At 40.7% G+C, this 71,406-nt stretch overlaps 6 protein-coding genes across 6 annotated transcripts in view; 3 read left to right on the top strand and 3 right to left on the bottom strand.

Annotated features, from left to right (window-relative positions):
• The window catches only part of mapk4 (mitogen-activated protein kinase 4), a 10,710-nt gene extending 5,075 nt beyond the window's left edge, over positions 1-5,635 (bottom strand). Inside the window, exons 1-2 of the mRNA XM_022757616.1 lie at positions 5,269-5,635; positions 4,868-5,043 (exon numbers count right to left, since the gene is read on the bottom strand). Of these exons, the coding sequence (XP_022613337.1) occupies positions 4,868-5,043; positions 5,269-5,635 (543 nt within the window). The remainder of the gene's footprint in view (positions 1-4,867; positions 5,044-5,268) is intronic.
• A 9,420-nt stretch (positions 5,636-15,055) lies between these two features.
• On the bottom strand, positions 15,056-22,319 carry LOC111230872 (tetraspanin-3-like). The gene is made up of 7 exons (XM_022757749.1): positions 22,056-22,319; positions 18,010-18,201; positions 17,623-17,697; positions 17,350-17,445; positions 16,419-16,568; positions 16,044-16,127; positions 15,056-15,364 (listed from the first exon to the last, which is right to left on the bottom strand). Exons 1-7 carry the CDS (start codon positions 22,113-22,115, stop codon positions 15,284-15,286), a joined length of 738 nt encoding a protein of 245 aa, XP_022613470.1. The 5' UTR covers positions 22,116-22,319; the 3' UTR covers positions 15,056-15,283.
• Positions 22,320-25,085: 2,766 nt separating this feature from the next.
• LOC111230858 (protamine-like protein) lies at positions 25,086-26,029 on the top strand. Its single transcript, XM_022757729.1, has one exon. The coding sequence runs from the start codon at positions 25,101-25,103 to the stop codon at positions 25,782-25,784; it is 684 nt and encodes a 227-aa protein (XP_022613450.1). The 5' UTR covers positions 25,086-25,100; the 3' UTR covers positions 25,785-26,029.
• Positions 26,030-28,998: 2,969 nt separating this feature from the next.
• Positions 28,999-32,125, top strand: mpeg1 (macrophage expressed 1). The gene is made up of 2 exons (XM_022757587.1): positions 28,999-29,470; positions 29,823-32,125. Exons 1-2 carry the CDS (start codon positions 29,021-29,023, stop codon positions 31,503-31,505), a joined length of 2,133 nt encoding a protein of 710 aa, XP_022613308.1. The 5' UTR covers positions 28,999-29,020; the 3' UTR covers positions 31,506-32,125.
• An 861-nt stretch (positions 32,126-32,986) lies between these two features.
• On the top strand, positions 32,987-35,998 carry LOC111230905 (perforin-1-like). The gene is made up of 5 exons (XM_022757796.1): positions 32,987-33,299; positions 33,668-33,943; positions 34,138-34,409; positions 34,549-34,690; positions 34,862-35,998. The coding sequence occupies exons 2-5, from the start codon at positions 33,674-33,676 to the stop codon at positions 35,747-35,749; spliced, it is 1,572 nt and encodes a 523-aa protein (XP_022613517.1). The 5' UTR covers positions 32,987-33,299; positions 33,668-33,673; the 3' UTR covers positions 35,750-35,998.
• A 309-nt stretch (positions 35,999-36,307) lies between these two features.
• smarcad1 (SWI/SNF-related, matrix-associated actin-dependent regulator of chromatin, subfamily a, containing DEAD/H box 1) lies at positions 36,308-50,457 on the bottom strand. The gene is made up of 23 exons (XM_022757824.1): positions 50,043-50,457; positions 49,079-49,217; positions 48,858-48,987; positions 48,580-48,649; positions 48,088-48,185; positions 46,906-47,007; positions 45,959-46,037; positions 45,151-45,827; positions 44,314-44,510; positions 43,550-43,640; positions 43,020-43,119; positions 42,607-42,666; positions 41,976-42,051; positions 41,681-41,816; positions 41,380-41,511; positions 40,924-41,019; positions 40,398-40,515; positions 40,168-40,283; positions 39,604-39,792; positions 39,376-39,494; positions 38,844-39,026; positions 38,592-38,701; positions 36,308-37,685 (listed from the first exon to the last, which is right to left on the bottom strand). The coding sequence occupies exons 1-23, from the start codon at positions 50,155-50,157 to the stop codon at positions 37,624-37,626; spliced, it is 3,195 nt and encodes a 1,064-aa protein (XP_022613545.1). The 5' UTR covers positions 50,158-50,457; the 3' UTR covers positions 36,308-37,623.
• Positions 50,458-71,406: the final 20,949 nt, after the last annotated feature.

Below are 71,406 nucleotides of genomic sequence, written 5' to 3'. Positions count from 1 at the left end.
AGCTACAAAAAGCAAGCTTGAGCTCACATGGGATATTTTGACTGACACCCACAAAGACTTCATCATGTTATGTCAGCTGTATGATGGAAACTGGCTTCAGGACACACTCTCCAGCAGAAAATATTCCCCTGAATCTCTACCTGCAGTTACTGAGTCTCACCTTTTTTTAAGCTTCCGCTGTACAACAATACACGTCTTCTGGTCCAACAAGGCTCCCTTCTGCCTTTTACTTTTGTAAACGTTCACCTTGTGAATAACACCGATGATGCCGTGCATGGAGATGAGCCACAGGCAAGCATATTCATACACAAACCAGATTTTTTTATAATGAGATGCTTTTGCCTATTGCTATCATTAACACTCTCATTGCCTATTACATATCACTCCACCTTACTACATGATAACCTTGTATCTCTCCTGATCTCACTTACTACCCTAGGCTTAAACAGCAGTCATAATAGACTTCATAACAAAATATGGTTATAATTCATTCACTTTTCATTATTGGCATACTATTTTCGTTTACTTTTTGTGTTGGAAAATGAGGCAGGAGGTCCTTGTTGGAGTGTTGGATCTGCCTCTAAGCCCCATCTCCTACCCCTCCCTCATGCTTTTCTCCCCTTCTGTTCTCCCATCATCCCTCTCCTAAAGTCCATTGTTTTCTTTTCCCATCTCACCATTGGCTCTGTCCGGCCCTTCCTGCATAACTGTTCTATTTAGGCTTATGCTATATAGACAGGACTGGATCTAACCTGGCCCAGATGAGTTTTCATACTCAAGATGGATGACAGAAATTACTCTGTGAGCTAGTTAGATTAAAATGATCTTGAGGCACCTGTAACACCAGCATAACATTACACTACATAGGCCCTCTGTTTAGGTCTGACCCAAAATAGGTTCATATTTTACTTGAGAGCTGAAAAGAGAGTTACCTCTTCATCTTCGAAGATGGTAAATAAAAAGATAGTGAACTGTATTTCAATCAGCAGGTTTAGGGCATGACTCAGGGGCTTTATGCATTGTAGGCCACACACGCCAATGTTCCCAGTAATACATCAATTCCCCTACATAGAAGTCAGCCTGGCCAAAATGTTTTTTACATGTCGAAATGACTGGGCCAGCTTTTTTTTAGGAGTTACATTACTCCTAGAATACAATGTGTTGAACGAGTTGCCCAGATCCACAGCACTATTGACTAGCTGTGAATAAAAGGCAATGAATTGAGAACACTTTGACAGCTCTTCAGCCTTATTGTTTCTCTTCTCTCTTCTCTTTTTTCACCTATGCTCCTCTTGTGCCACCTCTGCTTTCCTCTCCTCTTCACCTCTTCATCACGTGTCCTTTACCTCATTCTTTTATGCTCTGTACTCCCTCCCTCTCCAGGCCCACTCTGCCTTCGCTGCACCTTCCCCTTCATGCCCTCCCTCTGTGTGCCAGGAGATGACGGAGCAGAAACTGATGCTGAGTGCTCATTGATGGTCTGACAAACATACACTCACCTTGTCTTCTACGTCTGTCTGTCTGTCTAGCTCCTACTTCCTGATCATCTGAGCTCTCCTTTCTACTTCCTGACAAGCCTATGACAGTGACTTTCGAGGAGTGGGCATGTTTCATATCAACATTTTCAGGTTGTTATTGTTATTTGATGATAAAAGTTCATCATAGAACATCTTTGGAAACTGTTTTGAACAGAAAAAGAAACATATTTAGGTCTTGCACAGATGTGGTCTTCGATTTCATTTTTGTAGCTATATTTAAACTACACACTGTGCAGACTTTTGTGTCACAGCTGCTCACCAATATAAAAGGTTTGTTGGCTGCCTTCATTCCTCTCTGCCTTCCTCTTCCTTCCTCTCGACTTTCTTCCCTGTCACCACTTCCTACTCTCCTCTCCATCCGTTTACCTTAATCTAAACTCCTCACCTTGGTGCTTCTCTTTCCGCTACCCTTCCTCTTTTCTTCACACTCTTTCTCTCTCACACGCTCTTTCTCTCCCTCTCTTTTCGCCACCTCTGTTTACCTCACCTTCATTCTCACATGTGTCATCCCTCCTTCATTCCACTCAGTTAATTTTCACCTGTCAATCCTCACTGTATCTTTCTGTTTGTCCTCCTCACCTCATTTCCTTACATCCTTTCTTTTCACTTACTTTTTCCTCTCCTTATTCACCTTTCCTCCCCCTCTGTCTCTCCGTCCTTCATCCAGGTCATGAATAATTTCTGGGCGGATCCAGCACTGCATCAGCAGGTGACATTCACACATGCACACTCACAACAGAAACACTAAGTTCCTACTGATGTAGACTCTAAACAACATCACAAATGTTTTCTCTGCCTCTGTTTTCCTCCTCTCTCCTCTCAACCTCTCTGTCATCTCCTTTCACCTGAGTAAATGTTTGTCTGGGTTGTCAGAAGCACACTTCTAGACAGCTCATACAACAGCCTCATCTCAATTCACTGCAGAGTCACAGTGTGCTCACAAAACAGCTGTGATAATACACTGACCATGTAAGGTACTGCAGAAGCTCTAATTAAAGATTTAAGGCAAAACAAGACTTTTTTGAAGCAATTATAGCTAATTGAAAAGAGGGCAGATCATTCAGTGGTGAGAACTAGAAATCTACACCGGCCAATTTTTCCGTCAAACATGACACAATATAAAACCTGAAGGTCGACTGTGATGAAAGAACTCTGTTTGAGTGCAGCATAAATGAGCCACCAGTCTTGTTTTATAGCCCAATAAAAAAGTTAATACTATTTATGAATCTCCATCACAGCTGAAGTCTGAACTGCTGTCATCCATTACTACAGAAGGTTTGAAAAAGCAGCGCGTTGGCTCTGCATAATTAAATAAAAGAGAGGATGCTTTCACATTCACTGCAGGCATCTGCTTTGGTGTCAACACTGCATCACAAATAGCCCAGCATCATCTTACACACACATCATCATACACACTAGCGCACACACATAAATCTGGTAATGCAATTTTATGCTAATGAAGAGTGACAAACTGATGTTCTGCTGCGAACAGACACATCCGATGGGACAGACTCCCAACTAACTCCCAGTAAACAAATCAGAGTAATTCTATCTATCTATCTATCTATCTATCTATCTATATATCTATCTATCTATCTATCTATCTATCTATCTATCTATCTATCTATCTATCTATCTATCTATCTATCTATCTATCTATCTAGGGTTTCTGCCGTCTTGCATGCCCAAATTTCTCCCATTTTTTGATCTTTTTATTTGTCCCACGTTCCTTGTTTTTCCTCTTTGCACTTTTGCTCACCCTCCCTCTTTTTCTCCCTTTCTACTCTTCACCTTTCTTTTCATCACCCTTTTATGACTCAGTATTTCTCACCCTTGCTCCTCATCTGTTTTTTTTGCCTCCTCCTTCTCCCGTCATTCCCTCCACCCTTCTTCTCCCCTCCAAATGCACCCCCTGTGTCTGCACCCAGCTGGTCTCCAGTCCCGTGTTCTGGGCTGACAAAGCTCGCCTTTCACAAGAGTTCCTCTCCACATGCACAGACCCACAAACATACAAACACACACACACATACACACACACACACACACACACACACACACACACACACACACACACACACACACACACACACACACACACACACACACAACCCTGCTAGTGTAACAGTATTTCTGTGGGATCTTCATGCATAATAAAGCAGCACAATGGAGCAGTAAACTGTCACATTAATCTCTCAGAAGCCCTCACCTACAATGGACAGGCTAATTACAGGGTTTGATTAGCACAAAACTTGATACCAGGTTTGGGCAGAAGATGTTACAGTAATAGCAGGGTTTGAGCTGGAGAGGCCTATTGTAAAAGACACAGGTCGGCAACATCAGACATGAGGGTGTGTAATCGGAGAAACCAATCATAGAAAAAAAGACAGCTTGGCTGTACAACAATCGCAACATGTAGACTCTGCCTAAGAAGTGTAGCAATTACACACTTTTTTCAAAGTTTGAGATATTGAAATTTTGGCTGCATTTAGCCAGCCAGTATACTTTTCAAAAGATGAATCAGACCAGTGATGTCAAAGATGTCACCTGAGATTAGACACTGAAAGAACAGCAGACTGACAGATCAATTATTCTGTGTTTCAATCGTGAGGCGGACAAAAACATGTGCCAAAGCTCACTGATTCTCTATAGGAGGATTCTTTTGCAACAGTATCCCATCCTGTAATGTATCCTTTGCTACACAAGGACAAGGGTTAGTGCACTGCTGTCTGATAACCACACCGGGCCAGGGTTTAAGAGTTGCAATCTCTTCACAGAGATGATGTTTAATACAACAATACTCTCCTAAAATTCTTCCATTTCCAACAACCCACACTGTGTCAGAGCAATGAGGAGAGTGAAACATCCTCCTAACTTTATCAGCTTAACTGACTTTAATTTTTATAGTATGATTACTTTTTGTAAAACAAGTACCTTTATGCTGGCTTGTCTTCTGAAGACTATGGATTTATAAAATTAAGATAAAATTTGTGAAGAGAGCATGAACCAAAAGAGAATAACACAGGAATAACACACATCACAGGAATTTATTGGCCCCTAGTCAAAATTGTTAAAGTTGGCACCATTGTCTACATTTGCATGCCCCAATAAAGATGAGCAAGAGTAATTAGGTTATGGCCATAAAAGTTTGTACATGTGTAGTTGATTACTCTAAAACTCCAGCTTATATGTCTTTTTCTCATGTTTTTCTCATAAGTGAGCACTTCTAATAATAATAATAATAAGACGTCCAACTACAACTGTACAGCCAAGCCAGCCATTCATAATTTCCAAACCTGAGGGGGTTGGTTCTTTGTGCTCCTCACTGTTACCTTATGAGAATAGTGAGGGTCGACTATCCTGGCCAGCCCAAAGTCTCCAATCTTGAGCAGCAGTTGGTCTGTGTTGATGAATATGTTGGCAGGCTTTAGGTCTCTGTGCAGGACATTAGCTGAGTGGATGAACTTTAGTCCCCTCAGCAGCTGGTAGAACAGCAGAGTAGCGTGACCTGTTAAAGTGCAAAAAATGGAATAAAATGTACAAATGTGTCATTTTTGAATGTGGTATTTTTGCCACAGTCTTAGCTAACCAGGTCTTAAAAGGATTTCTTTTAAATCCAATAAATCACTGTGTAAACATGGCCAGCAGTGATGTAACAAGAAAGACCAGTAGAAAAAACATTTGCAATTTACTTAAGTAGAATTTTCTCTTTCCCCCCTTTCAACCCCCATACCTGTGGGTAGAGGTCCTTGTTCCAGCAGCCGAGCCATATCTGTTTCCATGCACTCCTGCACAATGTACAGGGCACTGAGCTGGGCTGGGTCTCGGGGCAGCGGCCGTCCATATGGCGCCAAAACCTCATGAACCTGGACCACGTTTTCATGGTGCAGCCGATGGGTGATTTTCACCTCCCGCAGGGCATGTTTCACCGTCACCATGTCACGCATCACCAGCTTTTTAATTGCCACACGCTGTCCATTGCGCTGGTCCACAGCTGAGAGCACTAGGCCAGTGACACCTGTGCCGAGAGGTCGAAGGTCAACAAAGTGGCCACTGAGGTCGAAGCCATGGAGGAAGAGGGGAGTGTCCTGTCTGGCCATGATAGCTCACTTTAGAGGTATAAGAGACAGATGATAGATAGATTTCAGGCGGTTCAGTGCACTTGATGGATCCCAACAGTTTATAAATTAAAACTTCTTTGTTATCGTCTGATGTACACAACGCCACATCTTGCTGGTGAGTCCAGAACCTTAACTAGACATCTGATTTTTCTTTGGGTAGTGGGTGCATGTAGATGTCTGTTTTGTCTGGTGGAAGATGGTGGCAGTTTTAGGGGCCTAGTAAAGTGTAGGACTATCTTACAACCCTACTGAATTTGTACTTAGAATTTCAGGCGGGATTGAAAAGAAATAATTTTGTTTAGGCCTAAGAGGAGGTTTCTTTGTGCATCACTTCACCTCCTCTATTAGTCCTGTGTGTGTAGATCCTTGTTAAATCACCCTTTTAGTGAACCATCCGTTGTTAATGTTCACATGTTGACTTATCTTAGAGGAGTTTAGGACAAGGGGTGTCTGAGCAAAAAAATTGAACCTCAGAAAGGATCAAAATATATGAAACCAAGCGGAAAGAAAGCTAACATTTGTTTTAGTCAGTGATTGTGCAGCCACGGGTTTAAACATGTGTTGGTAAAGCAGCTACAGTACATGTTCAAATCTGAAAAAAAACAATCCCTCAATGTTTTCCTCCTGACACTTGATGATGATGTCTTTTACTGCTCCACAGATGTTATCTGATGCTGCAGGGATGCACATCTAATCTCTCACTGTATCTTCTCCACGCACAGATAGTCAGAATATCAGTGAGTCTTATTAATACTACCCAGGGCAGGGGTATCCATAGAAACAGCCCTCTGTGCGGCTGATCCTGCTCTTACATGTGTAGATGCATCATGGGACAGCAACAGGCGGACGGTCGGCTCTGCACTCTTCTCTCTTTCTGTCTGTAATCCTCATCGGCCAGTCAAAGCCTTCGATACTGATGCAGGAGGAGGGAGGCGGGGGCATGTGTTTTAAATTCAATGAGACTCGGTTGGCTCCTCCTCTTCTTCCATGATACCACGGTGTCTCAGTCAGCCAGCCTGCCACACGAGTTCATTCAGAGTGAGCTCCACAGTGGCACAGCGGTCAAATCCTGGAACTGTGCTATCCTCTGTGTGTGCATGCGCGTACAATACATGTGCATGCGTATAATCCCTCAGTAATCTGCTTCCCGTTGCCTTATTATGAATGTAAGGATTTAAGCATCAGGCTGTGGTCAGTGTGGAAAGATATTGCTATTAGCTGAGTCGCTCAACACATCTGTTGCTGCTGCTCCTGGGGAGGAAAAGAGAGGAAACAGGATGAACAGAGAACAGACAGACAAGGAAGATAAAGATGAAAGTTACACAGCAACAGCGCCTGTGTGTGTGTGTGTGTGTGTGTGTGTGTGTGTCACTTTTGTCTGTGTCGTAGGAGAGTTACCATTACATAACACTGAATGGCAGTGTAACCTAATCTACACCAGCAACTTAATGTGCTTAGAGAGGATCATCACATCGATTCAATGGATATCAGCTATATGAAGCTGCTGATGTTTCAGAGCAGAGACAGTGGGACTGAATGGAACAGATTAACATGGTGGCGTTTTTTTGTCAATGGAAAGTCCACTTTGTATTCTTTCATTTGTTTCTTGTTGCATTTTCTTATAGCTCTTATTTCTTATTTCAACCCCTGGGAAGGTCGTATAATGGTATGAAACCAAAGCATTGACTTTCTCACACCCCTAGATCCCTGCAGTAAGAACTCAAACAATCCATCAATCCATAAAACAAATCTCTTTGCTGTCAAAGGCCTGAAGGCAGAGTTGAGTATTTGCTCTCTCTCTCTCTCTCTCTCTCTCTCTCTTTCAGTCTTTCTTTCTAGAAATGGGGGGTAAGCAATCGTTCCTCAACTGTTCTTTAACAGCCTTCGAAACACTTCTAAACAGACTCATGTTCGCCTCAGTCAGGCTGACTGTCAGAGGCTGTGAGAGTGTAAGGTGAGAACAGAGAGACTGAGAGAGAGGGAGGGGGAGCATTGACAGTGGTGCTGGGTGGGAGGTGCAGCACTGGGCTAACTTTATAAATAATGCATAACGACTGGAGATGGCACTTGGTGTTCTCTCTGAGCATTTATTCTCCATATTTCTTCAGGTTATGCAGCAAGAATAGATTTTATAAATAAAAATCGTGAACAGTTTCTCGATCCAGTGCAATAAAATACATTAATTTGTTTTACTAAAAAATTAGAAATATCTACTTTTGGTTTTAAATACTCTTTAATTTGGGTTGTGGAGAGACAATGAAACTACCCTCTACACTCTGAGCCAGTATGATGTTAATGAATTGGTAGGTGACGGCAGATGGGAGCAAACAACGGTACACCCTGTTGTACACTGGCTTTGTGCAGCTGCCTCTGTGTCCCTGACTGTCTTTTTTTTTTTCTTTTTTGTTTTTTAACACAGTGTGCTTCCCAGCAAGCGTTAGGCGGCTGTACTTCAGATGGGAAACGCTGCATCCTCTCTGCACACTGGCTTCGTGCAGCTTGCCTTTGTGTGTCTACATACACTCCAGTAACGCCCCTCTGACAGAACAAAAACACTGAGATTTAAGTGCTTCTAATAAAGCATGAAGCCCCGTTTCCAAAAAGGAAAAAGTGTGCCAACGACAAAACGGGCCCGTTCTCCCTCTCCCCACTCAAGCCCAGCTTCACTTTATCTTATCTATGTCAGCACCTGCTCCGTGTGCAATAACAAGAGGAAGAAGAGAGAAATACACGCAAAGATAACAACAGCAACCATCACTACTCACCGGAGTATTACGCAGCCGCAGCCTGCTGCCGTCCAGAAACAAAGATCCCAGGAAAAGATGTGAGAGATACGGGTCCTTGGAAGCAAAGAAAGTGAAACACGTCCGCATCTCTGTCTGTGTGTGTGTGATTCAGATGATACAGGAACAGCAGGCACGGGTCGGCACCGGGAGCTGAGTAAGGGGGGGCGGCGGAGGGGTGGGTGGGCTGGGGGATCCGATCTGATAAGCCAGAGGCTGAACCAGTTATTGTGGGCGACTGTCCGCTCTCTGTCAGCGCTTCAGAGGAGCGATCTGAGGGAGGGAGGAGAGGAGGGATCACCCTACATCTAGACCTGAGTGGCTTTACACACTCTCACATACACACTGCACCACGGATGATGAAGTACCCATCTCTCTCTCTCTCTCTCTCTCTCTCTCTCTCTCTCTCTCTCTCTCTCGGACTCCAGCACCCTGACCTCAGTTAAACTGGGGGGGGGGGGGGGGGTCGTTTTGGTCTCCAAACCCACAGATGAAATACTATAAGACTATATGAAAGTTACAGGGAGAAATCACTCAGTTTAACTCTTGCCATGATTATTATAGCTTGATCATTTCCATGGTCATCTATCATCCTGACAGGTGCAGAATTTGTGGGTTTGAGAGGAAGCTAGAGAGGAGCCTTTGTTGGTAGTGAATGAATATTTGAATATTAACAGGGAGGACGCCACCATGTCAATGACCTGTAGGGAGCTGCAGATCATGGAGGGAGTGAAAATGAAAAGCTTGTATAAGCATGTCATGTCAGTGAAAGCAAAGATGACATGCTTATACTTGGAAACAGGAGCCTGGTTTCACTGGAAATCACTGTCTGTGTGGTAAAATTCGTTACAATGAAAAACATGGAAGAAAATGAAAAAGGCACTTCTTATGTGCTCTTTCTCCCATTTTCCACTTTGTTGGCCTAAATCCAAGTTTGAAAGTTTTATTATCATATCTATTATTATTATTATTATTATGTTTCAGTTCTATTTTGAGTTTGTGCTATTCCCAAGCCCTCAGAAAACTCAGTTTGAACTCGATGCACTGTTGCAGGCCTTCACCAAGACGGAGAGAGCAGAACAAAAGCCTAACAGAAACAGAAGGTCCACTAATGTCTGCAGTGCCTTATGGCTGTATTTTATAAAATCTGTTGACTTACAAGGTCCCATAGCCTGTGGCTAGTGGAGGGTGGTTATGAGAGTCAGCACACTGAGAGAAACTTAAAAAAAGAGAAGGCAGGTCATAGTGACTGTAATAATGATTATGCAGAGGTGCTACAGCTGCAGGGATTAGCAAAGAGGAGAGATGCTGTAGAGAGAACTGAGACCCAGGAGTAACCTAATGTAATGAACCCTGTGTAAAGTGACACACTGATGTTACGGCTCAATCGGTGAGAAGAGGAGAGGAGAGTGTGTGGATTTTGTATGCCAGTTCTGCCTGGTTAGATGAGTGAGAATAAGCACAGTGTGGGAGATCTCTGAGTTAATGGTGAGATACAAGATCCTGTAACTCTGACAGCGATGTTAAACATGTCGATCCCATCTGTCGCCAACCTGGAGACATCACAGTCAGATAGATATCACTGGGGGCAGAGGATGTCTAGATTGGAAATGAAAGATCATTGGGCCTTCACTTTTTAAAATTCAAGACCGCAGAGCTACTGCGCAGGGCACAGAAGACCTTTAATTGTATCAATTATGTATTGAAAGTCATGTTAACAGATGAACATTTAACATTTTTGCTTTGCTTCCTATTTGTTGCTCATTTTAAACTTCTTTTACGTTAGGACACTTTTTGGCTAAATGAAGTGTGTGAAGCAGCCATCTGATGAACGATTTGCTAAAGTAGATGATGGCTCAGTGGTTCCCTCTGATTACTGAGGGGAGGTTATAATCAGAGAGCTGGTGCTGTTGGAAAATTGAAAGTGACAGAGAAATGTTCGGCCCCTCCAAAACAAGGACCCAGTGGAAGTCCTGTACCTCCTGTATGATGTCGCTACAGCAAAACCGCTTGGATTAAAAGAAACGTTTTGCTTTACATCTTCCAGGTGTGTATCTGCTGCCTTTCCTGCGTGTCGGTAAGATAAGACAGGTTTACAAATGGAATGTAGTGAAAAGGAAATTGTTGAATACTTTTGTTGCAGCTGCATCAGAACAAAGTCTTATTCCAGATGTTTTTATTCAGTGGCAGAGAAGACCAGTTTATAATGAAACGTCATATCTATGTTTTGTCTTTCACTATTATTGGAAGTGTGTTTTCTGTTGATTTAATACTTCACAAAAACATTTTATGCTAATCCAAGGAATACTTCCAATAATTATTGATGATGTGATTAAATGAATTCAACACACACGCATGCACACACGCACACACACATACACACACAGACAGACACACACACACACACACACACACACACACACACACACACACACACACACACACACACACACACACACACACACACACACACACACACACACAAACACGATTTTAATAGCTCTTTTGATGCTGTGATATGCTCCCCGCATGACTGTGACTAACAGTGATGCAGTTCGAAAGTGTATCTACAATCACTCTGGTGTTTTTATTTCACTGCACTGACACAGCTTCTGAAACACTGCAACATCACAACCTGCCATTAAAGTCGTTAGCTCTGATGTATCAGCTAGATGACATTCACAAAAATAACCTCTTGTTAGCGTTTATGAAAGATCTGGGATTTATAAGTCTGGGACCGTTTCCAGGTTTGTCACAAAATTGACTATTTTTATGAGTATTTCAAAAGTAATAGGTAGAGGAAATGCTATTAGCCCCAAATCACTTAGTATCTACTTACAATAAACAATAAAAAAAGAAGAAAAGAACGCAAACAGGAATGACAAAAAAAACAAATGTAGAAAAAAAAGACTGCAGAAATAAAGGAAAAGAAGATGAAAGGGAGGAAAAAGAGCTCGATGACATGAATATCTCTTAAAACAACTTATGTTTCGAAGATTAAATCAGAAAATTATAGATAATATGGATAATGCCATGATACTCTCGCTGCTCCTTTGGTCCATTTGAGTCTTTGTTCTCTGCGTCTGTGCTGCATTTCTGTTCCTCTTTTCAGGCAGACCTCTCTAATTAATACTGATAGCATCTGACAAATGGAGACATCACAGTTTCGGTGGTGGGTGGCTATTTACAGAAACACACAGAGACAGAGAGAGAGAAAGACAGAAGAGAGAGAGAAGAGAAAGAGAGAGAGAGAGAGAGAGAGAGAGAGAGAGAGGGGCAGGTATGTTGTCAGCTGCACCTGCTCCTGGTCTTGACAATGTGTGGTCATTATTTATGGATCTGCCCTGGAAAGAAGTGTGAAGGCGAGGAATCTAAACAAAACCAGGACACTGTACTAGTCCCCTGTTTGTTTGTATAATTTTTTTAATAAAAAGGAGAAGGTCCTTCTTTTTTCCTATCAAACCTATGAGAAAACAAACATTACCTATCATCTACCATGTGATACATCAAAGTGTTTATGGTAAGCGAGGGTCTTTGCGGCTTGTTTGATGCTAAAGCTAGCAGGTATGTTACAAAACAAAACAACTCCAGAGAAGATATTTGGTAATAGAAATGTTATGCAGGTCATGAAGGAGTCCACGGATCTCTACAAAGACACAAAGAAACGGCCTGCCTGCCTTCAGCAGAGTGAGCAGCAGCATTGTGTGTGTGTCCTCCTCAGGTTACCTCCCTCCAACAGATCCCTGTCTAAGTAGGAAAGGAAATAAATAAATTAGGGCTGAAATTTCCCTGTGACGACATCTGGCTTAGTCGGCTTGCTCGGTGTGCGTTTGTGCTGACTGATGACCCAAAGAGGAGAGAGAGAGAGAGAGAGAGAGAGAGAGAGAGAGAATGGGGCCACATCTGTGGGTGAGTGAAGATGACCCATAAGGGAATAGAAAATGCTACAGCAGCAAATCATATGCACAAACAACTCTTAGCTCAGTGAATTCAGTGCTTTCCACTTCATTCTTCCCTTTAAGGTGAGAGAGAGTGAAGGCTGGACAGGCTGTTGTAAAAACCTGATTCAAACCTCATGCTATCTAAATCTATTGTTTTCCTATATATTTAAACATATTATGTATTATATATAAATATTCAAATACACACCACAGTTTGTACGCTATTCACCTTAATGAAGTCATCAGGGTTATCTCAGATTGGACTTGAGAGGCATGAGGTGTGATGTTTGAAATAAGTGGGCATTTAGAGAAGCGGGGGAGGGCTATCCAGTTGCATTATGGGAAATGTAGGATCCAATGGATGTTTTTGGAGTTTAATTTATTTATCTATTTATTTATAGCCTTTTCATTCATGTTATGAACCAAGAAAAATACCAAAACGTAACGTAACCCCACATATTAATGTCGATATGGATAGTACACGTAGAGAAACAGACACTAATGATTTAAAATCTTCTTGGTTGTTATTATTCACAGTTCAGTATATGCAGCATTACTGAGAAAGAGCTCTATCTTCTTGCTGCACCATCTGATATCAAGGGTTAACACGTGAGATACTACAGAGTGAAGGAAGTTGAGAAAAACAAGAGCACAGAACAGAAAACAGATGAGTCTTCCATGTCAGAAGCAGAGATGCAAGTACACCTCAAATGTAAAACAGAAACAGGCAGAGAAAGATACGTGAGGAGGGAAAAGGTGAGCTGAGAAACTGACACCCTGACACACACAGAGATAAAGAGACATGAGGGAGAAAGGGAGACGGGAGAAAGAGACAGTTTAAGGAAAGAGGGAGGAAAACAGGTCTCAGAGCTGACAAGGTTATCTTGCCATGTGTGTGCCAACAGCTCTCTCTGGAAAGGACCGGCTGTGTCTAAATGCCAACGCAGCCTGGAGCAGTGAGGACACGCATAGAATAAGATATGCAGTCAAGAGATATAAGAGGGACACAGACTGAGACAGGGCAGCGGGGTTATTTACATCAGAGGACAACATTAAAACAACAGCACACACACTGATGTTTATCACACAGAGCAGATAGCCTAATTGAAACTCCAACACAAGTAACAAGTTACATGAAAGTTTTGTTAATATGAAGTACCTAAATAATTGTTGAATAAAGATTCATTTGTGATTCTTCAAGCTCTAAAACATGTAAAAATCCTATTTAAGACTCACTGTATTCATGTATTTTGTCCATTAATATATACTTATAATAACTGAATGACAAAATATATATGTACTACCTCTGCAGAGAGCACATACAGCGTGTTTCTTGGGCCCCTTCATCACCACAACTACTGTTTTAGACTTCAAACTCAGAGCAGGTTCTCTACCACCACCTGCAGGAGTTACTGCAACTAAACACACAAACGCAAAAACCTACAGTGATGTGTTCTGATGCTAACGGATTATTGTGGTTTAGGATTTGGTAATTACAGGATTGGCACTTGCAAAAGGGGAAGAAAAAGGGGTTTGTTGCATGGCTGGTTTGAATCATTTATGAAAAAAGTAAATGGATAATTTAAGTCTGAATGAAACTAATGGTTGAAATCAGTTATATCTACAGCCTCATCAGTGGGAGATCTACCCTTTAATCTGTGCTGTGTGATGATTGATGACTACTACGCCCCTCAACGTGAGTTTATAATTTCATTTATCTTTTTGGTGCTTATGTAACACGAACACTCCTATCTTCTGTATGTGCCAAACTAAAGGGCCTCTTTATCAGTAGAGTCAGGAGGTGAGAGAAAGATAACCACCGTGGGTCACGTTCAATGTGATGCTTTGAATGTGCACCCTGTAACAGAGGCCTCTGGTAAAAAAAAAAAAAAAAAATCCTGCTGTTTGAAATGAAGCTAGAAATGTGTTTTGGCACAGGTTTAGACATAACTGTTTTTTTTGTCCCCTTAATTCTGTGGCAACACGTGATAATATGTGTTCAACTGTCAGTATGTCCTAGCTATAAAGACTTTTTACAAAAGGTTAAAAAAACAAAATAACCACAGAAAACAAGGCAACACAAGGATGTGATATAACTGCACCAAACTCCAAATTATTGTGAAATATTCACCTTTTTAATTTAGAAACATCATAAACACAAAGTCAAACTACTGTAGGTAAAACTGTAACTTCATTAAATACAGTTAACTGACCATACCATTAAATATATAATGTATTCATTCATTCAGTTGACTATAAATATTGCAATCCTAAAGGAGACATTAAACTGCTATACTCTAAAAATCTTAATATATAGTTTGTACTCCCACATTATGGTATAATCCAAAGAATAATTTCCTTTAAAAGAATATCTACATGATGCAGCAGAGTGAGAAGGCTCAGCAAGATTTACAAGTACAAGTCTCAATGTCCAAAAATAGTTTTCTTTTCTGTCACCTTTTCTCTCCTGTGATGTCCCGGCAGCTGCATGAGGTTTACAGACAAGCATTAGAAATAAGAAGGTGCTTCAGACGAGTAAGTCTTGCAGCAAACTACTGCTTAAAAATGGTTTCTTATATCGTTGTTGTAAGTGTTATGTCAAAGAGGCTCGGTTGTAACAGTACAAAAACCTTTGGCAGCCCAACCAAAATGGAAATCAAGACAATAAGTCAAAATTCAAAGCCACGTCACATTTATGTCAAATATCGTCTGAGGAGTGATCTTACAAGGAGAAGAGTTTTCCACTTGTGTGTATATGCCATTATGTAAGTAAATCTTAGATTTGTATACGTTTGACCTGGAAGCCTCTGTACACTGCAGAATAAGGATGCCTGCCGATATCAAGTGGTCAGAAAACCTAAAGGACTGAAGTGAGGAGGTGGTGGGTGATTTCAGGAGGTGGTTCAGGCGTAGAGAGGCTGGTAGCCGCTCCTTCGGCTGCCACTTTTACAGGTGATCACACATACGCTTAGCATCCCAAAGAACTGCAACAAAAGTAAAGGTAATCATACACAAGCTCTTAAAATGTATTTTCTGAAGCAGCGTAGGTTATGTGAACAAATTTGCACTGGAATGGAACATAAAGGGTTACAAGAACTTTAACTGCTGTATTTGAGTAGGTTAGGATAGGATCAAGTATTTCACTCAATCAATGTGAGAGAACAAGAACTAGCAAGAAAGTAGCCTATGGCACAAGAAGGAGGATGTTCCTCTCAGATAACTTCCCCTTGTAAGGCCACATCTGAGTTTGGCTTTCTTAGAAAGATCACGTTGAAAAGCATAATTGAATAAGTTAAGTGTAGAGTAGCTATCAACAGGGCTATCATTGTTCTTTTACACGAGCGGATTCAAAGACAGATGATCCTCTATTTGATTCTTACTCAGCAGGACTTCAGCTTGTTTTCCACCTCTGACTAACTCTAATGTACCAAACAACTACTGCTCAGTTAGGAAATACATGCACTTGGAAGGTACAACAAAGCATATGGAGAAGTATAACATGTAGCCTTCAATTTCTCCAATAAGATACACCATCTGTTGCACTGACTGATGTGTATCTCCGATATCAGTTTATTCCACAGCTTACCACCACATATTTTGCATATTGCTGTTGAAATGCTGCTTAAGTGTGTGTTGGGTCATGCTGACTGCACCCGTCTTTACCTTGATGATTGCGAAGCCCAGAATGACCAGCATGGCGTAACCCCACACATCCTGGAGGAGGCGCGTCAGCTTGGGTTCACAACCCTGAAATATACGCAGTGGGTAAACATATGTGCTGATCATACCTTGGCAATGTCTTCATTAAAATGTCTGTTAGATAATTGGGTTTTGCAGATTTTATTTTTTGAGTCAAAATAAAAATCATTCAGTGTCAGATAATTCCCTGTGTTCAAGTCGTAGCTGGAGAAGCAGTTAAAAGACCAAATAAACAGCTTACTATCCCCAGCACAACAACAGCATAAGCATGTGTAACCACATGTGCACTGACACAGTATTTATGTCAAAAATAGCAAAGTGTGATTCCGTGTGATTTACCTCTACGTTAAGCAGTTCTGGTTGATCCAGTCGGCCAGTGCACTGCGCGGTGCTGTTCTTGCAGCAGGACACAGGCACTGTGTTGTTGTGGCTGGTATACCACGCCGTGCCGATCCAGTTGGTGTAATTTTTAACTCCGCAGCACTGCAACTGCACAGAGTCAAAGACAGGTGATGAAAAAGGAGGAAAACTAAAAAAAAAGGAAAAAAAAGATAAAAATGGAGGGAAATGTAGATGCTAGTATATGAGAAACAGTTATACGAAATATCCACCTACCATTAATCTACATGAGTATAGTGAGTGCTTTATGGTACAGGAAGTTATTTAGGGATGTGTGAAGTCTTTATTTTTTGACCTGCACACTCTCCATCAACCTGCTTTAACTCCTATTTCAGTGAGTAACTTCCTGCATGTCCCACAACGACATGTGACAGGCCCAGAGGTGTGAATCTGACGCAGCTAAGCAAGTCTGGTTGTTTGAGAACGCAGTAGTCCTTTATGGACATTATTTTTATTTGTCTGTATTGCTGAACTATAAGCTATTGCAAAATGTTTTAAGATTGTAATGGTCTTCACTTTACATTAATTTACACATTCTTGAATTAACGCATAAAAGAGTTTATTTTATTATTTATATAAAATCAAAATAGAGTTGTTTTTTTAGCTCTAATAACATGTATTGTTTCCATCTGGCCAGTTATCAAAATATAACGTATACTGTGTTTTAGCTGTTGCTGTTTTAAGATGTTTTTTTTTTTTTCTTAAAAAGGCAAGAGAGTGAAAGACCGAGGGGGAGTAAAACGAAAGAACAAGAGAGGGAAATGAAAGCAAGCAAGCGAGAGAGAAAGCAAGTGAAGCAGAAGAGGAAAAAGTACAACTGAGAAAACAAAGCTAGACCATCTATTTATATACAGTAGACCACGATGCCAACCTGTTGCTGCAGGTAGTCCACACCTTTGGTCTCAGTGCCCTGTCCATCATACTTTTCAAAGGTTCCATTCATAGAGCGCTCCAGATCTCCACTTATCTGAAAAAAAAAAACACACACAATGTATGCAGTCAGGTGCTTTGCTAATGGGCTCACACAGTATATAAGTGTGCCAAAGCAGATTTACAATGACGGATATTAAATACCGTATATCCCAATATACTTTACAGTCCGCAGCAAATATTGTGCGACAGAGAATATGTATCCGTGACTCACCTTGCCCTGGTAGATGAAGCTAAATACCAAAGCAGTTATTTCAGCGGCAAAGATCGCCATGATGATCAGGAAGAACTGGAGAGGAAGAAAATGAGATGTTGTTAAGAAATGTATTGGATAAAATAGAAATGAAACACGGCGAAAGGATGAACAAAAGTTCATAAATGAAACATCAAAGCTGACAACTAAAACTTTAACTGAAAATACTGTAAATGTTTGCAGTTGCATTTTCACCTTCAGACTTCAGATTCAAACAAACAAGGAAATGTCAAGGAACTGACTGAAGCACAAATTATAGCTTACACCTCACCTCTCTCTCTCTCTCTCTTTCTCACACACTCACACACACACACACACACACACACACACACACACACACACACTTACAAAGCTGAGGCCGAATTTGGACTCTCTGATTGTGGAGCAGCATCCCAACAGCCCAAAAAGGAACATCACCACGCTGATGCCAATGATGATGGCTGCTGGTACAAGCGTGTACTTGTCCTGAATGAAACTGTCAAAATTGTCATAGCTCTTGATCACATAGGCGCCAACGTAGGCCAACGCCGCTCCTGCAGCCTGCAGGGAGGAGGAAGCAATATGGTTACCATGTGTGCATACAGATCAGAGTCAGTAAACGAATTATATGATTATAACATTAAGAGCAAATGCAAAGATTTTTTTTTTTTTTTTTTTTTTTAAACAGATCATTTGAAGACACTAGTTTTCTCATTTTCATCATGTATGTTTGTCAAAGTTTTTATTCTGGGAATAAACACAAAAATAAGGATCCCACTGAGAATAACATGAGGGTACAGTGAACACTTTTATCTGCTGACACTGTTTAATTACACAACATTCTACAATAAGCACTAGCTACTGAGCTGAGAGCTAAATTATCCACTCTCTCCTAATTTTGACCATTTCTTCACCAGTTATTCAAATCTGTGCTAAACAGAGTCAACAATCATAAAGTAATGGATCTTCAGCTTTTCCAGAAAACCTCAATTGCATTTAACAAAGTACTGCAGAAACAAACGCACACTAAAACAAGTGGAGGGATTTGTCACATGATCTGTTTTTCTTTTTCCTCCCTTTGATGTAGTTGAAAGCGTCATGTTCATAATCTGTACACTGAATACTAGAGAAACTGAGAGGAAAAAGCTGTTTTTTAACCTTCCACTCAGTAATACTGATGTATGATATGAGTCAGCCATTTGGTCTTTGTATGTGAACATGACGTAGTTAAAACACAGCAAGTTGAATAACATGAACTACACTGAATTATGACACTTCTTTTTCTAAAGGTACAAAAGATAGTCGAGGTAGTAATGATAGCCTGCCTATAATCATGAATGGCAGCGAATATAAAGTGAGAACTCTAAAAACACTTCAAACACTTTTAGACAGCTCAAAGGGATTTGTTCTAATATCATTATCTGATATGACCTCATGTGATGAACACAATCCGTAAGGTCACTGGTAGTCCATCGCTGTGGAGTCAGATGTGGATTAGGCATCAAGTCACACCATAATCATGACTTATGCACAAGTCATGCTCCAGTAGTGAGCTCACCAGTCATAAGACTGCACATTTATGGGCCAATTTTGTGAAAACACAGTACAGACTGAACTTACAGTGACAATTTCAAAATGATTTATCATGTTATTGTAAAATGACACCTTTGTTTATTCCGCTTTGTGTATCTGTTTAACTATCTGGTCCAAAAACTCAAAGGTTTTCGAGGGTCCATAGTACAAAGACTTCAATAACAGAGGCAACTGTTTCAGAAAACAATGGCTTTTTATAGATTTATCTCATTATCAGCACTCCTGACTTCCTTTTGCCCTTTGACACTCAATGTGTCAATTCAAACGCCTGTTGGTGGAAAAAGAAGCTGCTGAGTGATGGAAGTTACATAAATAACACTTCAGAATCTAAACTGTAAATAAAATTACACTCAAATATAGCTTTTTGTGCAAATCCTGTTTGTACTGTATATCCTGGTGGCACAGCGGGGATATGAGAATAAGAAAATATGTGATCAACTAAATTTCCAGTTGGAAAGTTTGAGGTAAAAAGACAACCCTTTATTTCTCAGAATATTAATCAAAAATCCCCCTTGTGTGTGTCTGTGTATTTGTGTCATTTTCAGTATTACTTCCCCTCTAATGATATGAGTTATACATAGTGTGGACATGTTTGTTTGTATGTGAAAATGTGTGTTTTGTGCGGCCTAACAATCATTCATCCCTCAGTTCAGCCCCATGACTCACTTCTCTTAATCACTCCACAGTCACGGGATCCCTGTGGAATAGTGTGTCTAACCCCCCCCCCCACACACACACCGTGGCTCACCCCTAATCTTTCCAGAAACTCAGACCTTGTTCCTAAGAAGCAGCACAAAGACGCTTACACAACATATAGCGCCCATGCACGGTGCCACCTCTCTGGAATGTGAGAAACCTCTGGAGCGATGTTTCTTGGTCTGTGGCCATGATTTTAGCGGGTCCCTGCACTGCAAATGTTCTGTAACCGCACTGTACCTCGGACCAGGTTCAAGGGGCAGACATGATTTAAGTTTAGCCAACTGGGAAAGACAGCAGCCGTGACATTTCTGCTCATGTACTTCCACACATCCAGAGCACAGCCTTTTAAAATTTAGATTTTCTCCCTAAATCACCCAATTTTCTTTTAGAAAAACACTTCTATTACGCAATTAGACATATTAACTGATTAAATCTTAGAATACAAAGAAACCATGATTTATCACAGCACCATTACATCAGTTGTGAAGTGGATCATTTTATACACATCGTCACTAAATTCACTACACAATATATTTGTTTATTAATATCTGCCATCTTTTGGAACATTAGGATCTTCAAAAGACTTTATATAAACTTTTGTGGGTTTGTTCTGTGTTTAGCTGCATATAAATGTTTTCCTAAATACAGACCTGGCAGTGGGCCAGGCAGTGTGTAAAAGGATAAGCTGATATTTTGGTTGAACTATAATTTTTTTTAAAAACAATTTTCAACATCTCTCCTACATTCTTGTTACAGTTAATCTTGTTCAAAATGTACAGTTTCTCATCATCTAACTCACACAACTGCTCAAGACTCTTGGCCTGATGAATCAGTGGAAAAATCAAATATGGATGATCACTGTCTTGCTCCAATACGTGGATTTGGTTTGTTTTAGTGCTTGACTGTTGGCCAAATAAAGTTTGCCCCACATTCTTCATAACCAGTCAACAGGCACGACAGACGACACAACTGAGCTGCAGCTGTTAGGAGAAACAAGATACACCTGATGTGGGTGATCTTTTGAGTTATGTGGTTTACAAATAAGAGATGATCGCATTAAATTTTTGCTGCTTCACAAATAGAAACCTGCGTTATATGTCACAGATCTTTGCCATATGACATATGTTGTGTGTAAAGCCTGGGTTAAAGGAAAGACCGGACAGAGGAATGTAATAAACCCTATAAACATTAGAAAACAGACTCATTAAACAAACTCATATACTTGTTAGAGATGGGAAAATGGCAAGCGTTAAATGCAAAGGGGGAAGATAAAGCACTACATTGGGAAGAAAGAGAAGTTTAAAGTAAGGAAGTTAAAATAGTATGGAAGTTAAAAAAAAATTGAAAAGATAAACCATGTCTGTGGTTTCCCTTCCAAATAAACACACAGGGCAGTTTTATCTCACAATAATCTAATTACACAGACATCAGCCACAGACAGCACAGAAGTTTAGTTGGTCCCTTGAAAACCCATTTGCTCTGAGAAGGAGGACAACTGACAACTGTTTGCCAGCGAGGCCAAATGAGGAGAGACATGGTGAATGATAAGCCAACAATATACAAATCCAAAGTTTACTTTGACAATAAGCCAGAAATAAACTCTGGTCAGGAGTCAGTCATAAGTGGCCCACTACATACATAGTGTCCATATACTGTAGGCCAGATTACAGTACAGGGACTGAAGACAAGCAGAAGTCTAAAAGAGATGGAGTATCTCTTCGGGTCAGACTGGACGGGGGAGCCAGTGAATCACTGTTCCCCTTAACTCTTAGACTTCTGGTCACATTATTGAGAAACACTCTTCAAGGAATCATTAACTACGGTTTTAAAAACAAATAGCCCAAACGGGAACTACATTGGGGAAGAGTTAAAATGAAGAAGTACAGTATAGTAATAATACTGCAGGCTATCAGGGTGGTTATCAAGTCACAACTCTGATTTGTAGAATACAAACCTGAAAGAACACAGAGCTCACAGACACTACTACACAACAAATAACGATGGTTTAAAGGTAAAAACAAACAAACAAACAAACAAACACCAAACACATCTCGGTTCTCCTCTCTCTAGCTGTCAGTATAAATTAAAATTTTCGCAGGTGGAGAAATGGCACCATGACTCACCCAAAATATCAAGCTGAGGAAGAGGAGGATGGTCTTGGACGTGAAGATCCCGCAGTCCATGTTGTATGACGGAGGTGAGGAGACTGAAGAAGAAACTATGGGGTCACTAAACTCCGGATTTTATTCTCGCAGAGCCGCCGAGTGTCTCCTGCCGTCGCTCGTTCAGTCACAAGTTCTCTCACTTTGTCTGGCTGCAGTGAATGTGATCACATGGTCACATGCTTTGGGGAGGAGAGCGATGTAACAGAACAGGTCCAACAGCCCCTCAGCTAGAGAGCAACATCACATCACACGGCGCGCTCACAGAGGAGAGCGGAAAGCCCCAAAGACACGCAGAAGAAAACAAAGGAGTCTAATAACAAAATAAAACTGAGGCTAATGTGTAAATTTGGAGAAACGTTTTCAATACAGAACTAAGAACACACTTTATTCTCGATTTGACACGCCTTAACAACACTTTTTAAAAAATAAAACAACAGACGCGATGGCACTCAGTCTTTTCCCCCCCCTTTTCATAAGTTATTCATGACACAACTATTGTACCACAAACCTGCTGTATCTGTTTGTGTATCGGTATGATTGACTCGTGGCTGTTTTCACAGGAACCGTGAGGCTGTCGTGAATCTGTGGATTCATTCAAAAAGGTCACTGGATGACGATGATAGCTCTCCTGCTCCTCAGCAGTTAGAAGCAATGACATGAATTATTCTGACATAAAAATACTAGAGAGGCCTGGAGCAATAAATCACAGTGTGCTTGTATTGGTACAAAACAATGGTTCTATTAACACTTCTTCAACAGGGGGGTTGGAAGGCTGAAGTGAATGTCTAAAATGGGCTTAATTTAGATGATTTAATCCACTGACTCATTTAAGTGTGAGGGAGCGCAACATAAGGTAACAGCTGCTCTTCTGACTTTAACACAGATAACAAATCCTTATAACTTTCAAACAACAACAGCACATACTCTAAAAGGAGTCACTTATAAGTGCTGAATACCTTACTTTTTCATTAAAAGTCCCTGTAGACAAACTACACAAACCACAAGAAGTCCAAAACAGTTGCAGTACCTCTTTGCTTAAGGAAGTAAAAGTTTTGGTTGAATGGTTAGGGTGACAACATGTCGATTACGTTATCAAAATCAAATCCAAGCTGAACAGTATAGAGATTAGATTAAAAGGCCCGTTTCTGTCTGGAAGTTTCTCCGACTGGTCCAAATTCATCTGATCTTAGATGTCTGCTTCACCCTCTGTTCTCCGCTCCAGTGCATGTTAGAGTGGATTTAAAGCTTTCTACAGTCATCACCAACATATTTTTTTTAAGCTAAAATAACTACTTATACAGACTTGCCATCAAAAAACAGAACTGTATTTTGATGAAATTCATTTTACTTTGTCATAACACACATTGTGTGTTCGCGTGGGTTTGTATGTGTGTATTTGTGTGTAACAGGAGGAGGCGCTATCAGTGCACTACAGAAGGCAGACTACATTTGCCAATCTTTTCCCCCCAGACACACATACTTTATCTGTGTGGTTCGAGCAGTTTATTCAAGTATTTTTGAAACAGTTAAGATTACTGATATTCCAGCTCATGTGTCTAATAATCGTCTCCAGGTTAAAACAAATACTATCAAAGAGTAACCCAGATGTTGGACCACTTTTTAGGTTGATTTGTCCTGTTCAATGTCACGCAAATGCAAATCAAACCAATACAACAAACTCGGGTTTGTACTGTTGTTAAAGGTTTGTTCTCATCAACAATGATAATAGTTGTAAACACATCATCAAACAGACCTGGATATATAATAATATTAATGTGAGAATCACAAAAAAATACTGATTTTTCATCAATGAATCATATCTACTGTATGTGAATATACCTGTCATTTCGTCAAAATGAAATTTCTCACAACAATGTAAAAGAACACAAAATGGTTACAAATAAGATAAGTTGTATTTTATGTTTGAAATCTGACTGAACTTCATACTTCAAATAGTCTGCAATGCTATACTAACCTACTCTACTGTACATGTTTGTGCTGTTCATCAATCTAAAGCGATATTATTAAGGAAAGGCAATCAGAGGAATATTCAGTGTCGTATGATATACTACTTCACTGATTCCTTTGCACTTACTTTAATTAATCTATTTATATGCAGAGGACACAGCAGGTTAAAAGCTTGGAATGGAATTATTGCATTTCTTTATGGCATCACGTCCCAGATCAAATGATTAAACTGGTTGTCAAACCATGGATCATCGCTTTAATAAGAAAGACTCTTGTTTTAAATGTACAGACATGCACACTAATGTGAATGCATCTCACACAGGTTGTTTCATAAAAAGCCTAAAGTTCAAAAAGACCCGGGAAATTAATCTTGAATTCGTTTCTCTTGCTGCCCCTCCTCACAGGCTGATAACTCTTATTCTGGCTGAGGTCCCGCTCCCTCCACACAGAAACATACAGTAGCCTACAGTAATATTTTCAGTAGATAAATATGATGATATAAAACTTAATTTTGGTTATCTAACTTTTTTCACTTCACACTTTCATTAAAACTGTCCTTGCTACTGAATTTCAGGAACTTATATCTATGTTGAGGTCACTCTATCATGGGTGTGCAGGGCACCTGTGTTTCTTTGGTCATATTAAGTTGAATTTAATTAGTAAAAAAAGATGAAATAAAACTAAATTTTGCAGCCAGTGTATCAAACACATTACTATTTAACCATATTTAATTCTAAAAGTCTGCACTTGATTGTTTAGAGGGTGTAACCTTGTTAAAATGTTCAAAATACATGCCTCAAATTAGACTTTACAACAGCCAACTTGTAATTGCACAAAAAGCCGTTATCAAATCCCTGAATGAAAATATAGATATAGAGAGTGGAGAGCATGCTCATTCTTATGATGTGCTTTTTATATGGATATTCAACATTTGACACAGAATTTTTCCAGAATAATCCAGCTGGAGAAAACACAAACTTTATCAGGTTTGAGTGGGAGAGAAGAGGCGCGCTGTGGTGGCGGGTCTCACTCTACATGGTTCTCATCAGGGCTTTATCAACCCTGAACCCGTCAGGAGGGCAAGCAGAGATATCACTCTGTCCTCGTCTCTCTGAGAAACCTCACTCATCTGATCCCAGCAGTGGTGCTATTACAATGTCTTCTGCGGTGATTGCTTTGCCCTCAGCGGCTCCGTCCAAATCTCCAAAGAAGAGAGCCAAGTCTCAGAGGAAGAAGACAGGTCCCACAGTGTCAGACCTGATACTGAAGGCCATGTCTGCATCCACAGAGCGCGGTGGCACATCCCTGGCAGCCCTGAAGAAGTCTCTAAAGGCCGGAGGATACGACGTGGTGAAGAACAAAGCCAGAATCCTCATCGCCATCAGACGCTTGTTGGCCAACAAATCCCTGGTCCAGACCAAAGGCACCGGGGCCTCTGGCTCCTTCAAGCTGAACAAGAAGCCACCCACACCTCGAAAGAAGAAGGTGGTGAAAAAGAAGAAGCCGGTGAAAAAAGTAAAGAAGACCAGAGCCAAGAAAGCAGCTCCAGGTGGCACTCCAGCAGCCAAGAAGTCACCTAAGAAGAAGAGGAAGGCAAAGAGTCCTAAGAAAGCCAAGAGGCCCGCGGCAGCCAGGAAGCCCAAGAAGGCGAAGAGTCCCAAGAAGGCAAAGCGCAAGGTCGCCAAGTCAACCAGAACCAGGGCTGCTGCCAAGAAGTGAACTTCTCCCTCTGAACACTAAATGCCGACCAAAAGTGTTTCTAGTGGCGTTTAACTCTTGTGTGGACTAAACTTCTGCATTCATTCCAAGAACTTGAGTTTGCTTGAGCTATTTTACAGCTTTTCTATAGTAGAAAATACTGAACCTGCTGTGAACCTTTTCTTGCCACAATCTGCTGTGGCCTGCAATGAATTGAATCGCTGTTGTTGGAAATAATAAACCTATTACTTTTTTTTTTTAATTTACAGAGCGTGATGTGTGGTTTTATCAGTTTTGAACAACAATAATGACTTAGATAAACTGGATATAGAACAGATTATGTGTTTTCTCTGTCTGTGCAGAAACAGCCTACCACTGACAACATCAATCTGAGAAAACAAAACTTAATTGAGCCTTTACTGTTGTCAGGTATACATCATGTCTCAGTCGATGTTTACATTTATGACTAAGTGTACTATTTACTTCTGAATATCCCTTTGTCATTCAGTACCACTGAGTTCACTGTCGTAGAAAAAGGAAGTGTTCTGTGGTCTTTAACGGGGAAAGAGTTGTTTCTGTTTTGGCGCGCAGGATGTTTTGGAGTGGCACATTTACGCACCATTACGCACGGGGACCGGGAAGTCCAGCCCAGTGTATTTACGCAGATGTCACTACATACAAAATGAGTTTCTTGTGAATTGGCAGACGGCACAAACAGCGATTGTAGTCCCACATTAGCCGGGAAAAAACACGTTTCTGCGTCCGTCTTTGAAAACTGTCTCACATCTGTCATGATAGCCTACAACTCTTGCCACGAACAGACAGTAAGAGCTAGAAAGAACTTGTTGAAAAGTAACTTTGATTACAAACTATATACCACTGTTTGTAAAGTGTTTGCTTGTTTGTTTTTATTGAAGATTGGTGTCTGCAGAGCACCAGCTGCTTGCAAAGCGCAGCTGATCATCACTGACAACAGTAAGTCTGAACGGGCGTGGCAACCCGTGTTCGTTGAGACTCCCCTTATCTCCAGCGGGAAAAAACATAACATCGTTGCAGTGCGGCTGATGTGATAGTGAAGTCCGCCTGGTGAATATAGGAATATCATTCTCATCCAAGATCATGATGGGATTTAAAAAGCAGATGAAATAATCTCTATTATAGAGAAATAACGGCGGACGGCGTTTGGATTTCAACTAATTCTGAGTCAAGTCAATGTAAAAACTATGACAAAAGGCTATGATCCATATTCGTACACAATTTAGAGCCTTTAGGTTTGATAAGCTGAAGCGGTGAGGCCCTGAACCCTAAAAGTGAAGGCACTTCATACCGTGTGCGGTGACTCACACAGCTGCAGAGTTCATGAGCTGTATGGTTCCGTGTTGCCATCTAGTGGCCGGATTCGGGAACAGTTACTTCACTGGAGAGGTAGTGAAAGACAGTTGGCTGGGACCACAGGTCAGTTCTCGTTTAATGTAACAAGTCGAATGACGTTTCTGTAAAATGATGTTCTGCTCAAAATGAAATGGCTCGAAATGGCGTTTTACATATAAACTGTAATACAAAGAAGCCAGAATGGGAATTGAAAATTGTGTTTTGACGATAATTAATAGAAAATGACAAATATTCATATAAACTAGCCAAGATCTGGTTAGTCTATTTATTACAAAAAAAAAATCTGGAATCAATTGAATCGAATTGAAAAAGTTAGCTCTGAAAAAAAATCATGAGCAAAGTAGTAACATAACAAAGTAGTATGTAGTAAAACAAAGGTATTTGGCATTAATTAACAATACAACAAATATATAGAAGTTTTTAAAAACATAATCTTATACATTTGAGTTATTTTTTGTTCTGGTATTCATTATATGAAGTAATTTTACACCAGTAATTAAGCAACTTGAAACAGCCAAGAATCAATTTTTTCCACTCATGTGTTTTCCTTTATGATGTAGGTATGTGGGGAAGTTTATACTGTGTGTCCTATCACCTGTGAGCGTGTTAGTGTTCCTGTTTGTGTGCTGATGGGAAGCACATAGAGATAATATGAGATCATTTATGATGTAATGATTAATCTGCTGCTACATATTAACCTAAAATAAACAATGTGAAAAAAATGGTAAATTCCCTATAGGTGGTATAAGACATACATTCACATTGTTTCTCATATTGTTAGAAAGCTATTTCATTCACTCCAATGCAGCAGGTTATTGCTACATACATTGTTTCACATTTTTAAACGCTGGATTTTTGCCAGACAAGCTTAAGTCTGACTGCTGGGTATGTGACTCAGACTCTCAAGGCATTCCCACTGACATGCACTCACGTGACACGGATCGTGCAAACACAGCAACTTCCTTTCAATAGATCTTGTTAACATATCTGCTTTCTGTTCCTTTTGATAAGAGGAAGTCTGCTGATAATTTTAACTTGACCTTAAGAGTAAAAAATAAAACTGTGAAACAAAACACCTCTCAGCCTCTGCAGTGTACCTGGTTCCTTTAAACTGTTGTTTATTAGATTAGGTTTAGATTAAATTTGAGATCTAGTGTTCCTTTTTTTTTTCTAACCTACCCTCTCTTTTGTGAAATAAATAAGAACAGATTGATTACACCTAAAATAACCAAACTCTTCCAGTGTCGTACGTTTAGGAAGGTCCTCGTGATTTGTGCATATTACTCCTGTCATTTTACTCAGTTCATTTCAGCACTGTGCTTTTATAACCCAAGCCTATTTCAACTGTAAAGAATTTTTCCATTTTTGTCTCATTGTTTATTTTGGGTTAATATGTAGCGACAGATTAATCATTCATCACATTACATGGCATTTACTGACTGAGAAAATCACATTTTTCAATTATTTGAATAAGATAGCATTAATGACTGCAATGACAGGATATAAATCACAGTAAATGGCTTAACAAAACATCTCCTGCTGTAGTTTTTATGATATTGCAAAGGTTATATTATACCGTTTATTTTTCTGATAGAAAATAACCTTAGACATAACTGAGGAAGAGTATTCAGGTTAAACTCTTGGTTCACAGAATTGTTTTTTCTGTTACTAAGTAGCCTACAGAATATTTGGAACATACAAAAATGCAGACTTGCAAATGAAAGCAAGACTGTATCCACCCCCACCAGTTGTTAAACAACATCTTCCTGCTCGTCATATGATAAACTGCAAAATAAAAGGAGGAACTTGGCTTAGATGATATTCAGTATTGAACTGTCTTCGCACTCATTTTGGACACAGTCAGCATGAAGACAGCAGTGACTCTCCTGGCTCTCACTCTCCTTCATGTCTGCTCTCCTGTCCCAATCAGCCGCCCAACCAATGGGCTCAGGCAATGTCGTACCTCCACAAACCTCTCCATCACAGCACTGGAGGTGCTGCCAGGTGGAGGCTGGGACAACCTCCGGAACATGGATATGGGCCGAGTTATGAACCTCAGCTACTTCCAGTGCCAGACCACTGAGGACGGGATCTACCTGATCCCAGACGAGGTCTTTGTCATTCCCCACAAAGAGACGGGTGTGGAGACCAACTCAGAGATAATCGACTCCTGGCTGGAGCAGAAAAGCTCTGTAGCGCACAGCATAAATGCAGACATATCTTTCTTCTCTGTGCTGAATGGCAAATTTTCTATTGAGAACCAGAGGATGAAAACCCATCAGGTCAAAGACTCTTCAACTACAGCCAGAGTGCAGGTACGATTTAACTTGGCTTTGGTTTAGATGTATAAAATAAAAAAAAGCAGTAAACATAAAAAGCAGTTTGTTGATCAAGAACTAAAATCATCTCTGTCTTTTTTGTTTATGCCTTCTCTACTTTGGATTGCTTATAAATCCGTTCTATGTTCAGTTCTGGTCTATTTAACAGAGGTGGTGTGGATTAAAAACTCCTATAAATGTACCTGTGTCAGTCAGAAGGCTATTTTCCATCTGCAGTCTCTGGACAGATGTGACAATCACTTTAAAAAGCAAATAAAATGTTTTTTTTTTTGTTTTGTTTTTTTAAAACAACATAACATCAATGGTGTTGTACTCCTTTCTTTCAAAGGTCCGAAACTTCATCTACACAGTTAAGGCTTATCCAGACTTCACTCTGGACACACGCTTTGCTCAACAAGCCAAAGAGATAGCTGATGCCATCGAAAACAACCAGACGAGGAACGCAGACTATCTCTCAGAAAGGATGGTTTTGGACTATGGAACTCATGTTATCACTAGCGTCGATGCTGGGGCGTCTTTGGTTCAGGAAGACTACCTCCGGTCTACATATGTGTCAGACAGTGCGTCACAAGGTTCCTCTGTCACATCTCAGGCTGGCCTCAACTTTTTTGACAAACTCAAGTTCGATATAAGCAGTCAAACTACCCAAAAAAGCTCATCACTTCAAACATATCAGTCCAACATTCAGTACTCTCTCATTCAAAGCCATGGTGGCGGCACACCTTTCTATCCTGGCATCACTCTGCAGAAGTGGCAGGAAAGTACCAAAAACAACCTGGTTGCTATTGACCGCTCAGGATTTCCTCTTCACTACTTTATAAACACAAACACCATTTCTGATCTGCCACAGCCTACAGTTGACAAAGTGGCTCTTAGAGTGAATCAAGCCATAGAGCGTTACTACAAGGTCAACACCCGCCCTGGCTGTGTCGATATCGGCTCCAAGAACTTTAACTTCCAGGCCAACGTTGATGATAGTTCCTGTGAGGGCCCTGCTACAAACCTCAGTTTCGGTGGTGTCTACCAAATGTGTGTGCAACTGAGCCCAGATGCAGGTCCACTTTGTGATGCCCTGGCCCAGAAAAACCCTGATACAGGAGAGTTCTCCTGTCGTTCACCTTACACCCCAACGTTACTGAGATCAGAAGTGAGACAGCAGGGTTACAACGTGCACCATTGTTATGAGCAAACCTATGCCTGTGGATTTTTGTGGTTGAAGACTTGTCATAAATCAGATTGTCAGGACATGTACCATGTTCGCTCCGCCCGCATCAACACCTACTGGTGCTCTGTAAACGGAAAGGCCCCGGACAACACAGGGTATCTGTTTGGAGGCATATACAGCCCCTCTCTCCTGAACCCCCTCACCAGAGCCAAAAGCTGCCCACAAAACTTCATTTCAGTCAAGTTTCTGTCGGATGGCCAAATGATCTGTGTGAGTAACGACTATGAATCCGGCACCAGATACGCAGTACCATTCGGAGGCCTTTTCAGCTGTCAGTCAAGCAACCCGCTGGCAAGAGGCCAACGTCGCTGCCCTCCAAAGTTCAGTCAGCACCTTGCTACGGTGAGCGATGGCTGTGAAATTCTTTACTGTGTGCAGTCAGGGCTGTTCACAGGTGGGCAGCTGCTGCCAGTCCATCTGCCTCCTTTCACAAAACCTCCACTTGTCACCATGCAAGTCACCAACACTGTAATTGTGATGACTGAAGGAGAAATGAGCTGGGTTAGAGTGGGGCAGACCAAGATGTGGAAACTTGCAAAACCAGAGGAAATCAAAGAAATTGCACGCAAGCTTAACCCAGAATTGAGCCAGATGTCTGGTGGAGAAAAGGCAGGCGTAGCCTTTGGGGTGATGGGTATAATGGTGCTGGTCGTCATCGGGACAGTACTCCTGGTGAAGAGACGGAGAAGACTGTCTGGGTTTACAATGACTAGAGGCTATGAGGAGATACGTGGAGAGGTTGGGCAAGATGAAGGAGAGACGGAGACACTGCAAGATGAGGCTTGAGAAAAACACACATTCGAGGCTTGGCGCCCAGAAACAGGTTAATCTAATGTGACAGATTTTGTTTTCAGATTTCCTGTTGATTGTCACCTCAGATATCACTTTTACATGTCTTACGGGAGTGGAAAATTTTCACATTTAAGTAAAAAGATAGTAAATGTAATAGTTCTAATAGATTGACTGACTAGACATTTTTGTGTGATAGCATGATATACACTTTAAGCTGTTATTTAGCATTGGTTAACTTTGCCTTTTTGCATTTACTAACTTCAGACAATATCATCGGACACATTACTTTAGAGCAATCTGCCTTTGAGATTACCTATGGCAAACTGAAAACAGAGAGCAGAAGTGATTTCCAAAGGCCATCGTGAACCAATACTGCCCCCACGAGGCCAAGATGCACAATGCCATTTAGTATACAAATATGTTCATCCCCCATTACAGAATTTGAATACTTTTTATGACTTTGTTTGAATGTATCATTCAAAAAACAAATTAACAACGAATATTTTTACAGATATTTTTTAAATAAAAGAAGCATTAGATGTCAGATTTATTTTTGTGCAGTATTTCTTAAATGTATGTCAATTGAACTCTTCTGCAGTGTGCTTAAGTATTAATTAAAGACATTTAAAACAATTTCACGGATCTGTGTCTTCATTTTTATATTGTACCTATGCCTGGTATGTCTCTGGTCGTGTAAAACTTCAGAAATGTCTGAAATTTTCTAAAAAAAATACCTTGGTAAGTGGTCACTTGCACAATGTAATTGGCCTGTCAAAAGGTCTGTATAAGATTTGCTATGTATATAAGATTTCTAAATGTGTAAATATGCTAAGTATAGTGTTAGTGTTAATACAAACCCACAGCGGCGCCAGTTGAAGTGAACTCACACTAGATAGGCATGCATAAGTCTGTAAACGTGGCACCAAAGCACATACTGGTTCTCTAAATTTAACAGCAAATCTGGGTTGAAAAACAAATCATTTCTCCCTCTCATGCTGAATGGAGCTTCTTGCACAGAGAGAACACTTTTATCTTCCCTGACCTCACTGACAAAAACCACTTACATTCCACCCGCATCCATAAATAGACAATGGCGAAGCTGACCTCATGGTTTTCGTAAGGTTATCAGTACACAGACAGGCTGGCTCAGACACTGTATAGACAAAAACACACACAGTAACACCAGCAGACATTTGCACATGTACTGTACACTCATGTGCACGTACATACACACATCCATTTCCCGTGAAGAGCGCTCAGGGCAATGTGCATCTTCTCTCTCGTGACTATACAAATATCTCCCTCCCCCACACATGCACGTGCACACACAAACACGCAGCTGTGAGGGATTCATAAAGCTGGGTCTTGAACATGAAAACAAACCCACTCATGCTGAGGAAATTGGTACGGCCTTAGGGGAGAGAGAAAGAGAGAGAGAGGAAGAGGGATAGAGAGACAGATACATAGCCCTGAAGCAGGGCAACTCCCTCCTTGGTCTGTTTTATGAGGCGGAGGACAGACAAAAGAGTGCGCCCAGTAGGCATTCAGCATAGGCTGCCAGTGAAGCCAAAGCTCTCTCAGTCGTGATCTCAATACCAGCAGGATCAAGACTTTAGCCAGTTTGCAGTTCATCATTCACAGTGAGCTGTGTCATCGATGGGCTTCGGTGAGGAGGAAGCGTTAAAATCAAGAGAGGCATTTTAGCAGGGGAAGAAAGCTAAAGCCTGACAACTCCAAAAGGAAGACAAAGACACAAACTGAAGGACAATAAAACAAACACAGTCCAAGGTAAGGGTACCATGTCCTCTGATAATGTGCTGTTTTTAGTGCATGTCTCTGCTGTGCACGTTTTTAATGTTGACACAACATCTGTGGCAGGATTACTCCAGTTTAAAGCAGAGGATTAGAGGCTCATCTGCATTTACTGTGTAACAGACATAATTCATCTCCTATTATACGTCTGCTCAATGGTAAACCTGTGGAAATGTTTTTGAAAAGCAAGTTTGAAAAATACTTTGGGAACTGGGATTCATATGAGACACTCCCTAAATGTTATAGGGAGTGGTTAATAGCAAAATGTGCTTATACAAAGCAATCATTAAAATCCAGACTTTAGCGACTACTTTTTCAACCTCAGTGTGCTCTGTTACATTTAGGTAACCATGAAAGCAGGAGGATATCGACGGAGCAACTTCATTCTGATTGTACTGGCTTTGCCAGTAATGTTGGAGGTCTGCGCTGTCCAGGGCTGTCAGACAGGATCTGGGTCAGAGTGTGAGAAAGCTCCTTTTATCCCTGGCCACAACCTGGCAGGAGAGGGTTTTGATGTGGTGCGGATGCGTCGAACAGGGGCATATGTCATCAATGTCAAAGCTCATCTGGCTGACAACCACACCTGCACACTGTGTCCAAACCGCTTCCAAAATGGACAGGTGAAAGCTGGAAAACTTGCTGCTCAGCCTTCTCCTCTTACTCTTTTTTATGGCATCTTCACTCAGTCTAAACTCCCTTCCCTTATTTCCATCCACATCAGAGTGCCTTCTGCTCTGTTTTTTCCACTTCCTTTAACTATTTTCTTCCTGCACCTGCATCCCCATGTACATCCTGTCATTTTTATCCTTCTCAGGTTCAGAGGCTCCCAGCAGCAGTGCTCGACTGGCGTCCCTTCAGCCGCTGCAATAAGCAGCTTTCTAGTGCCCTCCACCACTCTGTGGACTCCCTGCTGCGCAGCTCCAACTCCCTGGTTAATAACAACTGGGATCTGGGTTTGAGCCTCGATAATATTGGCAAGGCAGTGCTGGGAGGAAGCCGCTCAGACATGGCAAAGTTTGCTCGTTCGCAGCACAGCGTGGACAAAGCCACTTTTGCCATCCATGAAATCAGTTGCACCTACTACAGGTAAAAGGGAACTAATGATACACAAAAGAAACACATTTTTAGCATAGTTACAATGTCTTAAGGTCAGAGGTTACAGATAAATTGAGATTACATTCTCACAGTGTCCTGGTTGAACACCACATGCCTTTTGTTTTTTCAGCTACAGGCTGGCTGATCATCCCCAGCTGAGTGCAGAGTTCACAAAGCATCTGAAGAGACTCCCACAGAGTTTGAACACAAGCCAGAGCAGAGCCCTGTATAGACGGCTGATAGACACCTATGGAACACACTACATACACCAGGTCAGAGAAATGTGTTGGATACACAGGATCTTCTTTTCATGCCTTTTACGATACAGAATGTCTTTTTGATATACGAATGTTTTAACAAGTGCAGAATAATGCTGAAGCTCATGACACGGAGTTACTGGGGAGCTTTAAACATTCATTTAATCATTTGTTTGCGTTTCCTAGGTCCAGCTTGGTGGTAAGGTGAAGCGAGTCACTGCCTTTAGGACCTGCCTGGCCACACTGAAGGGTTTCTCTGAGTCTGAGATCAAAAACTGCCTGAATGTGGAACTCCGAATGGCTCTGGGTTTCCTCCCCGCTAACGTATCCTTCTCCAACAAGTGTGACCACGTCCTGAAGGGCAATATGAGCATGGGCTTCTACCAAGGCTTCATGACCCATAGGATTGAGGTTATTGGAGGGGAGAGGTACTTCCCCGACATCCTCTACCAGCAGGACCCATCTGAAGCGTACCACAGCTGGATGAACAGCCTCCACAACAACCCTGATGTTGTTTCTTACGCCATCTTCCCTCTGCATCATTTGGTGGAGGACTCACAGATCAGTGCTAATCTGAGAAGCATTGTCACCGAGTATATTAAAGAGAACCAGCTGCAGGCAGATCAGGCTGGTTTAAAGAACTGTTCCCCAACTCCCAACCTGGACCATAACTGCTGTCCTTTAAGAGCTGGCAGAGGAACTCTCAGACTGGAGATTCACAGAGCGGCAGGTCTGAGGGCTGACACCTTCACAAAAACAGACGCCTACGTGAAAATCTTCTACAACGGCATGTACGAGGAGACTGAGACGGTAATGGACAACAATGACCCAGTGTGGAATGCCACTTACAATTTTGGTTCAGTTGAACTGGGTCAGGAGTTGAGGTTTGAAGTCTGGGACAGGGATGTTCTCTATAATGACAGAGCTGGGATATGTGTTGTGTTTCCCGAGCGAGGAACTCACTCTCTAAGCTGTCAGCTCAGCAAAGGAGTTCTCTACTTCACCTACACCATAAAATGTGATGCTCACTTGACAGGCTTCAAGTGTGGAAGATACTCACCCAATGCTGAGTAGATTATTAGATCACAATGTTTTAATATAAATTTTAGTATTTTCTTGATAAGTTGAGTGTCACAATTTTTAACTACTAGTAAACTCATTTCTCTTTCATTTTAGCTGGGAAAAGGACACACCATCATTAGAATAGAAAAATAGCAGTTGTTAGTCATCTTCTATGTAAATGTCTTGTAATATCTCTCTTTTAAAGAACCAAATTATTGTCTTTGTGCATCCACTGTACATACGAAAATAAAAAGATTTTGATTGAGGACACTGCCAGTTACCTTTGTAAGTAACCTTGAGTCTGATGCAATGACATATATTGAACATGCATTGATAACCTCAAGGCCAAACACACACTAATTTCCTCAAAGTGCTAGCTGTATTGTATGCCATACACAGTAACCATTTAGCTATTCAAGATTGCCAGATTTGCATGTTTAGTTTATCTATAATTCATTTACTTTTGATATTAGACTTTTTTTATTTTATTTATTTATTTTTTTTACAAATTTCATTCCATTTCAGTCAAAACCCATTTGAAATTTATAAAACAGACCTTGTTGCCATACCTGGCGTTAGAAAGGTTTAAGTCTATCATAATTAATAATCATAATTAATACATGAACCTATTGGTGGATCCTCTTGCTGAACCCCTGTAGGCATGACCACACAAACATTTATTCCAATATTTATTATTCAGTTCAAACGGGAACCTAAAAAACATACAAATGACCTAGTAAAAGCTTTTACAGTTAACACTTGTACACTGACAACACATTAGCCACTTATAAAGTACATGAATGCAGCAGCTGCTTCCTCAAACCATCATCTTCTGTCACCTGGCTCAAGATATTTAAAAAAGGAAAAACAGCAAAAAAAACCAATTCAAGCACCATATTTATGTAAGTCATTCTATGTTATATTTTGAATTTATCTCTGCTAAAAAATGTCACTGATGGTAACAGTGTTAGCCTTTTACATATGACATCAGGATGAAAATCAACACGCTACACTACCAGTGACAGAGAATATCATCTTCCAGATACTTGGCTGAATTTTTGATGTAACTGCAACTGATCAGGAACGGCAGCTATGGAAATCAATGTGAATGGTAACATTTTCAGTATAGTTGCTCTGCTTGCTGCTGTTCAAATAGCGCTGAGGATCGCAGCAGTAAAAAATATTTGGATGTAAACAAATATTTTTTTTTTTTTTAGAAAAACTGGCAAGTATGACAGGCCAGATGTGACACTGTCTGGTAGGAAGAATGGCAAAAGAAAATCTACTATTCTCCGTGCACCACCTATTTCAGTATGTAATCACAATACCCATACAACAATTTTGAATATTTTATCAGCATTCTCACTGTCCTTACCAGCATACCGTACACATATCTAAATGTAAATAATACAAGGCGTCATTCACATCACATAGGTTATGTGAACCTAAACTTTGATACTTTCAGTCATAATATTCAGAGAATCACAAGTTTGATGGTGTACTCCAACACATGCTGCATTAATAACGGTTTGGACTGAACTTCTTAACACCGCATTCTTTCAAGTTTCTACAGCTCGGAATCTCTGCGTAACGTGTGGAGTGCATAATATTTAAAGGGCAACGTTTTTGTTTAGCCTTTATATACTGGCCTCATAGACAAAGTAAGAGCAAGGACTGTGTGCATGTAAAAATAGTGTTTTAGGCACAGCTAGCTACACAGTCAATCAGATCTCAATATCACAACGTTCTTTCGTGGCAGCATATGGTTCTCAGTAGTTTTCTGGTGTAGACGCAAAAGTGGTTTGTTCAGTCAGAACACTGAAGTCTGCCCAGGATCACAGGAATGCCATCGAAAATGTATTTGTACAGTTTCTTGAGTCTGTGTATCACATTCCCAGTGAAGCTTTGAGCAAAGATGCCATATCTTCAGGTATGGTTCCCTCACCACCTAAAGAACAAACAATGCTTTATGTTTTTCATTTGTAATGTAATTGTAATTAAGAAGATTAGGGTAAATGCAAGTAAACTAATTTTAACTCTGCATGCCTCAAGATATGGCTAAAATACATGCCACAACAATCCCTCAAGTGTTGGACCTACTGCCTGTATGTGGCCCCGGAAACAAACGTGACAGTAATCTTGGAGACCCTCTGAACAGTTGTATAGTAATTAAAACATTTGAATCTTCTGTAATAATAATGCTCTACATGTTTAATTATCAAAAGCTTTGTGTAGTTAACCGAGAAATACTTTGTTCACACTGGTGTGTGAAATAAACCTCATCACATTTTATATGTGGATGTACTGAATCAACTATGCTTCTTTTACATTTTTATACCTTTTCATTTTTAGAAAGCGATTTATGAGACTTTCACCAACAAATATTGAAATGTTTCATTTTTGCTCTCTGCAGGGTTTAAAATGTAGGAAATCCTTAAAAATAGGCCTGAAGAGGTGGTTAACCCTCATTAACAGAGCTGGAAGTAGCAGAGCAAGGTTGGAAGTGTTTATTCCTCACTTATCACATATTTATCATTCATGTGTTCATGATGTACACAAGGCTGCTACTGGAGAAGTAACTACTCCCCATCTATTTCAAAGAACTATGTGCGTATTCACTGTGCTCTATTAAAGAACACACAAATATGCATTGCGCACACTTTCATTTTCAATATTATTATCTTCAATTTTATAGTTTGCATAGAGCATTCAATATTTTTTGTGATATCAATGCAATGATCCTGTAACTTAATTACTTGGAAGGTAACCAACCTTTGAACTTAATATACTGTGATTATTGGGCAGGGTGTGCATGCATTTGAGAAAATATATGTGTGTGTATACATCTCCTCACCCTGTTCAGCGGCAGTCATGTCCTGCTCCAGCTTCAGCTTCTTCTGGCCCAACTGCAGTATACAGTCCTCAATGCTGTCCTTACTAATCAGCTTAATCACCTTTACAGTCCTGACACACAGCAATGTTACATACATTAGTCTCTACGGTAAAAAAACACATAAAACTATGTAATTGATAAATAAGACGGAAATGCAATCACAAGACCTCATCAGGTAAAACTTAAGAGTATTAGTAACAGATTTCATCTTACTTGGTCTGGCCTACACGGTGACACCTGTCCTCTGCCTGTTTGTCATTGTAGGGATTGCAGTCAATGTCATGTAGAATGACAACATTAGCTGAGGTGAGGTTGATGCCCAGCCCACCAGCTCGTGTCGACAACAAGAACACAAATATGTCAGGGTCCGTGTTGAACTCATCAATCAACACAATCCTGCAGGACAAAGAAATTAATTTTAGACATTACATGTGACATAATTTACAGTATGCTGACAAAGTTGAACATTTTTTCTCAATGTGACATAGAAATTTTCACCCCAAAGTAACATGCTAAACTCTAGGGTTAACTAATACATAACTATATAACAACTAATATAATTTTATGAATGTAATGTATGCATGTGCAATAGTCCCATTACAAAGGATGATGTGTAATAAGGATAATTTATGCTGTTTGACGTACAGGTGATAAATACCTTTTTACAAGATTTTGAATTAATAAATATGAATTATTGGCTACAGTCGATCCGACTTCAGTATACTGAATCTGACACAACTCTGACCTGTCGGCTATGGGCGTAGATCCATCCAGTCTCACGTAACGATACTTGAGATGTTTCAGCAGCACTTCCACAATGTCCAGCATCATAGTGAACTGACTGAATAATACCACTCTGTCTCCCTGTGGGATTAAAGAAAAGTTATGCTAAATTATCTTTTACTCCTTTGCCCATGCAGTGTGCGCTACTCCTACATGAACCACAGACATGATTCTGCACATCTGTATATACCTTGTTTCTAAGAGAGGCCAGCAGTTCTGTGAGGTAGTGGAATTTCCCAGAGTCAAGCAGGAGATTGTTTTCAAGCTGGTATGAGCTGATGGAGGAGTACTGCTGGCACAGACGATGTAGCTCAAAGTCAGACATCACTTCCATGTCCTCCTGGATCAGAGCAGCATCTGCATCAAAGTGAGTTGGCTCCTAAGGATGGAAATATAGAAACATTTAACTTGAGGGAGAAGAGAAATAACCCAAAAAAGTAACAGAGTAATAAAAAAAAAAAAAAAAAAAGGGGGGGGGGGGGGGGTCGTGGAGAAGCATTGTTTTTGTAATACTCATTTCATCCACAAGAGGCTGTGAAGTTTTATTTCAACTGCCAAAGCCCCGAGAACCAGGAGAAAAAAATTAGAGACAAACAGAAAAATCATTTGTCTCTGAGAGCTTCTGCAGAATACAGTATAATGTTAACAAAGCCTTTTTGTGTTGGACCAAAGTTGGCACTAATGCTGTTAGAGTGAATATGCGTTAGTTACACAGAGCAAAAATGACAACAGACAGTCAGGGAGTAGGACTGACCTTGAGCATGAGTTTGCTCATGGCTTTGAGCTTCTCTGTGGTGTAGTACTGTCTATGAAGCAGTGGATGGTTTGCCATCTTCCTCAGCTGCATCATCACATTACACAACTCACGCTCTGCAGAGAAAAGGCAATGACAAATTACTTACCACAAATTCATTTCATTATTTGTACAAAAATAATGCAGTGACAATAGGGAGTAGTTAGTGCAGCCATTTAAATGAGGCTTACTCTCGCCGTTGGTGGAAGACCTGAGTTTTTCAAAGAGGGCCTGGTAGAGAACCTGCTGTTTCTCACTCATTGAGCAGAACTTTACCATCTCTTCCTTTGCTGGCAACTGCTTGAGGACCTGGAATAGGAAAGACTGTTAATTATTCACAATACTTACACAGGGTTTTAACTAATGATGATCTTGTTATTGTCACTATTAAACCAGTGGTGCTGCCCAAGGAAATCTATTGTTTCTGCATGTGCGCTTTGGTCGAAATAAGAAACAAATGCTGCAAAATGTATATTTTGTCGCCGAATTATAACTTATAATTAGAACCAAATCATTGGATTCAATTAATATTAGTTTTAACACAGTCTGATGCAAAAACCAAATAAATAACCTCAGAATGAAAACATTTAGGCTGAGCAAAAACTAAATATGATAAATGTTGCACAAAAGAGGGAGATTTTAATGCCAGCTTTCCATTTAGAACATAATTGAAACACATAATATTTACAAATTTGCTATTTTGCCAGATCAACTCACCTCACTCTTGACTCTTCTGAGGATAAACGGCTTCATGATGAGTTTAGCCTGAGAAATACGGTCCCTTTCAAAACGGCTCTGTTCCTCATGGGATTTCTGACACATAACAGAGCATCAAACATTTTGATCAGATTGGCCAAAAGAAAAAGAAAATAAAAAATAATAACTTCCAAGTCAAAACATTTTTGTTGTTGTTTTCCACTTGAAACAAATAATTTCAGAAGACTAAAGGACAGTGGAGGGCCAGGAAATATGATCAAGATAAGACGTCAAAAGTAAGGTGTATTCTTCACAGGCTTCACAAGTGCCAGGGGTGCTGCTATTAATATGAGCTGTATTTCAGCATTTCAAATTCAAATTTGACATAGCTGACTTGGGAGGATGAGCAAATCACAGTTAGCTACAGTCTGTCCAAACAAACTGAGCTTCCCGTCTCACATGCACCCACACACTTACCATAGAAAACATTTTGGAAAGCTGTGTAGTGGAGCTGGAGAACATAGAAGGCATGATGAAGTTCAGGAGAGACATCAGCTCTAAGAGGTTGTTCTGTAAAGGAGTTCCTGTTAGCAGCAAGCGATGCTGAGCCTTCAGGGAAAGAGTGAGAGAGCCAAACAGACATCCCAAACCGTTATGAGCAATACATCTGGATGTAGAAGATATGAAGGTAAAGAATTCAATGACAGATATGAAGACAGCACAGACATGGTGGGATGGTTGTGGTAGAGAATGCATTACATAATGACAGGTTACTAACATTAATAGCCATAAGGTGGCGGTAGCGCAGGGCATTCATGTTCTTCAGCATGTGACCTTCGTCAAACACAGCATACATCAGACGCAGCTTGCGGAAAAGGCTGCGATCATTATCATTCCCTATGGCCAAGTTGTACCTATGAAACAAAGCAAACACAACCTAAGCGATTAACTGTGCATGAAAAGCTGCTTCAGGCTCTCGATGGCCCTTATAGATGACACCAATTTGGTCTTCCAGTAGCACTTGCTGTAATGATCTATAAACCATGATGCAGGGTGTCTGTGTGTTTACTCACGTGGTGACTATGACGTTGAAGTCAACATTTTCAGTGAGGATATCGTGTCTGAGGTAGCGACGGTCCTCCACAGATCCTGTATAGATCATACGAGCACACACTTTAAGGTCATGTACATACAATAGCTCATTCATTTGAAAGAGATCACAATGTGACAGAGGGCTCAAGCAATAAACAAATGGGCAATTAAATTAGCACATGGTCACACAGCAGGCAGCATACCAGGAATGTACTGTAAATTAACACGCAGCATTGTGTTAATTTAATTTTCTATTTAAGATGCAGTGACATATTGCTCAAACCACACTGGGACCTGCTGCTTCTGCCTCTCCCTCAGCTGTCTCATTACCTATGCCAACAGCTTCACTGCCACCGACTGGAATTGAGAACTGACTTGTTCAATATCCACCATGTTTGCGTCTACTAACGTAACACCACACGTGGGCGGACCATAAATATACCTGTTCGGCCCACCCAAGTAAAGTCTATGTATGGGAAACCCCGATGTCTCTTTCTGTGATCATGCTTGATCATTGTGAATACTTCATGTTCCAAGGTCAGTTGCAGGGTTAATTCATATAAGGAACACAACATGAGATTTTAATGTGAAATGATGAATGAGAAGTCTTACCATAATAGACTAAAACTTTGAGACTTGGACACCACAGCTTCAGCTCTCTGACCCAGTTATCTAAAAGACAGAGAGGATGGAATCACCAAAAAAGCAAAAGCAAAAAAAAAAAAAGAGCTCCAAGAAGTTCAAAAAACACAGACTTAAACACTGCATTATTAATGCGCAGTTACATAAATTATCATAATTATCTTAAATAAACCAGAGCAACATGTGAGGTGAGGAGTGCATTACTCTTTTTCTGTTATGGAAACTATAATAATAAACTTACAATAATAATAAGCTTTAATTGTATAGCACCTTTCATACAAGAAAAGCAGCTTTGTTGTATTGATAGTTGCAGAAGTGGAGCAACCATTAACACCTGATATGAAGCAAAGTAGCAAAGTGTGTGAATTTGTGGAGACTATTACCCAGTGTAGAGGATGGCACAGTGATGAGATGAGGACCCTCTATTCCATTCTGGTAGAGCTGGGCCAGAAACGCTATGGCCTGGATAGTTTTCCCCAAACCCTGAGGGAAGGAGTGAAGAAGCGAGTGAAAGAGGAGGAGAGGAGAGATATAGTCAGTCAGATATCAAATACAAAGAATTAAAGAAAGAGCCAGGTGGAGGTACAAAAAAGATGTTTGAACATCTGTGTTTTAGATCACAAACCACAAGTGTAAACAGCAAAAATCCTGACAGACAGCACCGCAGCAACTATAAAAATCAAGGTTCTCACTTCTCTCACCGTCTTGGGGCTAAAACAACAAACGTAACTCTCTTCTGCTATTACTCTGTTTCTTTCTTCCTCTCTACTTTGTTTATTCACCTGCAGGATAGCAATATATCCACACAAAGAACCCTTTGAGTCTGACACAGTAACACTCATGTTTATAGATAGGCTCTTTCATTTGTGTTTGGGCTTGCCTCTTCCTACAGGTCCTAAGCTGGTTGCCTTACCATTTCATCAGCGAGGATACCACTCAACTTGTGCTCATGCAGAAGCAGCAGCCACTTTAGACCAATCAGCTGATAGGGTTTCAGTTGGAACCTGAAAGACAATCAATAACAGGATCTTTAATTTTTATAAAAACACAGAGTGGAAGTCTCCAATAAGTTTAATACATCATTAATGGAAACAAATGTACAAAACTGTTACTCTTGTAACACCAGTGAAAGCAGTAAGTTTTCTGTGTGGGCATAAATCACCTTGAGAACTCCCAGTATGTTTTAGCATGTATACTGATAATTAGCTAATTAGCTAAATAACACTTTTGAAACTGAGAAAACTGTCTGGCATTCAAAAACAATGCATCCTCCATCTGTGGGCACATCTCTTTACAATCCATTTGATCACTTGTTACACTTCATTAATCATTATGATTCAGTCTCGGAGCAGAACTTGAGACTATGGATATACATTTCATGGAAAGGTGGGCTCTCTCATTTCATACAATGTTTCTGTATACTCATGTTTTTGGGTATGGTAGCAAGACGACACTTGTAACATCAGCACTGATGAATACTACTTAACCCAAAAATGCTATTGAGCAAGTTGTGCCTTCAAAACTACATGAAAACATCCAAAATCTACAGACACCTATATGCTTATTTAAAGAGAATTGGCTGAATTATATGATTACACCCCATTTTTTATATTTATTAGTTTAACAAATTTGCAGACTGTGGATTAATTTCAGTGTGTCTGTGTGCATTTTACTCACTGGTGGTTGAGTACTTTGGGCTGTTTCATGGTCCCTGTGCCCTTCTCCGTCACTACAGTGACCTGCTTTACCATTTTTGAGGAAATGGTCTCACATTTGGACATGAGCCCCAGGACAACCTTCCGCTCTTTGAGGACTAGTTTGCAGCCCAGCAGTAAGTTCTCCGAGAGTCCATTTTCCTTATGAAAGACTTCGACCTGAAAAGGACAGAACCATTACAATTTAACACCCACTCATTGTGACTGCACAACCTGTTGGGAAGTACTCTGATGAATCATTTAGTCCCTGATCACTGCCACATCATGTAATAATTTATCAATCACTGAATTACTTCACCGGTTTCACTGCATTAAGAAGCAGACAGTCCTGCCTTGTCAGGTTTAGTCTATATCTATGTGTGACTCTAAATGGTTCTAAAAAAACCTTATAAAACCAAACACACATAAAAAATGTGTTAACAACACTACCTTATCATTCTGTTTGGTTTATACAAAGATATTAAATATTGAACTGCCCTATTGTTGTTTTGTGCTTAAACATTTACTCAATGATAACAGACAGATGTATGGAAAACAAAAGAGAGCATGAGATGAGATATATCAGGAGGTGAAGAGTTCTGCTATTCAATAGATTGTAAGGAATGTCTTATCACTACACAGGGGAAAGTCATTTTACAGGTGTTTGGTTAGACGATTTCAGTCTGTGACTGCTGTACTGACTGCTGTACTGCTATTCTTTGTTGTTCACCTATCACCATTAATACCATGTGCAAACTGACATAAAGCAATCACCTGCATGACGTCTATTTGATGTATTTGTTTAGAAACACTCTCTCACCAGGCTTTTCCAGCTATCATAGGGTCTCAGTTCCACAATTTTCTGGGCCTTCTTAACAGAACACCCAGCGATCAGCGACAGCTCATCTATAGAGGCATCCTGGAAGAAGGTGAGTATCTCCTTCTTGATTTCTGTCATGCCGCTATTACAGTCCAGCTCATCGTCAGAGTCCTCAAACTCACTGCTAACTGTGTCCTCTTCATCATCACTTTCCCCCTCAGAGCTAACATGTTCATCTGAGGCACGTGCCTTTCTCTTTCTCTCTGCTGCCTGCTTCTTAGCTATACTGGTCCCACTGGCAAATCTGGACAGCATCTGGGCAGCAGAGGAAGAGGAGGGTGACTTCAGTGAGGAGTAGGTAGTTGTTTCCTTGACAGAGGAGGATGAAGACACTGAATCAGAACGTTTAGGCCATGCACTAATTCTTTGTTTGGAACCTCTGTTGTCATCTGAGTCTGAAGAGTCTTCACTGTCCTTTGTACCTTCTGTATCATCTGTACTGTCTCCCTTTGTTTCACTAACAGTTCTGTGGTCTTTAGAATCCTTACGATCACTTTGACTTTCTGCACGATCTTTGGGGCGCTTCAACTCTTTGTGGTCCCTGCCTGACTTGTCTTTGCTCTTTGATTTCCTGGATTTCTTTTCTTCTGACTCAGGTGAGCTGAAGCTGGTATTATCTGACAACAGAAAAAAAACACAGCTTGAATCAGCATCAGAATCAGCTGGCAACATGAAAGTTAAAAGTATGTATATACATCAAGTAAATGAAAAGATGGCTAGATTCAGATGACAGCTGTTGTGCTCACACCTGGGTCTGAGAACATCTGCAGAACCTGCAGGGCGTCCTCAACATTCCAGTCGTGTTCCTGCAGCACCAGCCGCAGCTCCTACAACAAGACAGACGTCAGCAATAGTCACAACTAAAACACAGACTACTCAGTTTCCAGAAAACAGCCTCGCAAAATCATCTTAGAAAATCACCCTAGGATAACTCATCATTGCAAGTAGCTGTAAAGCAGATGATGAACTAAGATCATCATTGGTTTTTGCTTCAAATGAAAGATAAGGCAGATGGTTTATAAATATGACAGGATGACAACTGTGTTTCGGAATGATTCGCGGTTCACTGTGTTATCCTCAGTGCCTATGTTTACTGGTTGATAATGAAGTTTGGATGTTTTCATGCAGCAAATCACATCATCTCAACACTGCCTACATAGTCATTCATTTACTGAATAATTTAGTCATTCACAATTAAGGTTATGATGGCAGTGTTTACAGGTGATACACTGTAAACACTTTCCACTTTCCTCCTCTCTGCAGTTCTGTTGAATACAGTAAAGACTATTTTCGGGGGGTATTTTGTAGAATCTACTTACAATTTGCTTTCTGTAGTAAATGGAAAGACGGCTTTAGTAGTGCTTGAGTTGTAATGAATGCTGAATGTGCTCTGAGTTTGTTTTTTGTTTTTTTTAGCTGTGACGCAATTGTTACTCTGCAAGGATAAACTGAAAGGGGAGTAATACCTTTTCCTTACTCTGGACTTGTGGAACATCACATTATACTGTATCATATAACATCACAAACTCATAGGCTCAGTGACCGAGAGAGTACAGTTGTCATGTTATGTTGATTATATACAGTTTGGGAAGGTAGAATCAGATTGGACTCAAATTAATCTAAAAAAAAAAAAAGAAAAAAAAAAAAAAGGCTAAATGTGTTACAGACTGGAACCATGTGTCTGTGTGTCTTCACCTCTTTGTCCTGGTCAGGAAACTTTTTCTGCAGTTTTCTCACCATGGCCTCCTGCTTCTCCCAGCTTGGTTCTTTACCGTCTTTACCTTCATCATCAGAGATCTTTTCAAGAAAAAAAAAAAAGGTGAAAAAGTCTTAAATAAACTACTTAGATGTGCATTGCTAACTTAATAATTCTTTGCAGATATAATAATGATAGTTCCTCTTATATTTTAGTACAATGATAAAAAAAAATCTTATGCATGTCTTTAGTTATATGTGTTAAGTGTTTTCCAATCATATGCATAGTATTAATATTATGTACTCTATGTACTCTAGTTAGATGTTTGGATTTACTGGTGGCAGACTGGGGCATCATGGGGGATTTCAAATTGACTCAGTGATTCAATATATAACATTTTCAATTATTGGACTTTGTTAGTTGTGATTTACTTAATTATTCATCATTATATAAATACTGTGATTGATTTGTTGTAAGTAGGTGTGACGATTTCTCTGCCCTGACCCTGGGTTAGTTAGGTTAGTTCGTGCTGATCTCACTATAGAAAAGAGGGAATCTGTCATGGAATTTTTCCCTCTTTAGGTGTTTTTCCACTTAATATTAGGTCTGTAGGTCTCCATGCAGTATTAGGCCACATTTCTCCACAGGTCACACAGGTCCCTTACTGTCAGCAGTGTTTCATTGTTATATAGCTGTTAATGTTAAGATGCCTACTCTCCATTGGAAATGACCATAGTCACAAAGGTCCAGCACAACCCCTGAGATAAGGGAAGACATGTGAATAACCATAATACCCCTAATGGTCATGATTTACACCCATCTTCTCTGAAAAGGACATTACCTAGGTAAAGGTGACTTAATGTTAGAATTAGGTACCAGTTAGTCTTTGCACATGAATGGATGTGATGTGGTTCCAGGAAGAATAACCTCACTTGAACATGTACTAAGTGTGACGTGGCATAAAAATAAATACGGTTCACCATGAAGGAATTCTTCAGAATTGGGTGGCATTACACTTGTTAACTTCAAGCTTCAATAAACGGTTCTGCCTAATACATCTAGGCCTCCTCCAAACCTTCTATCATCAGCTCGCAAGATTTCAGTCACACTGAATGTTTATATGATCACCCTAAGCACACAATCATCCTTATGCAGTGCTTGTGCAGGTCCATCATGCTTACTACTATTGATGGTCTCTTCTTCTTGCTGGGTTGACTGTCACCACTGCCTTGAGAACTGCTGGATCCATCCAACTTTCTCTTCTTGCCTTGATTTGTGGCTGAAAAGATAAAATAATCAGTGTTCTCAAAACAACTCCTGACTGAAGAAATATTTTCAAATGTTGCAGTAAAAGCAGCAGTTTTCCCACATTTGGAAATGTTTCTTACTTTTTTCCAAATGAACACCAAATTCAGACATGCCATCTTGCATGAAGTTTGGAATTTGCTTTATGGCCCTGAGAATGAGCTCAACATTACTGAATACAAATCAACAACTTTTCATCCTTAAAATGTATATTTATGGTGTTTTTGTGGGTAATTGATGTTTTTTCTCCAACTATAAAATACGCCTTCCTCATAGTAGAACCCCTCACGGGAAAGTGTTTAACTCTTGTTCATGTGGAAATGAGGATGGGCTGTCATTATGTGCTTATAGAAAAAGTGATTACTTACTTTCCTCATCACCAAACCTCAAAAGGCAGATAGATATGGCTTGATCCATTGTGGTTGTGCTTCCAATGACCTGAAAACATAACAGAGGAAGTTGCTTTGTACAGTGCAAAATCAATAAATTGACTGGCCTATAGTAAAGTCAGTAAAATCTATCAAGATTTGTTTGATGGCAAGAAACACTGGAGTACAGACCATGCAAATTGGAATGCAGTATCCAGATTTAAACTAATGTGTTCTGTGCTGAAAAGCCGCAATGCCTCTGCTTTATCTCAACTCGCCTCTACTAGCTGTGTCCTTGTCAAATGAGGAAATATCTCCAGGAGTCTGTTCATTTTTGCATCCAATTCGTTGTCCTCATCATCCGTATGATCCGATGGCACAATTTCGGATGATTTCTCTGTGGAATTCCTGTGGGAGAAAAACAAGACGAGTGTAAAACAGTATGAATCCACTTGATGTGAAAAAAAGTGGAAGTGTTGTCATTTAAACAGACACTTGCTTGGATTTCATAGTTGATGTTATTTTGGTCTTTGGTTCAGAGAGGCCTTCGTCCTCCTCTAAATCAATAGTAATGACTTCCTCAAAAACCACTCCTCGTGCATGAGACTTTGATGGAGTTTTGACTGGATTCATCTGAGCTGAAAAACAAAATGATTAAAAAAATGATAAGTTAACAGCTGCACTCATAGCAATAATAGATGACAAGAGACAAGCTGACCAGGATGGACTTGTATATTTTCTTGTTTGTTTCCTTACTTTACAGCTACTTTTGTTTTACGATGTATGTCAATGTTGTGCTGCCTGCCTCTCTGTGAAAGTACAGTATGTCTCCATCAGGATTTACTGATACTGAGGCTTTAGGGTGGGCTGTTCTTCTATTCATAGTGATAATATGGAGAGTGACGCCTCCATAAAATGCTAAAAAGATGACACAATATTAACAGTGTAATTACACCACTACATAATTTTATTTGGAATCCCTCTAATCTCCTTCAAAGACCCCTGAAGGAAGAAATAATAGACGGTGGACCTGGAGGGACCCATACCAGAAACTGTGATGGGCTCAGTGATCATGTATCTTGCCATCCACACCTACTTGAGCTACAACTGGGTGATACATAGACATGATCTCATGATAACGTTGTGATATAAATTGTTATCTTATTCTGGTCTTGAAGTATTAAGAGTGGAGTAATCTTGTCACAAAGCTCTAATGGCCTCATTTCTTAATTAGCTTCACAACATTGGTGTTGACATGTTGCCATCAAGGTATTAAAACGAACTGCTCAGCTACATACAGGCACATTTACACGCACATAACCTCACTCAATAATAAATATAATAACACGACGGTTTTGATGACAGCGTGTTAATACTCCTATTACTTAACTACTGCTAACGATAGCATGCTTCACACATCTGGCTACCAGCAATGTAAGCTAGCTTTAACACTTGCTAGTTACCTGGCTTGTTCTCCTTCTCAGATTCTGGACTTTTGGAGCCGCTATCCTGGTCTTTGTCCGTTGCCGTCGCTGCCTTCTTCTCGAAACGAAAACGGTCGAGATTGAACAAGCTCATTTTAACATTCTATTTCGTGCCTGACAACCGCTGTCCTTTGTCTCTTTCTTGTCAGCAGTATTTTCTCTGTCCAGTCGCATGCAGCAGTGCTCCTGTTAGCCAATGTGATAACCTAGCTAACGAGCGTCGGATGTTAGCATAGCAGCCAGGGCAGTGGTCCTGCAAAGACGGCGATTTTGAGCTGTGTCACAACGCCGTTTGTAACCGTGACTATTTAAAACGTACTAGACACATTGACGTCGTATCAAAAGAGGTTGTTTAATCTTCAGTACAATTATGTTTATTGTATCCAGATTACGGCCGGTTTCCCGCGAACTACAGCGGCCCTGGAGGATGGTGTGCCGACTTCGCTCATTGGTTAGAGAAAGAGGTGGGCGGAAACTCACTGGCAGGTCAAGGTAGTACGCTTCAGCATACTTCCGGTTCTGCTCAAATTCTGTTTAACAAGCTACATCGTTAATATATCTCACACTCCTTGTTTGTGTTTTATTCCACGGCGCTCTCCAAATGCTTTTTATTACCCAATGTATTGGGTGTATTATGGTCTTGTGGTGTTACAGCGTGGCAAACGATGTATTCCACTAGTGTGAATAAGAGTAGGAGGTGAGCTATCTTGACAGTCGGTCCAATTTCACTTATGAAACCTGTGATATGGTGATATAAGTATAGATTGTATATAAAAGCAATTAACCCAGCTAGCAAAAATTATTTGGACTGGAATCCGGCCCAGTTCCGCCAAAAACTCTGGACCAGATCCGCACAACGGACGTGGACCGGTGTCCTTTGGCACAACGGGCAAACACCGGTGCAGATCCTTTTTTTTTTAGTCCAGGCCAGAACTGGGCCAGCTCCGGGGCAGATGAAGAGTCTTTTTTGGTGATCCGGCCCACATTAGACCAGGCACATATTTGGGCCATGGTTGACTCAAAATATGCTTGAAAATAATGTGCACTCTTCGAAGTGCAGAACTTAATGACTGGCGGCTTTAACAAGGCCACTCTTTCTACCTTTTTTTCTGTTTCTGAATCCATGGCGTGCAAACAGATATGATTATATGGACATTATAATGTATTATTTACATTTGCTACATTTACTGTTACAAAGAGATAGAAAACCCTTCTTGGGAAAATATAAAGAGTAAATAAAGTGCTTCTTCAGCTCTGAAGCTATTCTTAGAAAGATTTGCAGGACCAAATAACGTTTAGATGTGATAGAACTGCAGAATACCACACAGAATTAAGATTTGTTGCAAGAAAGTGAAAACTAGTTGAGTTTTTTTTTTTTTGACTATTAAAGATGTTTATTTGAGTAAAAACATTAAGCAACAACTATTTACATGAATACATGTTGCAAGGTATCCTTAAGGTTTCTTGGATGTTCTGTACAAATTTCAACCCAATCAAGAAATAATAAGCGATTGGCGAAATGATGAAATTTAGCTCTGAGGGCAAACTTCAAAAACTGATGACTAAACAAGTATTTAGAGTACAGCTATAGGATTTTTATAAATCCAATGACCCCCGTCCTTTGCAGTGGTGCACATTTGCCCCTCCCTAAATGCCCAAACTGACTCCCAGCTGTGGCATGTTTACTTGAGCTTAATCTAAAACAACTCTAAACCCTCAGTCAACTCTGAGCCATGTGACCTTTTTTGCGCATGACCTAACGTTGAAATGACACAGAGCTGCCCAAGAAGCATGTAGCCTTGTAGCCAAGTGTCCAATTACTTTTGAAAATCTAAAATTTGGGCTGGATCATCCACAGTGATTGACAAAATGATTGTCTGCAGCACTACATTCAAGTGTACTTCTGTCTTACAGTAAGAGTCCTTTTAAGATATATCCAAGGGGACCAAAGTGGAGATTTAAGAATCTAAAAAACAGCAGTACATCAAGGTTTTGTCTTTATCCCAAACATGACAGACAGACTTCGAATAAAGAAAGTAGAAGGTATCACACATGCACAAACACACACAAGTAATAATAATGATAATAACTTGGATTTTTATAGCACCTTTCAAGGCCCAAGGCTGCTTTACAGGGAAAGAAACACAAAATAAATATAAAAACAAATAAAGTCACTCTCTTTCATACAAAGACAGACAAGTATAACCATAGTCATATTCACCTGTTTCTGTGCTGTCCACTAGATGCCACACTCTAATGTGGAACACCATATCGGCCTGAGTCAAAGACTGTCATACATTTACTCATCAAAAGGGGGCAGCAGATACACATTCTCTGAGGTGGGATAAGGTTTACCTGCAAGTGTTGTATAATACAAACCCTGCAACTTCTTCATCCCTGTGTAGGTGTGTTTTGTATCCTTTAACTGCAGACTATTTTGTGAGGACAACACAGAGTCTGAATTCCCACTTTTCCACTGACAACTCGCTCTTACAGAGAAATTTGTATGTGCTGGATCTCTGTGCCCCATTGTAAGATACAGCCAACGCTAAAGTGTAATAAAGAGCTTACTAGAGTGGACTAGATTAGTCGCCAGCAGGATAGAAAAGAAAGAGGTATGATGTGGTCAAACATCATTGACACTGATTAGGATTGGGACAAGGAGAACTTAGGACAAGTATGTGGAATCTGATATGAAACTGAAGCCAGTCCCTCTGAATTTGGCTATTTCAAAGTTTACTGTAACAGCAGCAGTACAATTCTTGACAGAAATCAGGCCAAATTTGTTCCATGAAGAGGAGTTTGTTGATATTTGTTTCATTTAAAAAAAAAGGGCAACTTCCCATGTTGACCCTCAAGGTTTTATTACTCGCGTTGTATATATGCACTAATAGATATGGTTTAAAAATATAAAATTTTAAATTGAATGGCATTCTATTATCAGGGTTGTACCAGACTTACAGTGCAACTTGTTAATCGTAAGAGAAATACAAACATGTGTTACCTCAGTTAATTACCACTATGGCCATTGTAGCTCTTGTCTTCATTTGGCTTTGATGGTCAAAGTCAATGGCAGAGAACCCCGTCATCACTCCCTCCATATACCACACACACACAGACACACAGACACACAGACACAACAGACACACACACACACACACACACACACACACACACACACACACACACACACACACACACACACACACACACACACACACACACACAAACTTACATTCACCCATAGTTTGACTGCTTTCAACACTTTTCAAAAGCTCAAAAAATTTCAAATAAAACCTAATTTATCTTTTGTTTTTTGGAAGCCTGTCTGTCTGTCTGATCTGGATTTCATCTAGAACTGGATTTTACTTTATCCTGTACTGTGAAAGTTACATATAGAATAACAAGTAGAAATACAAAACACATTTAATTTGTAATAACCATTCCTCAAATGAATATAAGTCAAATCATAGTAATTTATACAGTGCTTTATAACACAAAATACAAACTAACTCTTTTGCATATATTACTTTGATTGCATGTTGTCGTGATCCACTTTTCACAGCTGTAAATACACTTCATAATCATATAACGCGTCTACACCTGCAGATCTTGCTCAGATACAGTGAATGTATTATGATGATTAGATCAGGTCCTCTCATCAGAGCACCCCAGCAGTCAATACAGCGCCATCCTGCCGCCTTACTGTCGCCCCCACCATCGTCATGGAGACCATGTAAGTTATAGCATTGCGTGTGTGTATGTGTGTGTGTGTTTGCGCTCTACCCTGGGCACAATAGGCAGACTGACACAGAGTCTGATAGGGGTCATGACCCCTCACAGCAGGAAGCTCAAACTGTGGCTCCTTGCCTTCTCCTGTCTTCCTGGTCAAGGTTTTTGTGTGTATACATATGTGTGTGTGTTTGTGTGTGTGTGTGTGTGTGTGTGTGTGTGTGTGTGTGTGCATCTCTAAGATCTGCATTAGGATAGACGTTATTTTTCCTTTTTTTGTTATGTTTTGTCAGGATTTTTGTGTATGCCTCTGTCTACTATATAGTAGGCCTATGTGTGTATGAGAAATGCACACACATACATACACAGACAAGCAGGCGCACATGCAACAACACTGAAATATAAATCACCAGGCCGTCCCAATGCTGAGGCAAGTCATTAACATGCACACACACCCACACACCCACACACCCAGACACACACAGTCACAGACACACACAGTCACAGTTACACACACACACACACACACACAGTGATATGATAGCATCAACAAACATAGATGAGCACTGTCGATGTTTTAATGGATGTTTTGGCTCGAGGCAATAAGTGGGATAAAAGTCTGGAATCATTCCCACTGCAAAAGGGAAGTAGGTAGATATGAGTGGGTTGGTAGCTGAGTGTGCATACTGTAGGTGTGTGACCTTCTCATACTGTACATGTATCCATTGTAACGTGAAAAGTTTCTGTCTGCATATCTTGGTTGTTACGTATGTGTGCTTCAGTTTTGCATATTTAGTATCTGTGTCAAGTGCATGTGTAATTGTGTGCGTTGCATGCATGTCTGTGTATGCGTGTGTTTTTAAGGTTGACCCAACCATGGTGTCCCAGTGGACTCGTCACAAAGTCTGTCACCACCCAGTCACCATGGCGCCCAACTTGGCCGAGACCCGACGGCGGCAGGGAGCACCTTGTCACCGTGGTAACACGTCTGGGATGTAACCCCCCACCCCCCCAATCCAAAGGAAATACACACACCACCCCATATGAAAGCTCTTTCTGAGGGCAGAACACATTTCACGTTAAACATAAAAAAGAGACAAAGAAATTAACTGTGAGATAGACAGAACATGGTTACTCCATTTTTTCTGCTATTGCTATTGGCTGCTATTGAACAGTTTATGACTCATTTCAAACCAGTTTGGTTGCTCCACTGACTTTCATTTATGCCAAGTGTTCCCCTATCCACACCACAGGCTCGGGGGCATGTAATTGGTTTGTGCACAGTGTAATTTTTACAGATTCATTTGTAATGGTTTGAGCATTAGCAATTATCATCTTGCACTGATGCCAGTGCAACCAATACTGCTGATACCGTCCATCATAACAACAATTCACACAATATTTTCCACTGCTGTCATATGAAAGAATATGAAATATCTTATCTAAAAATCTTGTATTTTTTTACTTTTTTTCCCATATTGATTTATCAGTCCAAGAAGATTATCATTAGCACACATAACACTATATACAACAGTTCTTTTTTGCTATTAATTTGATATAACACTTTGAGGGAAAACACAAAGAAGATGTCATAGAGATAATATGAAACATGAGCTATGATTGGCCAAGTTTGAATACTGAAAGTTCAAAATACATACCAGCATGCATTGCTGGACAACACAGAGGAATACCAAATTGAAAAGTCAGAGTGCCCACACTGTCATTGTGCTATGCTGCTGGAGATCATCTGTCCTGTTGAAGAGTCCTTGAGAAAGAGCGCTCCAGTGGTGCTTGACTGTTACTGAACCTGCACAGAGAACAAAGAGAAGAAACAATATGAGATATATGATGAAAAACATTATTATTATTGTTATGTCAGAGACGGTTGAGCCAAAGTGTATTAATATGCCAACCAATGTTGCCCTACTGCAGACTTTTAATGTTTTCATCCTAGTAGCCTGATGTAAGGAGTGATACAACCTCACCCCCACTCAATTTGGTGTTGGTTTTCATAGGTGTGATGACTCTTTGTTCGGCTACAAAAACCCATCACCATTACAATCCATTGTAACTGACATAAAGTCAAGATGACCGCAACTGCCGTTCTCTGAAGAGGGACAGCACTAACTTTCATCATTGACCATTTAAGAATAGATGAGTGAGTGATTCACAATAATACAGATATTAGATAGATTGTTGTTTGAGTATCACTTCAACCACCTCACCACTTTCAGTTTTGGCAAATAGTATCAAAATGGTTCAAGCAAAGCTAATCCATGACTCATGATGATTTAATGCATAAACTGGTCTATTAACATGATGATCATTAATTTCTCAATGCATTTCCTAATAGATCATCAGTTTATCTTTATTAACTCAAAGTTAATTACGCATTATTTACATGTCATACACTAACTAGGTAGATAAAACTTCCCAGACTAGTGCATGATCGAACAATATGGTTAACTTCAGCTGCACAAAGCTGGCCGAAAGGACTTTCGTCTGTTCATATAATTTACAGAGTATATTTGCGAACAAAGGCTTGAACACTTGCATGTTGCAATATACCATTCATGTACTTGATAGAAGCAGCAAAAGTTAATTTGGATTGCTCCATATTTAGCACATCTCCATAGAATATCATTAAAACATTCTCAGATCCTCTTCCATATCTGTTGTCAGATAACTTATCAAACACTCATTTGACTTCCTTTGTGCTGCTTTTGTTTAGTCATCACTCATATAACCACTCTCTCTCTCTGCAGGCAAAGAGAAACAGCAGCAGGGGAGAATTCCCATGTTGCTGGAGGTGATGCTGCGGAGCAGCCGAGACAACCCACCAATCACAGAGAGACAATGACTGATCTTCCTGGCTGCCTTACAGAACATCAGTCAAACTGAGCTTTGTTAGCGCTGCATTCCTCTGTATTGTCCTGTTTGCGCTCCTTAATCAAACAATGTTGATTTCATTTCCTTCATATGTTCATTTTTTTTTATGCTATAATCTTGTTTAATCATGAAAGCATCCTTTGCTGTGATTGTGCATTATTGTTTATAATCATGGCTGAAAAGAAAAAAAAAGTTTGCATTTGTTACAGGTGCAGTTCAACTAAGAGGTTGCCCTTTGTTTTTCACTCTTTTCTATGGCAGCAGAAGTCAGCAGCAGCAGTCAACTTTGTATGGGTCTGTCACATTAACACAGTGTTTTAATTAAACAGAAGGAGACGTGCAGAAAGACAGGGGGACAATGACTGATCCCCAGGCTGCCTTACAGAACGTTGTTCAGACAGCGCTTTGTTGGCACTGCATGCCTTTGAATTGTCCTCCTGTCTACAATTGTTTAATCAGTTGATGCCAATTATATCTCTGTCATTTAGACATATAATATTATGAGCTATATGATTAATTATTTGTCTTTGTCATGGGATTTAAGTAGTTTGGAAAAATATAGGCCTCGTTAACAGTGCCAAGCAGTGGGTGTCCTATCTGGATTGCTTGGTATAATTATGCTCAAAACATATAGAGTCAATACGTAATCCTATAAAAATGACACATATTTTCTCTTCAGTTGCTTTGGCATTTCTCAATACATCGCACAGATGTAGACATGTGCCTTCTCTGGCAAACAAGAAGACAATAGCTTCTTGAAAATTCACCAGTGGACTAAATGTACTTTGTGTGCTTTGAAATGGAATTTGGAGCACAAGCAAAGTGGCAAACATTATTTTTTATGCTTTGATAACGGCAATGTGCACAAACTGACCAGCCAAACCTTTTTCACAAATTTAAATTGCCTGCAGTTATTTACCAATGACAAGTGATTGCTATTAATCATGGTCTTATATTTAGTGCTTATGTATTAGTGCAAATGTTTTTGACTGGAATCACAGAGAGTATTGTGTCATTTGCTTGCAGTATTATGTTTGACAGCAGTTTGAGGGACTTTGCAATCAGAATAGAAAACTTTTGTTAGGAGTTCACTTTCAGCCTGATGCACATGAAGATGCAAACTGTTTCAACCACACTGCATTATGCCGATGCACAGAAATGTGCATGTACAACGTGTGGCAAAACCTTTCAACTAAGTTATAAAGTTATCTGAGGAGAAAAGAGCCTAGACAGGAAGAGAGTGAAAAACCTGTTAAGTCGTTCCTTTTGCTGGCAGACCAGCTCAGACAACTGTGACTGTGTGTGTGTCCTGGCCTCTACTGTGTAAACTGGCAGGGAGGTTGAGACGGCTGGGATGGGAATGTCAGCACAGGATCAGCACCCCTGCTGGTGGACACCAGTTGGGGGTCTGTCTCCTCTGGGACGCCACTGCATCTAAATGTGTGTGTTTGATAAAACATGTGAACGAGAGTGTTCGTGCGAGTGCGGGTGCATTTTGACTTATGTGTGTACATCATAAATATGTGCGTGTCTATGTGAATGTTCGGGGCCAGTGTCTGGGCCTTTTTTGGGGGGAAGGGAGGTTAGAGTGGTGACAGGCTCAGCTGTGTTGAATTGTGGGAGAAAAAGAGCTGACGCGACGGGAGTTGATGTCTGACATGACCCCTCTCAGCAGGCACACCGCAGGGAGCTGGGAGCTGCCGCTGACTGTGTGCATTTGTGTGTCTGTGTGTGTGCGTGTGTGTAAGTGGGAAAGTGAAGGGGAGAGATGGAGTCAGAAAGTGAGGAACAACAACAACAACAACAACAAAAAAGGACTTTTCTTTCAGAGTTCTGCTACATTTTCACCACAAATCCTGATTTCTCAGACATTCACAGCAGAGTCACCCTCTCTGTGAAACACCACCTTGATGGACGTGACACTGGACTTCTCCTGCTGTGTAACCAAATCTTCTCCAGTCTTTTCCTTCCTCCGCCTTCCATTTTCTCTCCCTCCAGATCATATACCCCTCCTTGACCTTCTCGCTCTTTGTTGGTGTCCCTGTGCTCCCTCCTTCCCTCTCTTTCTCCCTTGCTCAGTCTCACCCGAGGGTGCATTCAGGTTGGTAAAGTGATCTACAGGGTGCTATGCTGCTGCTTCATGTGCTTGCCATTCTTTTCCATACTCTTTTACGCATTTTTGCTCATCACAGTTTCTTGTCTCATCTTTATTTGTATCATCCCTCTATCTTTCATTGCTCATTCTCCTCTACATCCCCAGTCCAACATGCACACACCACACACACACAAACACACACACACACACACACACACACACACACACACACACACACACACACACACACACACACACACACACAGAAACACAAACACACCTCCATCCCTTTTTCTATTCACTGTCTCTGGGTCCAGTGCTTTGCCATCAGTCTCTGATAAGTGCCCACAAAGCCCCCACTGTCTAGTGTGACCCTCTATTCTTCCCCCATCCCCTCTCTCTCTCTTTCCTTCTCTCTCCGTCCTGGAGCAGCCAAGCGTGAGGTAAAGGGGAGGGGCCGTTTATCTTGTGCACACACCCCAACTTGTTTTACCTTCACCCCTTCTTCTTTCCTCTCTTTTTCTCCATCATACTTTTTGTTTCTACTCATTTTTTGTTCCAGCCACATCCTTTTGGCCACAGACTTTTTTTTCTTCTTTTTTTAACTTTCTCTCGATCTCTATCTTCCTCCTCTCTCCTCTTCGTCTAACTTCCCTCGGCTTGCAGGGAAACCTTGTCCCCCTGCACTCACAATGGACGCTGATGCTTTTAATGTGGGACAATGGGGCAGATCTGAAAGGTTAGCCAGCCCTTTGCACTGTATCCCCATGCACTCTCCACCCTCCACTGATCCTTCTCTTTCTTCCCACTACCACCTACACCTGCCTTTCTTCTCTGCACAACCCCTTGATCTTTTAATTCTTATAAATGTATTATTTTTTGCTATTTCCCTTATTGTGCATTCCAGATAGATTTGATCTTCTTTCAGGGATGCAGCCAGATGAGGTTGGAAGAAAGCCTCATGTCATAACACATTTTGCTCATAACAGACATCTGTTAACAAAATGAAAAATACCAAGACTCTGGCTGTTTTGCACCAATACAAGCTTTGCGTCAAAAACTGTGGCCCCTTTCCTCATTAAGCCATCTTTTACCGCGGTGCAATGTAGCATCACATGGACCAGTTGTATATTATATAATACGTACAAGCAAGGGCACATTTATGGTATATTACTTGACATGAACATGTAAATATCATAACAGCAAAGTTGAACTGTTCACAGTTGCTAGATTAAATAATAGTTACTCTAATATCTTAGTAGAGTTGTAAATTTCAGCTTCATACCTGCGCAGTGCAGTGGGGTCTGATAAGACTTAAAACTCATGGACACATGTTTCACACTCCGTACTAGAGCTCATCTCATTCTCTGATTTGTACATTTTTTATATTCTATATAGACAACACTGAACAATAAAAAAGTTTTATTCAAGTTTTTAAAAGTTACTTGACTAACTGAGATGGACTTTTTTTTTCAGTGCAAATCAAAATCCTCACCTCTGTCACAGTCTACTTCCCTCTGTGATTTTTTTTCTTTTTGCATAAAATGTAGTGATTTATTTGCATATATGTGAAATTATTTTCTCTCTCTCTCTCCATATCCTAGTCTTTCCTTTTTTTTCCCCCTCCTCCCTTTCAGCTCCTGCCCACTTCTGTCAATCAGCAAGCTTGTCACTCAGTCAGTCTACTAACCATCACTCTGAAAGTTTAAGTGCTACTAATGGGTCTTGTTAGCCACTTAACTGCTTACCCCGCTCTCTCGCTCTCTCTCTCTCTCTCTATCTCTCTCTAAGTATGAATAGAATAACCCTAATGGTGCTTGTTTGCGACTTCACTGCTCTCCCTTATCCTCCTATGGCTTTATCATAGCTGATCAGTGTAGTCTACCTGGAGATTAGTCTCTGTGTGAGTGTGCAGTATCCTCTTCCTTGAGCTTTTATCAGCCCTGATCAGTGTACCCGGAGTTCTCTGTTAGAGACCCCGCCTGAGAAGGTCATGTTTTCATTCGCCCCAATCGGCTCACTGACCGATAAGACAATTTGTCAGGTGGAAATCAGAGAGGCCTTTTCTTGGTCGTTTGGGGGAGACAGGTGGAGGGAGGAGAATGAGAGGTGGAGATGGGGAAGATGTAACATGAGGTGAAGAGAAGTATAGCATGTAGAAAGAAAGGTAGGTGTCGTTATCATTGCTAAGAAGAAATATTGACAGCTGCAGCTAAGGCCTTTCTTAAAAAAAGAAAACTGCTTCAGAAGAGGAAGGTTTTTGTCGTAAGGAGGTCTTTTTGTAAGTGGTGATTATGACTATGTCACTTCAGGTCTCCAACTGATTGTTTGCTAAACGTCTCCCTCAAACAGCAACGGTCCAGTCTTATCTTATCAACCTGTACTGAGGCATGACGGAATTTGGAGGGTCATATCTTTTTTTTCATCTTTTCAAACCATAAACATAAGTGTAAGGAAGGTTTTAAGAGTGTGTATCCTCGTAAGCTGCTAACATTAGACATGCCTGGCTAACTCCTCCTGAAGCCTGTTCTGTTGTAAAAATGAATTTTAACAGCACAAAGACTAAAAGCATAAATATGACATGACCTTTGTGTTGCTTGTCCAAGTACCTTTTAGGTTTGTAATGTTATCAACAAAATGAATGAACTCTGCTTAAGTCATGTGAAGCTGCTTGATCAGTTCAGCTTCCCTGTCTGCCATGTTTAATCTCTGCTGTTTACATTGCAGCAACCCTTTTTACTCTTCTTCTGGTATAATGCTGTTTGTTAGCACTGTCATTGCAGACCTGTCCTAAATGTGTGTTTATTACACCAGGTTATTAAAAGTGATATTACTTACCGAAGGGTTGAAGATGAGAACTGCCTGAAGGACAGACACAATATTTCAGTGTGATCAGGATCCTATTCCACTTTTCTCAAGGATGTTGCTCGATGCTGGAAGGAAAGTGTAAAATTATGAGAAACTATAATGTCTGTCATTGTCATCGATCTGTACTTAGTTTCCATCCTTGATTTAATATTGTATCAGAATATCAATGAAATATTTTTTTTCTAAATATTCCTGAACCCATGATAATTCTCAGTACACTTATCAAACTTTGCCGTGGTTTTAACATTAAGGTAAATAATTAGCTGTAAATATTTTACAACAAAAACTGTATCTCACAAATCACTTCATTGTTCCCTGTGCCTTCTAATGTTTTCAAAATGAAACAAAGCAAATATTGAATGTGGCAAAAAGTGTTACTTTTCGAGTGGTTACTTCTGGACCTTCTCATCAGTATTCACTCCCTCTCCCTCAGGCTTCCCACTCTGGCCCTCACTAATCTAATCGCCTCCTCTACAGACTCACACAAAGCCTCCAATAGTCCAGCCATGGCCCTTTAATCGACATGTTATTGCCCACAATCACATTTACAGCACAGAGGCAAATCTGCGCAGATGAGATTCTGTTGGCTGTTAATCCAATAAGTCCCCGCTCACTTTTCTTTTACTCGGCATCTTTCATCTACAAAAACAAGGTGACAGTGTTTTAATTTTCATTCTTGGGTTACTCCCCATCAATTTGGCTCACAGTGTGAGGTGGAGTTTATGGAGTGAGACACATGTAGGTGCTGGTTATTGTACAAGCTTTTATTTCTCTCCTGTGGGAAAATGAAGAGCAGGGTTTTTGGTTTGGATGTGATTAAAACAAGAGCTTTCTGTTATTGTTTATTCACAGAAACAGCGTCTATTGGATCACGCTGGTAAGATCTGTTCACGCCGAGCAGTTTGGTGCTGATTATTCGGCTTTGATAACTGATGTCGGTCAGTGGGGTCAAAATATTTTTCAGCAGGCAAAGACTCTACTTCTCTGTTGTGGTGGGATAGCTAACCAGCCTTTGTACACTAGGGGAGGAAACAGGGAAAAACACAGAGGGGATATTTAAACTATTATAAAGGAAGCTATAGAAAATCAATGTATGAAACCGATTATTTCCCTATAAAATAAGAAAAATCTCTAACAGTTCTAATCAGGCACCTGGGCAGTGAGAACATCTGGTCAAATGTAAAATGTACATGGTTAGAAGATCTTCTTCTTTACACCTGAATGTAGTATAACTTAACTATTGTGGGCCAAAGGAATAATTTATGGTACAAATTTGATTCTACTGTGAGGATGAAGCATCATGTGCACATCATTTGCATCTCTGTACACATTTGTTTTTGCAAAGTTAAGAAGCCTGTTGAAAAAAAAAAAACATTCTTGAATTTGATATTCAGAAATGTCTTGTCTACACACACACCCCTCAGTCTCATTTGCTAAAATTACCGGAGCTGCTTAAGACAATCAATCAGAAAGACACACAGACTGACAGGAGACAAACACACGAGCTGACTTAACCAGCCACTGAAACATCACAGTGTGTTACACTGTGTTATTTTCTGCCCCCTGTCTCCATTGGTCTGACAGAGAGGACCCTATCCAGGGGTGTCCATTGTGCTGCCGGCAGGATTGTGCTGCCTGCAGGATTACTTGATCTCCCCTGGGTCCTGCCCGTCCTGCTTGCCCCCCCTTCCCCCACAGACACACACACACACACACACACACACACACACACACACAGCCACACAAATGCACAAGTAACCACATTTTAGCTCTCTAAGTCAACATACCACAATGCATTGTGGCATACACACTGTATATAAAAAATAGTTCTACTTTACCAAATATGCCAAATATGGTATGTTCATTACTAATTGCTAAAAATGATTGCTCTTGTAATCAGTACAATATATCTCCACATACAGTGTAAGATTACAAATAACATGTACAAACATCTGTTCAAAACAGAAAACAGAAAACAAAAATCTAATGTTCTCCATTTTATCATGGTGAGATAACACTTGAAATTGATGTTGTAATCAGCAAAGAGAGTGTGCACACATAAGAAGATACACACATGTAACTTACCACATCATTGTCAGCAAAGTGGTTATAGTCAGGTGGCCAATGGACCATCAATCGAAGGACATGGGTGGACTACTCCACCCTCTGGGGGAAGAGTGTGTGTGTGTGTGTGTGTGTTTGTGTGGGGGTGTGTGTGTGTGTGTCTGTGTGTGTGTGTCTGTGTGTGTGTGTGTGTGTGTGTGTGACCCAACCCCAGGTCTCTGGGTCAGAGTTCCTGACACACACACACACCCAGCGGGGCGACGAAATAATTAACTCTGACTATGATTGACAGACAGTTCATGACACTGATGCACTCACACACCACACACATAAACAGGGGGCATTACTTTCCCATAATCAGCAGCGTAGACAAGACAGATGATCTGTGTACTTGTTTGTGTTTCTCATAGTTACAATGAAAGAAAACGACTCAACTAAGCATTTCAAAGATAGTAAAATAATTATCTTTAGTCCAATATGTGATAAATACTTTCTTCTGATTACATGGACATCTTGATGCCAGCAGTAACTGCCTTGCACAAATCTAATTTTTTCTTTTGATGCTTTCCTAACATAATAGAACAGTATAGACATTTATATAAACAATGCATGCATTGTTATACGCATTCTTGTCAAACTGTCACATTTGATATCTGTTAAATTCCTGGTGAATTCTGTATTATTCATTTATAAAATGAGTCCGGTCTAAGTCCACTACATATTTTGATGTAACCAAGATATCAAGAAAATCGAATTGTTTAAAATCTGAAGTGAAAGAAGAACCACTGAAAGGGAAAAGAAATAACCGAGTGGAAGAGAGAATGAGTATCTTGTTCTTGGAGGTACTGTAACACAGACAGCTCTGTTTTAGAGAGCGTGTTCACCTTTGAAGGGTGCACTTAAAAGTGTGGGTGTATGTGGGGTGGAGAGGAGGCGGTAAAAGCGGGTCTGGATAGGTGGATGGCGGTGTGGACGAGCACGGGGCGGGGCTGTGTGATTTGTTAAAAATGGTGTGCCTCCCTCTGCCCGCCCTCCATCCCCTTGATTCTGAGAGGCCGTTTTTCTCTAGGACCACAAAGGGAGAGGGGTCGGATTGCGCCGGCACATTCACCGGCCCACTTTGTTTTCAAATGGTTTTGTTTAGTTGTGACACTTTAGACACCCAACACCTTCCAAGAATCCCAACTCTTGTGTGGGGGAGTACAGAGGGCAGGTGGGTGGTGTGCAGGCATGAGGGGTAGAGGAGGAGTGAAAAGGTAGTGTAGGGGACGTATGAACGGACCAGAGAGGAGGAAATTTTAGGGGGTTGGAATTTGTTTTATGGGAATCTGGATGCAGCCACAGCATCATCTCTCGCTTCCCCTGCATGTGGCCTCTCAGTCTTCCTCTCTTTTAATGGCTTTCAGCCCTAAATCCTCACAAAATGATGTGTTTTATCTTCTGCCACCCCCTCCTGGTCTGGCTCCTGTGCCCCACCCTGTTTCATACTGCTCCCAACCCCTGCCCTCTCCTCCAGCCCTCCCTGCACTCCCTCGAGGCATTCACACTTTTTAATCTTTTCCACCTCTGAGTGTTTAAGCAGCTTAACACAGCAGGATCTGAACTGCTCAGCCTAGAGTAGGCTGATGTGTGACAGCTAATACAGGACTAATTCTAGGCTTTTTACATGGCACTTTCTGCCAGTCTATTGGATATGTGCGAGCCTTACATGCATAAGCATGTGCATGAAAGATACCAATACATGAGAGCATACACTCCAAAACACACGCCACACATTCTCCTCCAAGAAAAACAGTGTTCTTATCAACTTTACCAAATTGAATTATTTCATTCAGTTGATTCAGCTTTCAAATTTTCAGAGACTTTTCAGTTCTATAATTTTTCAGGGCAGTTTATCCCATTAGATAGAACCAAGACAAAGATGACAGGAAAACAGGAGAGAGAGATACAACAAATGGTTCCAGCTACATTCAAATTGGGGATGTTGTGGTCCTTCGGTGGCATTTGAACCTCTAGGCCATTGGGACACCCCCTGTGGGGTAGGGGCACTGTAGGTGGACGATGTGATTATTTCACGTGAAGGGAGGGTGAAATTCATTCAGTAGAGTTATTAAAAACTGTAAAATTTGAAAGAAAAATGTTTCTTTCCAAAAGTGATATCAAATCAGGTGATACTTCATTTGCTCACAGTATGCATTCTGTTCTGTTCTTTACTTCTCTGAACCTCGAAATAAAGACTAACTTTCTATTTCAACAAGCATTATCTAGGATAAAGGCTTTTTGGAAACAGTTTATATCCAACACTTTTGTTTTGAGATGCAAGAGTTTGTGTGTGTGGTGATGAATTATATTCAATAATCTGCTTATTATTAAAATGGAAAACATTATTCCACATGTAGTGATACACAGGGACAGTCTTTGTAAATGCTTCATGACGTGCTTGACGAGGCAGCAGTAGCTGAGCTCACAGGGGCCATGGAGTCAATTGCTACACATAGGCAGTGTTTTGAGGGGCAGGGGTGCATGCCGTGGTAGGCACACACACACACCCACCCACACACGATCCATTCCACAACCATGCACACCACATCCCAAAGGACGGATGGTGCGGCGGCGAGCTACAAATCCAACCTCACCAAATACCATCCGGCCAGGGGCAGCTGAGTTCACCTGCTATGCTATTCACTCTTTGAGGGAGAGAAAAACAGCGACTGTGCGTTGAGTGTGTGTGTGTGTGTTTTGTGTGTGTGTGTGGGTGTTTTTGAGTGAGAATGAAAGGCAGCAAGAAGCAAAAGAGCTTAAAAGATAGAAAAAAAGAGATAGAGAGTGTGTGTCTGAGAGAAAAAGACTGGATAAAGAGACACAGAAAGAGAGCAAGGGAAAGACTATCTGCTGCATTAACCTTCCCCTCCACAACGCCAGTATAGAGTCTTTTCTGCACTCCTCTTTCAGCAGGGAGGACCCAGGGGACGGTAATGCTAAGCCCCACTCCATTCTTCCACCAGAAACTTTGATTTCCTATTAGGTTCCTCCTGATGGGGACTGATGGGGAGAGTGGAGGAGAGGAGGAGAGGAAGGCAGGGAAAGACAGACACCAAGATGGAGGGCGGGAAAGAGAAAGCAGGTTGGTGGGAAAAAAAAGTGAGAAGTGGCCAAATTGAGAATAAAGAAAGGAGGAGAAGAGTAGAAAAGGGTGGAAAGAACAGAAACAGATGCAGCGAGTGCAGTGAGGACGACGAGGGAGAAGGGCAAAGCTGAATAGGGAGGGCTGGCCATACACATCACATGTGGTGGTGGCAGGACGTCTGCTGTGGGACACTGGCTGTTCCTGTCCTAGGTATCGAGGGCATTGTTTACACTCAGCCCATTTAGTGCTGACCTTTCCTAGCTGGCAGACATACAGACTAAGAGGTAAGGCACACTGAGTAGCAGACAGGTTGGTATGCAGACAGACAGGTGAGACAGTATGACAGGTTTTGTGGGGATACAGATACTGTAGATAAGAATGTAATATTAATAATAATAATATTAATAATGACAATTAACCAATAATATGTAGCTCAAAGTTCTTAAACATTGAAAATAAAAACAGGAATCAAAATAAATGAAAAAGCAAGCGAATAAAGATAAAAGTGCTTTGCATTGTAGAGAAGAGCATGAAGAAGATGACAATGTTACCTCACCAACGACTCCAATCCCAGCATTGCGTGAGTGTCCATATTGATTTTTGCCTGAAACCCAGTCTAGGAATTGCATAGGAGCATTGAAAAAGCCCATATTACTATCACAATTCATGGGACACACATATGTGGCCTGCATTTTGTGTCACAGTACATGACCTCCCATGAGGGCAATGCAGGAACAAAAACCCTTTGCTATACAGGGAGTAGAAGTTCAACCGATCTCTATTGTCACCTCACTTCTTTTACAGATTTTGTGCAGTTGACCTCATTATGAAGACAAGTATAGGGTTTTTCAGGAAGCCTGCAGGATGTATGGCTACTTTAGGTTGACACGTGGCACATGAAGAAACTTTCTTTGTGGGGAAAGGCTCGCCTGAGAAATAGACAAAAAATATCAGAAATTTAGATAACAAACAAACATGAATACAATGATTTCTGCCATGACTGCAATGAATGTTGTGGGTTATAAATGACAAATGATGAAAGAAATGACATTCCCCTTTCTTAGATAATATGAATTATGTGTTGATGATGATACTGGTAGTTATAATTCACTGGCCAAAGCACCGTGCAAGACAGGCCCTGTCGATGAATTGCTGTCAACAACAACAACATTTATCTGTGTTTTTATGATAAGTAGTTCCCATGTCATGTGTGGGAAAGAGGGATGAGACAGATATTAAAGTTGTGTGGGCGAGACAGAGAGATATGGAGACAGAGACATACAGAGAGAGACAAAAGGGAGCGGGAGAGAGGTAGTCAGAGGGAGAATGATTGATTGATGTGGTCAGTGAGGCGTCACTGATCTCCACGGGAGCCCCCCCGATGAAGAGGATGTGGATTGGCCTTAATGGTGTGAAAACGGGCAGACTGCAGCACTAATCTGGGAGGAGGAGGAAGATAAGGACAGCCAAATCAGCTACAAACAAATAAGAGTCAATGTGCTTGGAAGTTTCTCATGTTTGCAATAAAAAATGGATTGGTACCTCCAACATGAGGGTAATTTATTCTGTGGGGAAGGCATTTCTTCCAAAAATCAACAAACTTTATGTTTTCACAGAAAAAAACTGCCTAATAGTTATGCATTTTAATGACACTGAATGAAGTAATAATGCAACTGGGATACATGATTCATTGCAAAACGAAAAGAGGAAAAGTAAAATGTCTCATTAAAAGGAATAGGGAGTTTAACAGGTGGGATATGAGCCTGATCTCACAGTCAGGTCAAACAGCCATTGTTCATGTGTTTGTGTTCCCCTGCAGAGAGGCTTGCTAATCCGTTACAGCAGTAGGAAATGTCTAGCTATATTAGCTGTGTTATCCTGCTGGGATCTTGTATATCAGTAAGGGTTCTTTACTCCTAAAGATGCCTAGAGGCATTACCAACCAACAGACAACAAATATACTTAGAAATGAATAGAGTTAAGACCATCTGAGAGAGGTTTTCACATCTAGCTCTCTGTACACTGGTGTGAGGATTTGACTATTTTTTAAATAGTAGTAATTCAATTTTAAAAGCAGCGCTTGATAAGGAGATATTCAAGCTATTTTTGTGAGGGTTGTGGTTCACAGACCCACTGTTAAATTTCCTGTCCTGTTGAAAAGACCCATGTTAATCCAGTTCCTTCACTGTGGGAAGTAGTGTGCTGTTGTTTTAATCTAGCAGGGGGCTTGTTGTCTCTGAATATGCCCTGCAGCTACTGCTGTGAGTTAAAAAAACCACTTGAGAAATACATGATAGCACCGCTCCTCTGTTGAGTGGGTGATGTGCAATTGGGTGGGCTTTTCCTCAGGACACGGAGTCCCTCTGGGTCTGAGAGTGGACTGATCCTCAAGCAACACTTAACAAAACATTGTGTCTTAAGTAACCCCAAATACACCGTATTTGTGTGGTATCACCATTTCAAGTGGCTGCACTACAGCTGTGACAGTACGATGGGGCAAAGATGAACTACAATATAAATTATAGGGACTATAAACCAATGAAATCAGAAATTACGTAAAACTGGGTTCTACCTAGATTACGAGTGACGTAACATTTAATTCTGTGCCTTTAGCATTTAATCCTATTAAATTGTTATATTATTGCATAATTTAAACAGAGCTCACTTTGTAAGAATATGCAGCGATCATAACATGACACAGTATATCATATGCATTTAAAAATAAATGTTCTTTATACTGAATGTTTTCTGAATGTAATGTACTTAGAGTCCATGCCTTACCACCAGTGAAGCAGTTGAACTTGGTTCTGGATCTGAAGTGAGACAGTTTAACAGATCGACAGTGGTGTTGCTTAAAGCTTAGTGCTGTAACATTGAACAGGAACGTTATATGATATACCTGGCTGGTTTATGCAGCAGGCCAAAGGTGTGTCAGTACATGGTGTGTTGACAAAAAGGGAGCCCAGGTCGAGCTCATTCTCTATGTAAGTGTGTGCATGTGTGTGTGTGTGTGTGTGGGTGTCTGTGTGTATGTTTCTGCCTGTGCGATGACTACTGCATCAAGTTTTTGTCCCTGTAAAAGCTCTTGTGCCATTGTCCTTGTAAATTCTTGTGTCACTCTTAGTCACCAGATCTCAATTGCTTGCTTTTCAGTGCACAGAAATGGCTTTCCACAACTCCATTGTGGTCTGCCTCCTTCCTGGATCGGTGGTTGAATGGACAGATTGAAAGGAGGGGGGGTGAAAACTATAGAACACGTATCTCTAATTGGTAAGATGGAGGAAAAGATGTACAAGTGCATGTACATGTGAGCATGCACCAACCCCACTGCGTGTCTATGTGCACCTGAGAGAGGGAGACATGCAAGGTGAGGGGGTGCACTGTCGCTGTCTGTGCTCTGTGCTGTTTGAGGGCAGGAGGAAGGCTGTAAGTGATACCCTTGTCTGTTCCCTACTTGCCCCACTCTGAGGCCGCTCCACCCAGGCCAGCCCGGGAGAGAGTGGGGGTCCCCTGGGAACTGGACAGGACAGGGGGGGGCAGCATGGAGGCCAGGCTTTCAGCCATTATGAAAAGAAGCGGAATCAAATACAAGCAAAATCTCCTTCAATATACTGTATCCCTCACCTGAGTAGGGCTGCTAGCTGAAAGGAGATCTGCGGAGGCAACTGTACAATGGGCCTAGGAAGGACAAGAGAGGAGAGGGGAGGAGAGGAGAGGAGAAGAGAGGAGAAGAGATGTAGTTAATAGGTGAGTTGGAGCAAAGAGAGGACAGAGAACATCGTCCTCTACCTACTACAAATTTCATTCATTTAGATTCTTCTGACCTTTGGACTCACATGAAGATGGAAGATTCACCAGCGGGCACTAGACAGTTACAGTATATATTCATGTTGTTTTGGGAGTTTAACATTAATCATCATTATCGTTCTCTTCTTCTTCTACTCCCCATTTTTGTTCTCACTCTTGTTCTTGTCCTATTCCCTCTCTGACAAGGCATTGGTGTGTGTTCATGCACTTTCGCAAAGCAAAATGTGTGGGAGACTATCCCAATTCTCCAAGCCAAACCACAGTGGGACTGCTAGGAAACACAAGTGGAGTCTACATACAGTTCTGAACCTGATGATGCAAATGGATGACAAAAAAGAAAAAAATGAATTCTTCCTACTCTTAATTTCTCATCATCAATTAATTCAACATTTTTTGTGCAGGTTCCTGAGGTGATGCTACAACATTGACTTTGGTCAACTGGTTAAGCTAATGGACCTGACAGTGGTTACTCATCGAAGTGACAATCAGTGATGTATGGGTCCATGTTCTCACATGTACATGTTTGTACAGTACACGTGAATCTGGCAGGCTGCCAGTGGAGGTTACGTGTGGTGAAAATGACCGGTGTCGAGTGAGTGGGTGGGTGGGTTTAGGTGTTGGAGGTACACTAATGACTGCTCACGTGTGTTTGAGGACATACACGCACAATACGTGCGATACACACACACAAGAGCAACGTACCTCTCTGCACCCTCTCACACACCTCTCATGTTCTGAGGTGTGAAAAAGATGGAAAAGCA

Source organism: Seriola dumerili, unplaced genomic scaffold, assembly GCF_002260705.1.
Source record: "Seriola dumerili isolate Sdu_G_001 unplaced genomic scaffold, Sdu_1.0 BDQW01000290.1, whole genome shotgun sequence".
NCBI lineage: Eukaryota > Metazoa > Chordata > Actinopteri > Carangiformes > Carangidae > Seriola > Seriola dumerili.
Note: the sequence above shows the minus strand (reverse complement) of the source record. Positions and strands in the feature narration are given on the sequence as shown.

What these genes read in the sequence shown, in the direction of transcription:
- LOC111230905 (XM_022757796.1), top strand. Translation starts at nt 33,674, where the DNA reads ATGAAAGCAGGAGGATATCGACGGAGCAACTTCATTCTGATTGTACTG. An exon ending in ACCGCTTCCAAAATGGACAG is followed by an intron (nt 33,944 to 34,137) that starts GTGAAAGCTGGA and finishes TATCCTTCTCAG; the next exon opens with GTTCAGAGGCTCCCAGCAGC. An exon ending in ATCAGTTGCACCTACTACAG is followed by an intron (nt 34,410 to 34,548) that starts GTAAAAGGGAAC and finishes TTGTTTTTTCAG; the next exon opens with CTACAGGCTGGCTGATCATC.
- mpeg1 (XM_022757587.1), top strand. Translation starts at nt 29,021, where the DNA reads ATGAAGACAGCAGTGACTCTCCTGGCTCTCACTCTCCTTCATGTCTGC. An exon ending in CAACTACAGCCAGAGTGCAG is followed by an intron (nt 29,471 to 29,822) that starts GTACGATTTAAC and finishes TTTCTTTCAAAG; the next exon opens with GTCCGAAACTTCATCTACAC.
- smarcad1 (XM_022757824.1), bottom strand. Translation starts at nt 50,157, where the DNA reads ATGAGCTTGTTCAATCTCGACCGTTTTCGTTTCGAGAAGAAGGCAGCG. An exon ending in CACCGTGTAGGCCAGACCAA is followed by an intron (nt 38,702 to 38,843) that starts GTAAGATGAAAT and finishes GCTGTGTGTCAG; the next exon opens with GACTGTAAAGGTGATTAAGC. An exon ending in CATGACTGCCGCTGAACAGG is followed by an intron (nt 37,686 to 38,591) that starts GTGAGGAGATGT and finishes TTTGTTCTTTAG; the next exon opens with GTGGTGAGGGAACCATACCT.
- LOC111230872 (XM_022757749.1), bottom strand. Translation starts at nt 22,115, where the DNA reads ATGGACTGCGGGATCTTCACGTCCAAGACCATCCTCCTCTTCCTCAGC. An exon ending in CCAAATTCGGCCTCAGCTTT is followed by an intron (nt 17,698 to 18,009) that starts GTAAGTGTGTGT and finishes CTTCCTCTCCAG; the next exon opens with TTCTTCCTGATCATCATGGC. An exon ending in TGGACTACCTGCAGCAACAG is followed by an intron (nt 16,569 to 17,349) that starts GTTGGCATCGTG and finishes GACTCTGTGCAG; the next exon opens with TTGCAGTGCTGCGGAGTTAA.
- LOC111230858 (XM_022757729.1), top strand. Translation starts at nt 25,101, where the DNA reads ATGGTTCTCATCAGGGCTTTATCAACCCTGAACCCGTCAGGAGGGCAA.